The 60,948-nt window shown below is 41.9% G+C and overlaps 1 protein-coding gene across 1 annotated transcript; it reads right to left on the minus strand.

The window, feature by feature from the left end:
- Positions 1–11,335: 11,335 nt before the first annotated feature.
- On the minus strand, positions 11,336–55,842 carry arhgap20 (Rho GTPase activating protein 20; the record flags this gene model as incomplete). The annotated part of the gene is made up of 15 exons (XM_083902588.1): positions 11,336–13,041; positions 13,964–14,078; positions 18,658–18,847; positions 19,640–19,749; positions 19,839–20,003; positions 21,169–21,359; positions 25,418–25,636; positions 26,033–26,099; positions 26,622–26,699; positions 26,820–26,904; positions 27,148–27,189; positions 28,009–28,158; positions 30,228–30,404; positions 37,312–37,397; positions 55,732–55,842. The coding sequence occupies 15 exons, from the start codon at positions 55,840–55,842 to the stop codon at positions 11,336–11,338; spliced, it is 3,492 nt and encodes a 1,163-aa protein (XP_083758714.1).
- Between the last annotated feature and the right edge of the window lie 5,106 nt (positions 55,843–60,948).

The following is a 60,948-nucleotide window of genomic DNA, read 5'->3' on the forward strand; positions in this document are numbered from 1 at the left end:
ACAGTATGCGCTTAGTCCGACTAAAATCACGCTAGTCTTAGTCGGACTAACATATCTGGATAATGCGATTAATAGTCCGATTACTCCCGCATGTACAGTATGCGCTTAGTCCGACTAAAATCGCCCTAGTCTTAGTCGGAACTAACATATCTGGATAATGCGATTCATAGTCCAATTACTCATGCATGTACAGTATGCGCTTAGTCCGACTAAAATCACGCTATTCTTAGTCGGACTAACATATCTGGATAATGCGATTAATAGTCCGATTACTCCCGCATGTACAGTATGTGCTTAGTCCGTCTAAAATCGCCCTAGTCTTAGTCGGAACTAACATATCTGGATAATGCTATTAACAGTCCGATTACTCCCGCATGTACAGTATGCGTTTAGTCCGACTAAAATCACGCTAGTCTATCGGACTAACATATCTGGATAATGCTATTAACAGTCCGATAACTCCTGCATGTACATTATGCGCTTAGTCCAACTAAAATCGCGCTAGTCTTAGTCGGACTATCATATCTGGATAATGCGATTAATAGTCCGATTACTCTCGCATGTACAGTATGCGCTTAGTCCGACTAAAATCACGCTAGTCTTAGTCGGACTAACATATCTGGATAATGCGATTCATAGTCCGATTACTCCTGCATGTACAGTATGCGCTTAGTCCGACTAAAATCGCGCTAGTCTTAGTCGGACTAACATATCTGGATAATGCGATTAATAGTCCGATTACTCCCGCATGTACAGTATGCGCTTAGTCCGACTAAAATCGCCCTAGTCTTAGTCGGACTAACATATCTGGATAATGCTATTAACAGTCCGATTACTACTGCATGTACAGTGTGCACTTAGTCCGACTAAAATCACGCTAGTCTTCGTCGGACTAACATATCTGGATAATGTGATTCATAGTCCAATCACTCCCGCATGTACAGTATGCGCTTAGTCCGACTAAAATCACGCTAGTCTTAGTCGGACTAACATATCTGGATATTGCGATTCAAAGTCCGATTACTCCTGCATGTACAGTATGCGCTTAGTCCGGCTAAAATCGCGCTAGTCTTAGTCGGACTAACATATCTGGATAATGCTATTAACAGTCCGATTACTACTGCATGTACAGTGTGCACTTAGTCCGACTAAAATCACGCTAGTCTTAGTCGGACTAACATATCTGGATAATGCGATTCATAGTCCGATTACTCCCACATTGTGTGTTATTTCAATGTAAATTAAAGCTGTAGTAGGCGACATATGTGTGAAAGAAACGGAGCCTTTCAGAAATGGAGAAAATGGTTGCATAAACGTATTTAATTGAAGTTTTAACAACTAAAGTCATTTTTTAAATTATATTTGGTAAAAAAAAATTAAGCAAAATGTCGTCATATAAATGTAAGTCAAACTAAGACACTCAAAACAATTAATTATATGAAGAAAAACACTGACTAACGTCAGTTTAAATGAAGTTAATCCATCATTTATTTGTCTGATAAACAAAACCGTTGTGTTTATCTGGAGCTTCGGTTCCTGGAAGACGAGACTCAAGAATCAAAAGTGTTTACTCTGATTTTAACTAACGGGGGATTTTCTTTTCGTTTCTTTTCAAAACGTAAGCGAAAGCCTCTGAAAAGAGCGAAGCGTCTCAAAGTGGATTCAGCTGCTCGGCTCTAAAGTGATGATCTGTGTCACAGACTGAGCTTTAGCTTCTGCTCTGAGCTGCAGCCAAACAAACACACCGAGGCCGAGCGAGTTCAACCAAACATGACGACTCTACACTTTGCCTCGCTCTCCTCCAAGATTCCTCGAAAAACAAGACAAGACCGTCCAAACGCCAAAATAGGTCAAAGCTGCTGGACAGAAGAGGAGGAGGAAGAGGAGGAGGAGGAGGAGGAGGAGGAGGAGGAGGTCATTACCAGGAGACAATGACAAAAAGATGACTTCACGACGGACGACTTAGTCCGACTAAAATCAAGCTAGTCTTAGTCGGACTAACATATCTGGATAATGCGATTCATAGTCTGATTACTCCTGCATGCATACGCTTAGTCTGACTAGTCTTAGTCGGACTAACATATCTGGATAATGCGATTCATAGTCTGATTACTCCTGCATGCATGCGCTTAGTTTGACTAGTCTTAGTCGGACTAACATATCTGGATAATGCGATTCAGAGTCTGATTACTCCTGCATGTATGGGCTTAGTCCAACTAAAATCAAGCTAGTCTTAGTCTGACTAACATATCTGGATAATGCGATTCATAGTCTGATTACTCCTGCATGCATACGCTTAGTCTGGCTAGTCTTAGTCGGACTAACATATCTGGATAATGCGATTCATAGTCTGATTACTACTGCATGCATACGCTTAGTTCGACTAGTCTTAGTCGGACTAAACACTTAGTCGGACTAAAATCAGACTTTGGCCTTTCTGTGACATAAAGGTCAACAGGAAACTGATTCCATACGCACTAGCTTATAGAGAGATACAGCGCCACCTATGGAGCCGGAGTCAGACGTACACCAGCCAATAAATCGATTTTCTCCAACAGCGACAAGTTGTCCGATTGTTTGTCTTAGTCAGACTATGATTTCAGCTCGATTAAACTGTGCATGTAAACCGATCGATTCACTAATAATCGTACGTAAACAACAATAACAAAGTCTTGTGAGGTGAGACGCTCGCGGCCTGACATGGTTTGGTCAGCCTGACCGTTTTTTAAAAACAAGACAAAGTGTTGTTGAGTTATTTCGCCTCCTTCACTCCCTGTTTTCTCTCTCGCTCACTCGTTCGCACTCCTGCTTCACGTCACTTTAACTTTTCCATTTAACTGTGGTTTGGATGTCGTCTTCACTCCCTCACTCTCTGTGTTGTGTCTGCTCTCTTTCATGTTGTCGTTCCACCATATAAAGCCATGGAGACAGTGACACACACACACACACACGCACACACACACACACAAACACACACACACCATCGATTTGGCTGCACGTGAAAAGTCAAAGTGTCCGACTGTGTGACACCAGTGACCTTATATGGCAAAAACAACACACAAACAATCACAGGTCAGACTTCACTGTCTATTTACAGCATTTATTTACTGACGTAGTACAAATACACACAGTTACAGTCGCTATAGCTACGACTGCATGTGTGCTTTAAAGAATAAAACGTGTTTATTTAAGCGTAAATAAACAAAACGTCAACATTTCTCAGCGTGAATTTACAGAAAAACATGACACACATGTCTGTACAGGGTTTATAAATAGAAGCGGGAATCACCGGAGACGCCACGATACGATATCACGATATTTAAGTCACGATACGATATTGTCACGATACGATATTATCACGATATTTAAGTCACGATAGGATATTATCACTATATTTAAGTCACGATATGATATTATCACGATATTTAAGTCACAATATTTAAGTCACAATGCGGTATTATCGCGATATTTAAGTTACAATACGATATTGTCACAATATTTAAGTTACAATACGATATTGTCACGATACGATATTATCACGATATTTAAGTCACGATACGATATTATCACGATATTTAAGCCACGATATATTATCATGATATTTAAGTCACAATACCATATTAACACGATATTTAAGTTACGATACGATATTATCACGATATTTTAGTCACAATGCGATATTATCACAATATTTATGTCACGATACAATATTATCACAATATTTTTAGTCACAACGCGATATTATCGCGATATTTATTTCACAATACGATATTATCATGATATTTGTGTCACAATATTTAAGTGACAATGTGGTATTATCACGATATTTAAGTCAGGATACGATATTTAAGTCACGATACGATATTATCACAATATTTAAGTCACAATGTGGTATTATCAAGATATTTAAGTCACAATATTTAAGTCACGATACGATATTATCATTTAACGTACGATATGCTATCATGATATTTAAGTCACAAAAATGACACCGTTGCCCTTTCTACTGTGTTGCACCATATTATTAGGTGTTAATAATCGAGTTAATAACCTTTATAATGATATTACCACGTGTTTTTGACTGATTTACTGTAGTATTTTGTGTTTTCCTTGGTGTCAAACTCCAGGATCCTGGTCGCTGTGCGGTTGCCGGAGTCCGACGCCCAAACAAAGGCTCACAATAAACAACGCGATGAGACGAACGGCGTTGAGATGATTTACGAATGGAAGAGCGAGCAGTTAAACGTGCGCGACCGTGGCGTAAATACAAGACACGTGTGTGACGGAGGTCGGCCGCGGTTTATTCTCTTCTATTATAAACAGCAGAAGTGCAGAGTCACGAGGTCACAAACATGATCCATGTCAGGACTCTGACACCGTGTTTCTGTCTCTGGCTGCCGTAAAAGTTCAAGTACTGCAAACGCACATATTTCAAGTGTTTAAGTAGCCGACGTGTTCCGTACACGTGCACACGGAACGTCTCATTTTTCATATAAACACATTTTAGCTTGCGCGGAATACATGAACCTGTTTTGTTTGACTAGTGCTTAACACATTTACGTGATTTGAAAGGCTAACGCTAAACTAATCACTGTGTTTTAATTAGCTAGTGCTAAGCGTACAAACTTGTTTTAGCTAGTGCTAAATACATAAAAGTGTTTTAATTAGCGATTTCTCAGCATATAAATATGTTTTAGCTACTGCTAAATACATAAATGTGTTTTAATTAGCTTTTACTAAGCATACAAACATGTTTTAGTACGTGCTAAATACATAAAAGTGTTTTAATTAGCTATTGCTAGCATATAAACATGTTTTAGCTAGTGCTAAATACATATATGTTTTAATTAGCTAGTGCTAAGCGTACAAACATGTTTTGGCTCGTGCTAAATACATAAAAGTGTTTAAATTAGCTAATGCTAAGCATACAAAAATGTTTTAACTAGTGCTAAATACATATAAGTGTTTTAAATAGCTAGTGCTAAGCATATAAACATGTTTTAGCTAGTGCTAAATACATAAAAGTGTTTAAATTAGCTAATGCTAATCATACAAACATGTTTTAGCTAGTGCTAAATAGATAAAAGTGTTTAAATTAGCTAGTGCTAAGCATACACACATGTTTTAGCTAGTGCTTAATACATAAAAGTGTTTAAATTAGCTAGTGCTAAGCATACAAACATGTTTTAGCTAGTGCTAAATAACCTACATAAAAGTGTTTTCGTTAGCTAGTGCTTTAACACTTTAACATGATTAGATTGGTAGTGTTAAACACATGACTAAAACATGTTTTAAACATGTGTTTTAATTAGCTAGTGCTAAGCGTACAAACATTTTTTAGCGAGTGCTAAATACATAAAAGTGTTTTAATTAGCCATTTCTCAGCATATAAATATGTTTTACAGAGTGCTAAATACATAAAAGTGTTTTAATCAGCTATTGCTAGCATATAAACATGTTTCAGCTAGTGTTAAGTGTAAAAACATGTTTTAGCTAGTGCTAAATACATAAAAGTGTTTAAATTAGCTATTGCTAAGCATATAAACATGTTTTAGTTAGTGCTAAATGCATACGTGTGTTTTAATTAGCTAGTGCTAAGCACTAAATACATAAAAGTGTTTTAGTGCTTAAACACTTTACCATGATTTGATTGCTTGTGTTAAACACAGGACAAAACATGTTTTGATTGTGTCTAAAAACTAAATGTGTTTTAATTGGCTAGGGCTAAGCACACACAGGTGATTTTAAAGGAAGTCAATCAGCGTCGCACCTGGTGACGCGATCAGCAGCACAACAAACACAGATTAGATTAGATTACACAGGAATGAAGGACTTGGACAATAGCTTTAAAGAAACTGGACATAAAAATGCTTATTTTTTCCATATCCAGGCCATTTCAGGGTGTAACGTTTCCTGAGTCGCTGTCTTTTCCAACACAAATCTTACATTTCCACGTCCCGACTGTAAAGTCACTGGTGAGGGGACAACTTTTAATGCGACGCAGCTCCAGCGCTCGCAGAGACCTTTTCCACTCTCGCCATCAATATTCATTTTTTTCGCCCCCTAACTCTTTCCAGATGCTCAAGAACCGGAGATCCCCGAACATCTCAGCGGCACAATCCTAAACCCTGACTCCTTCACAACAGGAAACGACGGCAGATTTACGATCCGTGTGCGTACGTACGTACGTGTGACACAGACACACACATACTCGCGTGTTTTTGCCTCCTCACTCTTTTCTGGAGTGAAATATGACATGGTCAGAAACAGGAAGTGTGAGAGGGGGGAGTTTGTGACCTAGATATTGCTGTCAGGCGTAGACTAGGATTAGAGACGTACACTCTCAAGGATCTGTTTCCTTCAGCTACAACGTCCAAAACACAAAATATATGACGACTAAGCTCGTGCTGTGTGAGTGTCGGGTTTTTATTGGAGATAAATTCCATTATTTGACAAAGATGTTGTGGGATTACGTCGATTAAAGGGCCTCATGGGGACGATCAGAGCAGTGGAGCACATCCGTAAATCTGTGCTGTATATTTTAGTGTCATATGAAGAGAATAAAATTAATCATTGTGGAAACTTTTGACGATAACATGTGTATTTGTGCTGGTTTTGACATGTTTTTTTTTTAAAATAATTATAATTATAACTTGTGTTTCGTTCCCTTCCGACGTCGTCGTCCAATTTTAGGCTGAATTGAACAGATTATCTGTGTTTTAATTGCCTGGCACTAAAACACAAAAACATCTTTAAACTGTGCACACGAGCATGTTTAAGCTAGTGCTAAGTATATGAACATGTTTTAATTAGCTAGTGTGAAACACATTACCATGATTCACTGACTAGTGCTAAACTTATAAACAAGTTTTAATTAGCTAGATAGATAGATAGATTAGCGCTAAATACTTGAAGTGTTTTAATTGGCTCGTGCTTAACACCGCAGCACATGCTATGCTAAACCCATAGGCATGTTTTAGCTAGTGCTAAGCATATAAACATGCTTTAGTTAGCTAGTGCGAAACACATAAACATGTTTTAGCTAGTGTTAAACACAAAGGCATGTTTTAGCGAGTGCTAAGCATATCAACATGTTTTAATTAGCTAGCGCAAAACACCTTAACATGATTTTTTGACTGCTAAACACCTAAACACGTTTTTATTTGGCTAGTTCTAAACACATAAGCATGTTTTAGCTAGTGCTAAACACATAGGCATGTTTTAGCTAATGCTAAGCATATGAACATGCTTTAATTAGCTAGTGCGAAACACATTAACGTGATTTATTGACTGCGAAAGACCTAAACATGTTTTATTTGGCTAGTTCTAAACACATAAGCATGTTTTAGCTAGTGCTCAACACATAGGGGGGCTGTTTTAGCGATTGCTAAGCATATAAGTAGCTAGTGGGAAACACATTAAGGTGATTTTTTACATAAGCATGTTTTAGCTAGTGCTAAATACATAAATGTGTTTTAATTTGCTAGTGCTAAACACATGATTTGAAATTAACCAGAGCTACAACCAAGCACAAAAAACAAACACTATAACTATTTTTCAGTTCCGACAGAAAAATCTACAAACGTCGTTTCTTAAGAGCAACATTTATTAAAGTCGACGACATTTTTTGTTCTCGTGAATGTGAATGAACGCCAGATGTACACAATATACAACATGGTAGCAAATATAGTTTCTATAGAGACGACAGCAGCAGCAGCAGAATTGGCATGTACAAAAATACACATGATTTCTTCTCTCTCTCACACACACACACACACAACACAAAATACCAAAGTTCATATAATATTTATATAGACATATATATATTTATATATTTCTTTAAACATAAATACGCAGAGTTATTGTACACGTTTGACACAATTCACCATCATGAATGAGGATAATAATTATTCATAGAAACGCGGTAAAGTACATTTTGAACGTGGCGACACTTACATTTAACATGACAACGACCTTATTCCAGAGTGAGTAACGTTTATTATTATAATAATAATAATAATAACACTGTGATCATATTGACATTATCCACAGCTACTGTATGTATATACATATATATATAAACAGTATATACATACATACATCAACGCACAGTGAAATAAGGTCATTGAATGTAAAGTGTCACATAGGTCATAGTCAAGAAATATCATTATTATACACAAATATACAACAGAACAGGTAAAGAAATGTGTGTTGAATGATGCTTTTCAACACAGAGTTGGTGTTTCTTGCCGAGACGGTTGAAGTGCTTTGAAAGCAAGAATATGGTTTCCTCACATTCCTGCTCAAGATTGGCTGACATCATACTCTCTCTCTCTCTCACACACACACACACACACACACCCTAGCCCTTTACCCTAACCCTAAAACCAGGTCTTAACCCTTAAAAGGTTCTTTAAAAAAAGGGGTGCCAGAATGTGAAAACCAGCCCAAATACACACACACACACACACACACACACACATTCTTGTACTTGCTGCATACTGAGGACTGGGTTGCTGACAAAGCGAGGACCAGCAATTCCACTTTATAAATCAACACAATTACAAATATCTACTTCATGAATGACATCTACTAAAATTTGACCCAAAATGTTTGGTCCAAAATTTGAAAAAAAAATTTGACCCAAAATTTGACAAAAACGTTATACTATACTGTCATCCAAAATTTTTGGTCCAAAGTTAGAAAAAAAATTTGACGCAAAATTTTTGGTCCAAAATGTGGAAAAAAAAAATTGGACCCAACATTTTTGGTCAAACACTTGAAAAATAAAATTGGACCCAAAATGTTTTGTCCAAAATTTGAAAAAAAAATTGACAAAAATTGATGCAAAATCTTTGGTCCAAAATTTGAAAAAAAAAATTGGACCCAAAATGTTTGGTCCAAAATTTGAAAAAAAAAATTGACGCAAAATGTTTGGTCCAAAATGTGGAAAAAAAAAATTGGACCCAACATTTTTGGTCGAACATTTGAAAAATAAAATTGGACCCAAAATGTTTGGTCCAAAATTTGAAAAAAAAATTGACGCAAAATTTTTGGTCCAACATTTGAAGAAAAAATTGGACCTAAAATGTTTGGTCCAAAATTTGAATAAAAAATTGACAAAAATTGATGCAAAATTTTTGGTCCAAAATTTGAAAAAAAAATTTTGACCCAAAATGTTTGGTCCAAAATTTGAAAAAAAAAATTGACGTAAAATGTTTGGTCCAAAATTTGACAATTTTTTTTTTTTTTTTGACAAATTGAGTATAGCATGTTATAGCAACCTACGGAAGTGATTTCAATGAAAACAAAGTGAGGACCGACCAAAATGTCCTCACTTTGTTGGTTAAAAACTCTCAGTATGCCGCAAGTACAAGAACACACACACACACACACACACACACACACACATACATTATTCTACAGCGTTCTTAGTGAGGACACTCACATGGTTTCTCAGTCCTGGTCCTGAAGATCCACTGCCTTGCATTGTTTTTGAAGGTTCCTCGCTCCAACACACACACCTCTGACTCAGAGTGCAGTTAGCATGCTAACGAGCCATGTTTGAATCAGGTGTGTTGGAGCCGTAGCCAATGGATGGACGAATGGATTGTTGGAGCAGGGAAACATCTGAAAGGGTCAGTGGATCACCAGGACCAGGATGGAGAAACCCAACCATCAACGCGCACCCTACACTCTTAGAAATAAGGGTTCCAAAAGGGTTCTTCTACAAGGGCTGAGGTTTGACCTGGAACCATTTGCTAGGGTTTTTCAAGGGTTCTTGGTGACACTAATGGTTCCACCAAGAACCCCCCAAAAGGGTGTATGGTTCTTTCTACTTAGCACTTTTATTTCTAAGAGTGCAACAACCAAGTCTGAACCCTGGTCCTCACAGAGTTCTGTGCAAAAGCCTCAGCTTTGTTGTTTCTGTCAATGAGTTGAACTCATACAAGTGTTGAAATCAGGTGTTTCAGTCGGGCTTTGGGCTCTAGATCTCTTACCCGTTAGCAAACCGAGACATTTCGGACAACGGTTCCAACTTTGCGTCAACAGTTTGAGGAAGTGTCAAGGATTACAAAGACATGGTTTGGTGTGGAAGAAGCTTTGGGACGACCTGGTACAGAGACTGTGAGCCAAGTGTGTTATTACAGGCTCTGTCGGCGTCACGGCCAGGCGTCCAAAATACTTTTGTCCACACAGAGTATTTGTCAAATCTGTAAAAGTAGGTCACACTGAATTCTTGTTTCTGTTATTTTAAAACTTTGGTACATGTTTCCTGGAAGTGTTCGCAGTGACAGACGTAATTATAGTGTCGCTGAAACAACAACAAGCTAATGGTGAGGGACTAAGACTTTTGCACAGTACTGGACCCACACACACTCAAAAACAATAAATACAGACTGGACTGATTCACGTATTCCTGTGTACAAACACGTGTATGTAATTATTGGTCGCCAAAGAAGAAGACGGTACAATTATGTTAAAATGTCAATGTTCTCCATTATTGTGTGTTATCGTCTTAAAGGTACACACACACACACACACACACACACACACACACACACACACACACTCTGGGTCCACAGCAAACATCACAGGTGTGTGTTTAAAGGTAAACGCTTGTAATAAGTCATAAACACGCGTTATACCCGTCTGTGCACGTCTTTTTGCGCATAAATTTGCAACTGAGCATTTATGTCAGAATTTAAATATAAATTTAGCTAAAAACTGAAGTACGAAATATAGTTTTTTTGTGGGTTTTCTTTGTCCTTAATTTGACATTTCTGAGGACGTTATCACTTCTTTATGTTTTTGACAATCTCTGACGCTGGCTAGCGCTAAATAATGACATTTGTCAAATTGGAATCGCAATTTTCAACAATGGAAACAATTAGCCATTTATTTTAATCGTAGATCTAAGACGTAGTAAATTTTGAACTGAACAATATATTGAAAATCACATACGTATATCATATGTATCAGTAAATTACATATTGCAGACCAAATCTTTCAGCCCTAAGGCTGTGACACAAAATCCGGCTTCAATACTCAATAAATCTTAAGGTTTTTTTGGATCTCAGCCACAAATATTCAAAGAAACTAATCGTCCAAAGAAGATTAACGTTCGAACTTCCCAATATTCTGAGGAGGAACCGTGAAACAGGTGGTGAATCTCTGTATATGTTGCTGCTGCCAGAGGGGAAACTTGTGTAAGTGTACGAATACATCACATAATAATCACATAATCACATAATTTACGACAAAACTGGTAAAAAAAAAAAAAAAAAAAAAAAGAAAAATCCATCTCACACGCATTAATTATCTGTACAATTATTTACACGTACGACTCTTCCGCGAAAAACAGCTGCTCAAAGTCGTCGACGCGCGGGTCGCTGCAGCGCTTGCTCTGCCACTCCCTCTTGCCCTGCACGATCGCCAGCGCCACCTCCTGGCTCCGCCGCAGGCACGCGTCGGCGTCCTCCTGCTCCTGCTGCGACGAAAAGTAGTCCCTGACGGTGCGCGTGGCGGACGGAGACAGGCAGAAGCGAGGCTCGGCGTGGCCGCGCTCCACGTCCGACACCCTGAGTCCGCCGTCCTGGGTCTGACCCTTGAGAATTCGAGGTCTGTTCAGGGTCATAGACGACGAAGAGGAGGAGGAGGCGGAGGAGGCGGAGGAGGCGGGGTTAAAGGAGTTTGTGGAGGACTTGGCGGGTTCCGACGCTCGGCGAGGCAGAGGAAGAGTCCGTCCTCTCAGATCCGGAGTCAGCGAGTCGGACTTTTGCCTCTGGAGGACCAGAGACGTGTTGCTCTGTCCGTAGAAGACGCCCTGCGGCGGCTGCACGCGCTCGTTCCCGGCCGCCCTCTGCGTGAACTCACTTCCTGTTTGTGGAGTCTGGTTTGGCGTTGTCGTGGGTCTGAAGGTGCAGGTTTGATCGTGGAGCTGCCTCAGCTCTCTGACCGTCAGAGGTTTCTCCGTCCCCTTGAAAAACGGCGAGCGGCTGCGTTGCAGCTGCAGCAGTGCCTGCTGGTAGGACGGAGGACTGCTGGATCTACGCTGAGTCACCGCCGCCGCCGCCACCTTCTGGTGGCCGTTGCAGGGCGGGCTGTTTTTCCCGTTGACCGCGGGTAAGTCCTCGTCCGCGTGTCCGTTATCGGACTGCTTCAGCGACAGACGGCGGTCCCTCTTGAGCCACATGTTAGGGTGGAGGCCGTGGGGGTGGGCGGTGCTGGCGGGCGTCCGGGCGGGCTGCGGAATCGAAGGCGCGGCTTCCCCGCCGCGAGGCGGTGAACCTCTGGGTGACAGCTGTGGCCGCGAGGTAAAGAGCGGCGAGAGCGGCGGAAGCTCGCCCGACACGATCGCGCCGTTGCTGGTGTAGTCTGTGGAATACTGTGAGAAGGCGGAGTCTAAAGAGCTGAGGGAGGAGCCTGTGGGTGAGGTTGCAGGTGAGGACAGACTGGAGCAGCTAGCGTCCAGTCTTAACGGCGGCGGGGGCGCGTGCTTCGCCTTCCTCCACCCGCCATTCTGGACTTTAGCTCCTCCCTTCTCGCACCCGCCCTCCTGCTTCAGCTGGAGTCCGTTCAGCCGCTGCTCCAGAAACACCTCGTCCTCGCCCTCCTCACGCTCTCCGACCATGGCGGCGTCGTAGCTCGCCTTCCTCTGCGGCAGGCAGCGGTTGTCGGCGTGAACCGCCAGGGCGCCAGAAGGAAGCGTGGTCTCCAGAGCCAAGGCGGGTTCCGAGCTCCTCCTCAGCCTCCTGGCGCCCTGCGACGTGCCGTTGGCCTGCCGCGTGCGCGGCTGCCGCACCGCGGGGCTGAACCGCCGCGGCCTGGCCAGCGGGGGGAGCTGCAGCAGGAGGTCGGCCTCCGGGTCGGGGTCCGGGTCGCAGTCGCTGAGCGTGATGACGGAGTCGCGGCTGCGGCTGTCGGGCTTGTCCTTGTCGCGGAGCGGCAGCTGCTCCTGACACGGAGACTCGGGCTCGTCGTTGAGCTCGTTCTCCAGGCTGTCGTACGACGAGTCGTTCATCTGGAAGGACGACGCGTCTGCGAGGAGAGAAATACTTTATTATGCTTATTCTACACAATGGCTGTTAAAATCAACTTTAAATAGATTATACATGGGTTTTTTTTTCCAATAAAACTTAAATAAACTCAACAAAAATATCCTAATTTCAACTTTTACATTCATTTCTGTACATAAATGGTATTTTGTGTCCAAAAGCTAACACTGCTTCAGTGTCAGTGTGTGTGTGAGCTTCTTTCAGGCTGGTTGATTGGGGTCAGCAGATTGACCTGCTGTAATTTTCGGTGATTGCCGAGGTCGCAGGTGCTGATTAACGCACTGTTGAATCTCTTCATTCGGGAAAATACAACAGACAGACCTTCTATAAATAACCAGGCGAGGTCCGGGAGCATACGGCGGGACGGCGCTTTGTCCTCTGTTCTCTACGTCTGTAGCTAGCGCTGAACTGGGACTTTGTTCATTCAGCTCAGGACTCGAGGTTTGACCTCTGTGTCCCTCACACTGCGCTCACGTATCTTGGGTTCAGTCGTGCGGTTTTTACGTTAATACGCGGGTATATGTCAGGGCTAGGATTTACGCATAACCACTTAAAATGCACAAATATACGAGTTTCTGACAAACCTTTTACTCAGGAAAACCCACTTGACTAGCATCACACACTGTATCATGTAGCACTGTTATGCTATAGCCTCTTTAGAGGACAATGATTCGACAGAAAACAAAAACCACTGCTGCAATTATGAGATAATAGCCTGATGCTAACAGTACCCCCAAGTGGACAAGCTAGCAAGCTAGCAAGCTAACACAGAACAGCGCACCCTGACGCTTGCTTATACTTTTTACATTGTTCATGTTTGTTTGTCTTTGTTTTCTCCTCGCGTTTTGGTACATAGCGTTAGCCTGCTAGCACACTCTTTTTCCGCTAGCACCCTTCTCAGTTACCTGATCCGTGGTCACTGCTGCTGCTCTTCTGGCTGAAGCTCCTGAACAGCGTGGCGATATCTTCTCCCAGGACGCTGCTGCAGTTCTCGATGAGGAAGTGGACCAGCTCGCACACCTGCAGGGAGACGGACAACGCACCGTTAAAGTCTGGCCAAATAGCTCCACAGCGCCCCCTTGAACGTTCAAAATCAACAGCCCCGGCAGACGGTTTCACCTACACGTGTGAAAATGGGCACATGCGTTCATCAGGACAAGAGCTACAGAAAAGTCTCTTGGACCCATCACCTAAACTCAACAGGAAGGTGGCCATTTTGGATCAAACAGCCGCTTTGCGTCCATTTTTGCTTCTCCTTCAGTTTTATTGCGAGCAACTTGTAATTGGCGGAGGTCGATGTGGACAAGATAAGCGTTAATACTTATCAAGAACTCTTACTTAATGCTGCGCGGTTGTGGCACTAGGTGGCGCCAACGTTGCTTACATAGAAATCATGTTATAACATCATAACAGAAAGTCAGATCGCGACCAAACTTGTTATGATTCGGCGTAGTTGACTGGCACCTGTGTCAAATGCCCTAAAGTTATGGCCCTGAATGTCATCTCAGGTCCTTTTGTCAGTGTTTGTTGGCCTTAAAGTAAAAACACATGATGGAACACGTGTATCTGTCACAGAGCGAGGAACATTTCCTCTATAATCTGCCAGTTTTTAATCATCTGCGATTTGGAAAAACACAAAAATCCCTGTCCCTGTTTGTTTGTGAAGCCAGATGTTGTGTCTCTGTGTGTGTGTGTGTGTGTGTGTGTTGTCCACATGTCCACGTTAGAAAAATGTATCTCCTGTTTTAGCAGTGACTTTTATCACTTTATGGTTTGTTTGTTCTCTTTTCACCCGGTGGACAACGAGCGGCGTATTTTTAGTCGAGCGATTTAACTTAATGCGGTCCGGAGTAATTTCATTTGGGTTATCAGCGAGGCTTAATCCCTTAAAGTTTTTATAACCGGAGAGCAGATGCAACTCTTTCATCTCCTCTGCTGTGTGTGTGTGTGTGTGGCTCACTAATGGCAGCTGGATGAAAACCCAGAGGCAACACTTATCTTGGTTTTGCGGTTAATCCTCAGCTCTGTTGGCCATAACCTGTGGTGACAGTTATAGCTCACAGTTACACAACAACAACATGTCGTCGCCGCCGTCGTCGTCGTCCTCCGGCCGCTGCATGTGACATCGGAGACTTCTTAGCATCGGAGGTTTTGTCTAATTTGAACGTTGCCTGTGTCAGTTATAGACCTTTGGTGTTTTTCTTTGATCGTTGGGTCGTTTTCATGTGTTTTCATGAGGTTACTTTCGCTCTTGATTTACTTCCTCTTCGCTCTGTGATTGAATAGCTCCGCCTTGATCCGTTTCACCTGTTTCCCATTTTCCCTGTATCTGTTTGTTTAAAACTTTGGTTTAATGTTCTGTCTCAATGTCCTCTTAGAACCTGACTGAGGGAGCGTTTGTGTGTATACACCAGTAGAGCAGGGGCGGGTGGAGTCAAGAAACTTGAGCACTTTCCATGGACGTGTCTTTGTGTTTTCAGTCAAATCAAACCTTTGTTTTGTTTTGGTTTTTTTTAGTGCTGGGCATGTTAGCGCGATAATGCCGGTTAACGGCGTCAACGCTAACACACGTCGCATTTCCATGACGACTGACACGCATGACCGTCATGTTTGCGTGACTCCCGATTGTTAAAATGAGTCTCTAAAGTAACGCTAAACTTTAAAAACAGAGGCACACATACGCAGTACAAGGTACGCTGGTTATTTGTAGCGCTGCTCTTTTCCTTTGATAAACAGACCGCTCCAGTTTGACTGCAGGCGCGCTAACGGCGCTAAAGGAGCTAAAGTAGCTAACGGAGCTAACTGGTAAATAGTGCCTGGACTCCGGTGTTGTGGCACGTAAACGTGACGTCATGCGCGTCTTTTTCCGGTCAGTCGTCATGGAAACGCGTCATGCGCTAACGTTGACGCCGTTAACCGCCGCTAACGTGCCCAGCACTAGTTTCTTTTTCAGTACAGAGACTTTTCTAAAGCACACTAATCTGGATTTAAATAATCTATATATATATATACGTCTTATTTTTAATATTTCTGTTTCCCTCCAGGTCTTTTTATGTCTAAAATGAAAAGTTTGTGTGTAAATTAAAATCACAGACGGCTCGAGTTCACGCCGACGCTGCAGGCGTCCAGAGGACTTTCACTCATCCGCCCATTTATCCACCCATCCATTCATCCATCCGTCCATCTGTCAACAGCCTGTTCCTCTCACTCTATACACAAACATTCATTTGTAGAAGGAACACCGGGATGAGATAAGTGTAGGGGCTACTTTGTCTTCCTTATAGAGACACAAATCAAGTCCCCCACCATGTAAATTCTTACATTTTAAGGCGAGGACATACGGTGCAGTGAGCTTCAGTCTCCAAGAAGTGAACGCATGTCAGCGCCATGTCCTCTGTCGCCGTGGAAACCAGACGTCAGATGTCACGCTGGTGTGTCAGTGGGTCATTTCCCCGAGTATGTGTGAGGTCAACGCTCGCGTGAACTCGAGCTGTCTCTGATTCACTTCTCTGTGATGAAATATTCTCTGTTATCATGCTGTAGATGTTCTGAGGTTCAATTGTATACATAAAAAGAATCAAATATTAAGAATAAAAGGTATAAATCGTCCGTTTTTATGCTTTCGTGAAGTGAAAAATTTGGCTCGTCAATAAAGAGGTAAATGCGCTAGAAACTCCGCTAATTGATAAAGTAAGTCTCACTATTTGTATTTTATTTTGAAAATATGCAAAATATTTCATCCAGAAAAGCAAAAAAAAAGTTTAGATTCTATTCTTCGTTTTTAAACATGTAGTGCATAACGGCAGTGTTTCGATCTCGTGTCGCCCGGTGACACTCCTGCGCTACAGACAGGAAGTGATTTGATTCATCTCAAGGGAGGAAGTGTTTAAAAAGGACAAAAAAAACAGTTTCTTGACTCCGCCCCGCCCCTGCTCTACTGGTGTATACACACAAACGCTCCCTCAGTCAGGTCTGAGCATCATAGCGCTATAATGCTACATCGTTCCAAACAGAGGCGGAGTAATCACATCGACCACACAAAGATGACGTACTGCAGCTTTAAAGGGAGAAACAACGTTCATCCGAAACGATTTGTCTCGCCGTAAAAGACGAGGACACAGAGGGTTTTTTTTTTTAACCTCAGAATCTCTTAAACAGGCAAAAACATTTAAATTATACGCTGCGTAAAAAAAAAGGGGGAGGAGCTTGGAGAGCGAAGTGTCTGCTGCGTTCACGTGTCTGCAGACGTGACGTAGACCAGAGGCCCAGAACTGGTTTAAACTGGACCATGGTACTGACCACAGAGAGGGGTGTGTGTGTCGGGAGGGGGGGGTGTTGAAATCTCACTTTGTTATTTTTTTAAACGTTTTTTTTCCCCCTTAAGAAAAAGGGGACGTTTGTGCTGACACACACACACACACACACACTGTGACGCGGGGTGTTTAGGTATTTGTGGGTGTTAGGGATACTTGTACTGACATGTGTGTGTGTGTGTGTCCGTTCCTCTGGATTCTGGAGGAAATTCTTTGCATGTTTTTTACTCAATGGATCCCACAAGAATATGCACATGCACACACACACGTACGCAAAAGCAGCCACCCACAGAGACAGTGTGTGTGTGTGTGTGTGTGTGTGTGTAACACAATAAGTGTATAACCTTCCAAACACAAACCACAAATCCAAACTCTTTCTTTTTATGCTTCACGTGTTAGTGACTACATGATGATTTGTCTGTGGTTCAGTGTGTGTGTGTGTGTGTGTGTGTGTGTCATTCAGTGGGGGGCGGGGTCAGGTATTTCAGGTCGCGCCGACTGACCTAGATATAAACGAGGAAGTCTGACGTTTGCTCCAAATTAACAAAAAAGCCGATAAAAGTCACCACAATTTAAGATTATTTTTTTAACGTAAACACTGACAGGAAGTTGTTAGCGCTTAAAGGTAGCGTCGGTAATCGCGATGTTTAACTCGACTCGCGGCTCTACTCACTCTGCTGTTACATGAAAAATGATGATTATATCGTAAACAGTGTGGCTAAATCTCAATCCGCACGTCTACGTTAGCTCACGTCCTCACATAGATGATGGATAACGACCATAATCTCTGCTAACAACGTTTTTTTGCAGAATTTTTTGTTAAAGTTGGGGACGAACTAATCCTTTAAAGGCTGTAAAGTGTTTTCCTGTGTGAAAAAAAACTCACTGAAGATTTACTTCATGAGTGATGGATGACATGTAAATGTGTGTGTGTGTGTGTGTGTGTGTGTGTGTGTGTGTGTTAGCATCCGCAGGGTAAACGTCAGTCCGTCTGCTGATGAATACATTTTGCGGGGGCTGACAGAAGTAGCATGTGCACGCTAACACGTATACACTCCACATGGTATGAACATGTGTGCGCGGTTGTGTGTGTGTAATGGTGTCAGAAACACCTCAGCATCTTCACCTGTCTGATCTCTGTTTGCTTCAGTTTTGACACTGAGATGTTAGATTCCACACACACACACACACACACACACACACACACACGCACACACACACACACACACACAGAGGAAAGCTTTGAAGACGCCTCTTTTAAAGTTAACGCCGATGTTTCTCCTCACCTTTTTCGTCCCCTCCCCCTCCATCTCGGGGGTGCTCGGCGCCGGAGCCCAGAGCATGCTGGGAGCGATGCAGACGGACAGATTGAAGGCGTTCATCTGGTTGTCGTGGGCGTTGCCTTGGATACGGTGCAGGATGGCGACGACGTGCCGCAGCAGCAGCAGGTTCTCGGCGGGCAGGAGGCGGAGCAACCTGAGAAAAAGAGAGGGACGAGTGTGATTTTTTAAAAATATTTAACTTTCTCATAAACACTGACTTTGTCAGGACCAGTAGTCGTCATAGAGACCTAAACCTGGTCCGAATGAGATACATTTCTGAGGTAATGGTTAAATTTAAGGCTAAGATTTGAATTTTGGTTAAGGTTAGGTTTAACATAGTTATGGTTAAGGTTAGGGATAAGATTAAACTCAATAAATCACATTATAAATCGTGTCAAGGGCAAATTTGTGCATAGTTTTTGTTGTGTACTAACATTTTATGCATGTTATTGATAAAATATTAACTAAAAGGTTGGGAAAATTTGTTTTTGGGACCCCAAAAAAATCTCCAGCGGCCCATCTGTGGGTCTAGACCCTGACTTTGGGAACCTCTGCTTTAGGTTGTCCAAATGAATGGAAGTCAATGAGATTTCTTAAAGTATGTCTATGTGTGTTTGTGTGTTTGTTTCTCCGCAGGAATTTTCTCCTGGAACTTTTTCATTGTCGCCTTCACGGTAACTTGTTTTCTATTTTCTTAAGGGGAAAAAAGGAATTCAGTTTTGTTGATTTTGGATCTGAAGTGACCCCTCTCTTTACTGTGTAGACATAAACATGGTGTAATTAGAGGAAAAAAAACCGACAAAGTGCCACAGGAAGGCGCTGGAACACCACAAGCCTCCAGAACATTCAGCTTCAGCCACACATTTTCCTTTCATTTGTCTCTGAATGAAAACACTGTGTTTGTATACTGAAGACAGACAGGGACACAGACAGAGACAGTTCCTACCTCTGGACAGTCGGTGTCCTCTCGTCCCCTCTGTCCTCCTCCATCACGTCCATCCACTGCTCGTACAGATCCACGCTCAGCAAACTGCCCGGGATATTTCGCAGGAAATCCTGTGTGTGGGGAAATGCATTTGTCATAAATATTTAACATAATTAACATTTTATTATCGTTTTATTTTGTGTGTGTGTGTGTGTGTTACCTTGAGCACGGCAGCAATGATGAACACAGACTGGAGTGAGATCTCGGGGTCTTCTGTCCCACTGTCCAGTCTGTCTCGTAGTTCCCGACAGGCTTTGGCTCCGGCCGAGCGCCTGAAGACGCCTTTGGTGTACGGACCCTCCAGATACAGGAAGACCAGCATGTCCTGGAGGACAGAGGACAGAGGGGGAATTAAAGGTCACACACACTTAGAAAAGTATATGTTACAGTTTTAAACAAGGTGTAAACGTTTTTATTTTGGACTAGAAAAGCACTCGGGGAGCGCAGACCTCCGCCAAGGCCTACAGAATACATCCCGTCGGTGCTCCTGGGTCAGACAGCGAGTGTTGTAACCAGTGATAGCGTCTATGGATCACGCAAATTCAATCACTTATTCCTGGTCCCATTGCGGACATTTCCTGAAAATTTCATCCAAATCCGTCGGTGACTTTTTTCGAGTTGTGTTGCTAACAGACAGACAAACAAACAAACTCCGGCGAAAAATATTGCGTCTTCCACCTCCATGTATCCATTTATTTAAAAACATTTAAATTTATATTTCTTTAAAAAGATATATATATATATATATATATATATATATATAAAAATCAACCAAAAAAATGTATTTCAGTCCAATCACGATAAATTATTCTACGCTAATCAGATGATTACGTAAACATTTTACGCATCGCGGAAATATCGCACAGTGCTCTAGACATTGCTGTGATGTCACTTCTCGTAAAAAACAACAAAAAATGCAAGACTTACTTTGCTTGCGGGACTAAAAGGGGCTAAATGTCGGATATGACACCCAGAGTTTAAAACAGGTACTACAAGTGGGCGGAATTATCAGCAGGAGAGGGCGGGACTTCTAGTTTTCCAAATCACGCAAAAAGCACACGAGAAATATAAAAACCGATCAGTATGATGTGATAACGGTTAGGTCACAGTTACGCAAATCACTCGTAGCTCCGCCCACTTATGGTTACGCCCCCTGTCTTGCTCGCTGCAGACACACCCCTTTGTCCCTGAGACTCGAGGAACCAATCGTACACAAATTGAACGACGTTTAACTTCATACAAAGTCCAGTCATCTGCATAGAAGTGAATAAATCCTGTTTTCAAGTTTCTAATTCAATTTATTCAATTTTTGTCGTTTTTTCGTCGTTTTTCGACCACCCAGACTTCCGATCAAACAAAAATTAATTATGTAAAGAATGAACCTTCTTCCTCTTCCCACTGCTGACCCCAAACAATCCCCGTGACCCTGCTGCAGACAGGGTCGTGACCCCCCCCTGACTGCTGGTGTACATGACCTGCGCCGGGCTCACCATGACAGGTTTGGGCAGGCCGTGGTCCGGAGAGCAGACGGAGCTGAGGGGTCGCCCGAACAGACGACCCTGGGTGGGAGACAGCGAGGTCGGGGTCAGGGGCAGGCCGTCCAGCTGTGGGCTGGAGCCTCTCCAGAAGGGCCAGTTGATCAGGGAACGCTTCCTCTTGAAAGACTTTGGCTGACCGGGCTCTGCAGGGAGAGGAGGAGGAGGAGGAAGAGGTGAGCTGTCATGTTTCAGTCAAAGGAAGTGGAATGCACCAAGGCTGGAATGTTCAAAGCATTCCCAGAACATTTTTAAATGGGGGAAACCACTTTATACGGATGTACAACTTCACAAAATCATGACATGGAGCAAATTTGTGCATCATATAACATTTATGTTACACATAATATTATTTTCTCTCTGAATGTTCAGACTCGGGGCGTAACTTGAAATTCCAATTTTTTACGTTCTCAACTTTATTTTGACATTTTAGTCATATTTTGATGGTTAATTGAGTGCTAATGACACATGTTTCGTTTTAAATCTTAAAAAAAAAAGGTAAATATTGAACAAAAGCAGCGGAGCTACATGGTTATTTCTGTCTTCAGGCATGTTCTCTGTGACATAACCAACGTGTTTCTGCAGTTATGAAACTGCACACTGTCTGCGCGCTCACAGGTATGCTAATGAAAACATACATTTACCTTCTGCCCGAGTTAAACTCTACACAAAAGGACTTTAACGTTATTCAAATAGTTCTTGTCTTAATAGGAAAACAAGGTGTTCAAATATATAACAATATAATTAACTAAAAAACTAAAAACTGAGAATTTGTACTAAAATGTAAAAAAAAATTGAATTTTTTAAAGGGTAATTTACATTGTGTTTTTTCTGATATCTAATCCAGTGATTTTGGGACTTTGCCTAAATATCGTATCAGCTCATCACTGCATGTAAGAGCAGCGGATGAGACAGTTTGACACCAGAGAGTTTGAGACAAACGTAAGCAGACGTGTCCTCACACACTTGAGCGAGTCGTTTAATGTGATCGTTCTATATGCTCTGTATTACACTGTGTTCTTTGTTGTGCGCCGAATTCCACAGAAAAACGACTCGAGCTGAGGAAACCTGTGGGAAAACATGAGTCAGTCTGTTGCTCGGTGAACAAGTGACGCATTAAACGACACTCATTTTTCGTACAAATTCCCCAGTTTTTGATCTTATTTATCCTATCAGCTAGTGAGCTAGCAAGCTAGCTAATGGAGCTAGCTATTATTGTTCACAGGAAATTAAACTGAGATTCAATTTATAAATCAGCGAATGTCACAGGGTAAGGGTCACAGTTTATGATTATTTGATGTCAAGTAATGATTTTTTATTTAAGTGAATTAGAAGTAGTGGGCTATTTTCCTTGGCATTAGCTAGCTAGCTAATGGAGCTAGCTACCTAGCTCTGTTGGTTGGATGCTCTTTCAAATGTGATTTCTCTGGGGCTTAATAGTATTTTTAAATAGCTACTATTGTACTATTTTAGGAATGTTCCACCAATATTTCTCTTAACTCTCCAGCTTTGTTCTGGTCTTGTCAAGGTCAGTAAATGTACTCCGCAAGGGATTTGTTCGCTCTCCCAGGGCTGCCAGAAAAATAATGACGTTCTTTTTTGTGTAATTGTTAAACGCTCTTCTGATTTTTAAAAATGTTGTTCCCAATCAAATTGGGAGTTCTCGTAGTTCCATATGAGGGCCTACCAGGAGTTCAACAATGAAATGTCCTGGCCACAACTTTGTTCTTGTTCTTTCCACCTCGAGAAAAACGTACGTAGAGTACGTAGAGTACAGGCCTTCGGGGTTGTTCTCTTTTTGTTTCGGGGGAATGTTTAAAGGCGCTGTGCTATGGAGCCTTCAAGGTGTTTGGCTTCATATGCATCGATATTTATTCTTCTAAGTGCAACTTCTAGCTAGACAGGAAAATAAGCCAGTCTTTGTGTGTGTTGCAAAGATATTCATGTAATTTCAGGCAGGTGCAAAAAAACAAATATTTGCAGCAATATTCTATTGCATCTGTAAAACATCTGTAAACTCCCCATCAATAACTCACTGCACTCGAGTTTTACTGCAGCAGCTTTGATTTGCCAACAGTCTTGAAATGATAACATAAATGTTATTATGGGATTGTGATTTACTTCCGAGGGTGGGATTCTCCGAACAAACAAAAGATTCTTTCGATGGGTGGAGGAACCGGCAGTCTGAGAGGGGCCCCCCTAAAAAACATGCGTTGAAATCCATTTTGTAATGATCGGCCGTGGCGTCGTGCCCAAACACACAGTTACTGACGTGCTCTGGCACTTGTCAACGGGGGCCTCGCCAAAACATGACCTCGCTGTAAATCAGGCGTTACATCACTGCAGATCGGGCGGGTGAGGAAGCAGAGACCAGACTGCAAATAACCTTTTCTGCTGGTGTGGTACAAAACAGGTGCTGGATGTCAAGTGTAAGACCAGGCTTTAGTCTTCCAAAGAAGTGTTGGGGGGAGCCAAAGAGTAAGTATGAGGCCTCTTAAACTAAGAACACACCACTTTGATAATCGACCCATGGTAAAGAATGACACATGCTCGGTTGGCATGCATGAGCAACTACCACACGTGTTCTACACCTACAAGCAGATGGTAGAAGTCAGTATTTGTCATCACACAGATGGCCAGTTGTACGCGCATCCAAATTCAGCACGTTATGCAAAGGGTTCTTGACGATGCCAACAAGGGCTAACGGTGCCGACCCATCGACTGCACGGCCCCTGCTGCAGTAAATCCAAGGCTTCGAAAGAGCATTGGTGTAACTTCCTGTACATAGTTAATGATAAAATCTATGTCTCCGGGGGTGCAGCCACCCAATTTGGGGCCCAGACACCCTGATTACCCTGTTTTGGGCACTTCCAGGAACAGACTTGGGGTGTGTGTAGGTCTTCAGTGGTATTCAGAATTAAAAAAAAACCTGAATGAGGTTCTTCTGCTGCGGTGGGCGCAATTAAAATACGTTCATTAGCTTTCGGGGTTTGGGTGCGAATGATTCGCACTTTGACGGAGGCCAGAGATGGTATGGTGAGATTACGCAAGAGGAATCTGAGGCTCAGCTTGTGGTTGGGCAAACTGGAGCCACACTTTTCCTCCTCGACTTGTTTTCCTCTAAACCTCACCATCTCCTTCTTCCTTTTCTTTTCTTTTTTTTTTCCACCATCATATTTGTACCCGCGGCTTGTCCTCATGTCTGTCCCTCCACTGTCTCGTCTGTACGTTCCCCCGCTCTCTCTCTCTCTCTCTCCATCTGTTACGGTCTGTTGTTTCTTTTTCCTTCACCTCCACTGACCTCCAGATTTACTCAATAGCTGTGTCACCTCTTTTCACTTTCCGTCTTCCTATTCTCACACTCATCCGTCCTTTCTGGGGTTTCTTCCTCTTCTATGCGCGTCTATTGTTTTTCTTATTTTGACACTGCGTCCGTGCCAACCCCTGCCTTAACCCCTTGTCCGCTGAAACCGCCGTTCCCACCGCTCTCGCTGGCCCCGTTTGTTGTTCTTCTCCTCGGAACGAGCTTCGACGGGCGACTCGCTGTTCGTCTCAGATTATTAAGACGAAAACAAAGGGAAATTGTTGATGTCAGTGAAACAGTGTTTAGGGAAGTACTTTTTGGTTCTGCATCAACACTTCTGTATCCTCATACTTCTCGTTTTGGTTTCAGGGTGATTTGTGGACAGATTTGTGGACGGATTCCTGATATGTGACATCCGAAACCCGACATGCTGAGACTGAACAACTTCATTTTGTACCAGAAAAAGTGTTTGAATCCAAAATAAACCCCAAGGTTTGTCTATGTTTTATGTTAAGTTCATGTCTGTTGTCTGCACTCACTCCTTCTGCCTTTGAATTCCTCGGATTCTTCTTGGTAGCACCGCCGCAGACGCGTCCTGAAGAATCCCTTGCCTTTTTTAAGTGACGCTTTAAATACCTTAAATGTCTCCATTTCCTTCCATTCATGCTAAAATAATGCTCCGCCTCGGTCTGGTGTCCCACACATTCACACTTAAAGTCACATTCCATTCCAGAAGTAAGGATTTCTTTGGGAGTTTAAGGTACTGCACTTGCATGGATACCTGAGCTCTTCCTTGCATAAAGGTCGAGTAACTAGAACAAAAGTGCGCCACCAGCTGGCCTGGAAAGTGTTGTATTTGAAGGTACCAACTTTGGAAACAGTCATGTTTGAATGTCTTACCTATAAGTTGAGACTGCCCTGGTGCAACTTTGTTGTGCTTGAGGATAAACTGGCACTGGGTGTCAGGAGGGAGACACTGGTCCAGTAGCAGGACTTCTGGACAGTCTGTGCAGGGACTGGTTGGATCCCGTCCTCCTCCTCCTCCTCCTCCTGGTCCTCCACTGCTGCTCCCACCGTCCCGAATGTGGCTCATCTTGATGCTAAAAGGAAACTCGTGGCCTGCATGAGAGGGTCAGGGTGCAGAGGTCAGAGGTCAGAGGGGAGAGGTCGAGTATGTGTGCAGCCTGTGCATATCACGCTGAGCCAAAGAAAGAAAAACTCCATAGTGTTCTGGGAAATGTGCTGGGATGTCAGGAATCTTGTGATAATTACGCAGCGAAAAAAATTAAGGAAAGAGAATAAAAGAAAAACAAAAGTCGAAATACCGCTGTGACAAAAAACGCTCCCAGATGTTTTTTTGTTCAGCAGTGACCTCCCACGACGAATAATTTCCACCCAATTTTCCAAAATATTCCTTCATTTGTTGTTGTTTTTTGGATAGGCTTATGTAATAGATACTTTTGGACTTTCATTGATCAGGTTTTTAAACAGGAAGACGGTGACAGGTGGACTCACCGATTAGAGGGTACGGAGGGTCGTCCTTACTGGAGCTCACCCACAACCGGTGGTCTTTAACACAACCCTAGACAGGAGGAAAAACAGGAACCGGGTTTAACAAACTCAGTTTACATCCAGATGAATCTCTTTATGAGGTATCTTCCTGGTTCAACATCTCGAAACCAGGTGGAGACCAAGAAGATCAAGGTATCTTGTGATGGTTAAATGTCTTGTTGCATTGGGTGGATTAGGGTTGGGGTTGGGGTTGGGGGTTAGATGTTCTTCATGACAGAAAACCGTTGTTGGAGGAAGCGAGGAAGAGGAAACGGAAGCACGCCAAATAGACGCCAACCGACATGGACATGGCTAACAATGGGGATAAAGCAGTAGACGAATATGTACTCCCAAACTGTAGGGGGAGCTCCGTAGAGAAAAAAGGTTGAAAAAGCGGCACAAATTTTCATCCCAGTTGGTATACAAAAAACTTTTATAAAGCATTTGCAAATACATCTTCAGATAGATCAGAAGCAGATGTTTGATCACTGATTTCGCCCTGAATCACATTGAAGTATCTCAGATATAATCAGCATCAGCACTGTTTACTCACCGATATGCCAAACTGCAGCAGAGCCATGCGGATGACATCAGTGGTGCTGTCAGTGTTGCTGACCGCGAGCGTCTTGGCCTGGTGGAAATATTGTTGGAAACATGTTGGAGTTTGCACTGTGAGCGATATCATCAATTATCCACTTAAGGCCATCAAATCCTATTAGTCTCCGCGCAGAGGAAGGAAGGGGTTTCTTACATATGCACAGTTCCCGATATCTTTTGCGAATATCTTGAGTGGAATGGTCTTGGGGTCATCTTTCTCTTTCCCCTCACTTATGCGACTGAAAGTTTGAGCAAAAACAAAGGAAGGAAGACGGGATGAGATTAGAGAGATTGTTTTGAATATGCCATCACTTAAAAATATCATCTCAGCGTTTCGTCCCGATGGTTCGGATTTCACAAATCAGTCTCATGTGGACTTCTATTGAATCACTCATGTGAAATTCAATTTCAGGCGGAGGAAAATAAACTTAAACAGCAAAAATGAACAGATTAGCTTTGGAGGGTTTGAGGCGAGTATTTACCTTTTGATGAGTGTCAGCCATTTGTCCTTGAGCTCCTCGGAGCTGAAGAAGAAGAAGAAGAAGAAAAAAAGTGAGCAATCAAACATAATCAGAGCAAATCAAGTCAAAGGCAGCAGTTAAACAACCGCGGCTGGGAAAGAAATGGCAAGACTTTGCCCCCGGAGCTGTGGATTTCTATAGCTGGGTGGATTCCATGAAGACATGAAGGAGAGTGAAGCAGGTGTAAATGAACGGCAGCATAAAGCGTATATTTACTCTGTGTTTATGACTTGAAACAAATGCCTCGACACAAAGATTCTGTGGTCGTTCAATGTTCCAACATCTGCACCACAGGACATCGTGTCCTCACAGAGAGACATTTAATAACATGCAATACATGAATGCATACATGCAGATGCTCTGACTCACTCTTTTTCTAATTGAGGCCTCGTTTTGGACACAGAAACAGAACTTTTGGGGGTTTCTTTTGGTCTTAAAAACACGGAATTGTTTCACACACACAAAGCAACCTTAAATGACTCTAAATGCAGTAGTATATATTGTAGGCCTGTATGTGGCGCTGCAACGCTGCCAAAAAAACAGAGAAGACTACGAGATTATTGTTTTCCCAAATGTGTGTATTGCTTGTACAAGAAAAGGCAAGGGTGGTGCATTTCAGGGCTCCTAAAAACACTGATTGTGTGGCTAAAAAGGCTAACACGATAAAAAACTGAATTACAGATTCTCCTAAACTTGTTCTCATGTGTCCTAGCCTTAAATCTAAACATTTCGGAAAAATTAAACCACATTTCAAAAGAGGCATCTTCAAAAAAAATCTACTTTTTTAAGATAAAGTGTACGAAAGTCTGTGTGTGTGTGTACCTGAAGGTGGCGACACAGTTGCAGGTGGGCCAGCCCATGACGAAGCTCCTCTCTGGGATGGTGCTACCTTCACACACCTCGTCCAAACAGTTGGCCATCCACATCTCACACACTCGCACTTGGGCCTTCACTTTAAAATGAGTCTGAGACCTGCGACAAAAACAAAGAAAAAAACAGGACTTTTCCGTTAAAAACGTCCAATTTTTTAACTTAAATTAGAGAAAACGGGAACTTAAGGGCCTAATATTAGATAAGATATTTAAATTATTGCTTTAAGAAAAGTTTAAACACGAAATCGTTCCATGCTAAAAGCTTCCATTAGAAACAACATGAAGGAGTTCCACAAGGAAGCGTTTGAGATCCGCTTAGCTTTCAATCTCAGTTTTCTTGAAAGAACACAGTCGCTATAAAACTCCACCACATGTCAAACTTTTAAAAGACTTAATATAGAAGCAATATATTAAAAATTTGTTGGACCCCCCCCCCCCTTCTCCAGAGGTTAAACCAAGCTGCTGCTGCTGAAGTATATATATATATATATATATATATATTTATATACCGCTGAATCTGTGATTACAGAGGGGGGAACACACACACACACACACACACACACACACACACACACACACACACACACACACACACACACACACACACACACACACACACACACACACACACACACACACACACACACACATGCCGTGAAACACACACACACACACACATGCCAACACGCATTCCTCTAACGCACCCTGTGTTCAGCCGCAATGTAATAAAACCAATTATAGCTTATACTCGGCGCTGGAAGGGTCAACTCCGCCCACTGGCACATGACTCGCAGGACGGACCACAGAGGTCTTGCTGTGTGTGTGTGTGTGTGTGTGTGTGTGTGTGTGTGTATGTGTGTGTGTATGTACAGTACACACAGCACATGTCTGTTCATGTGTTCATGTGTTTGCAGACTTTTAAAAAAAACCTCTCCGGGCTTCTATTTGTGAACTTTGTGTGTGTGTGTGTCGCAGTTGTGTGGGCGCCGTAGACCCCGAGTCAGGCCAGCGTGGCTTTGATCCGAGCCAGGCTTCATATGGATTTAATTGGCTGGGAAATAATTATATACTGTGGGGAGGAATGAGGGAGGAGAGAGGAGAGAGGAGAGAGGAGGAGGAGGAGATTTAGGGGAAGGAGAGAGGAGGGAAAGAGGCATCTCCAGGAAAAAGTTTAAGTCTAAATTTAACAACATTTTGAAAGATTCGGTCAAAGAAAACACATTATATTATATTATATATTATAATATGTATATGACTAGGGTAAATATATAAGTAATGGAACTATAATTTTGCTTGAGAAGAAAAGTATACTTTTAAAGGTGCACTATGTAATAAATCTAAATATTTTGCAGACTGCAAATCATGTTTATGTTTTGAAATCATGTTTTGGCATGTGGCGGTAGTAGAGTCTCGGCTGCCGAGCAACCACAGGTTGCCAGTTACGTCAGAAAACTAAACCATGAAGACCTCGGTATTTTGAATTTGAATGTAGTAACCATTTTTGGCCACATTCTTACATATGGCACCTTTAACTAATTTTGCACTTATTTATAAATATATTTAATTTATAAAGATAAAAAGATATAATTTAGAGAATATTTTTAAATAAAAAAGGTTGTTTCACATTTCCAGGGTCTGTTCCAGAATAAGCAGTAGGGGGCGCTACAGGCAGATGATGTAAATGAAAAGAATCACCAGTTGTTTCGTTTCGCTATCGTAGTCATTTTTGTCGAGGAAGTGAGTCGAGTGAGAAGTTTTGCAGCCAGTGGCGTCGCCCCCTGGTGGTAAACTTCTACTTCCACAACACCACCATCTACGTATTCTATATTTTCACATATACTTAATTATTCTAGTGTCACACTGTGATTCTGAAGAGCGCGTATCATCTGCATAGAAGAGAACAATCAAATGAAAGAAAGTCAACTTTTGCCTCAAATATCACATTTCTAAAGTGGTATTTGAAGAATCTTTGGTGCGTTTTGATTCAGGTATTTAAGTAAAACCCAGTCTATTGTTTTTGCGATCCGTCTCGTAGGAACCGTCTAAATGTCCCCATCTTGGTTTCATTCTCGCCTGTTTACGTCTCACTGTCCCAATTTTCTGTCTCGCTCGCACGGCCACAAAAACACACATTTCACAGAACACGCAGGGCGACGCCGTCTCACTCACTTGGCCTTGGCGACGAGCAGAGCGTCCGTGAAGAGCAGGAGGTGTCTCTCCTGCGTCTGCAGGCCCGTCTTCAGCTGGGCTTGGGCGTGGCCCAGGAAAAGGCGGCCCGGACTCTCGGCCAGGAAGGCCTGGACCAGCGGACTGGACTCTGGGCTGAGCGGCGTCAGGCAGCTTTCCCTGCAGAGACGGAGAAACACACAGAGTCAAACACGAACTTTATTGATCCCCAGAGGAGACGTTTGTGGTTTTGGACGCGTTTTGTGTTTGGAGACGCGGACAGGTTCAGGACCACAGCGTCGAATATAGTTGGGTCTTAAATCGTCTTCGACTACTGCAGAAACTACAATTGAGCTAAAGTCTGTCAGAGCGGCAGCCAGAAGAAACTGACGTCCAACTGCTTTATTCCACAATCTGCAATCTCCCCCAAGAGTGCAGATTAACGACTCTGCCATGTTTATTGTCTGTATCTAAGAAATGGACATAAGTCTTCTGGTTGCAACACAATCTCTCAAAGTCTTGAGAAACGTTATTTAACGTCTCTGTGGTCAGTTTTTGCAAACCTCATGATACCATACCACCAATAATATCGCGATACAACCATTCCGTCATAATCAACATACAGCGATACATCGACATATCCGTCTATATTGAAGAAAACTGAAAAAAACGTTAAAAGTGGAGAGAGTGTATTTGCATAGAAGAGAACATTTAACCTCGGTAAATGAGTGCAAAGCTTCCTTTCCAAGTAGTAAACATAATAAGTTTCATTATCTCATTATTGAATTAACACGAGTGACAAAACATGTTGTTTAACTTTCACACCGAATCTTCGCAGTTTGAACTTGCGGTCAAACTCATTTACACCTAATTAGCAGTCTGGTGTCCACTCAAATCGTACTTTATTGTCCGTTTCCCTCTAAACAGTCACATGAATTACATCCATTTCAAAACGTAGGACTAAATCCATTCTAATTGTGCCAGTGAAAGTGTATGAGTCTGAAGAGAGCGTATCATCTGCATAGAAGAGAACAATCATGATGGAAGAAAGCTGGGAAATGAGTGCAAAACTTCCGTTCTAAAAAAAAAAACATAATAAGTTTCATTATCTCATTACTTATGTTGTTTAACATGTTTAATAACCACTAAACAAGTTGTGGTCATCTGCTAGCATCGTCGGTTAAACGCGCTAACGACGTTCCCGTGACTGGCGCTTTGTTCTTAACGTCGTTTGTCGCAAAAACAAAACTTATATAACAAAGAATTAAATCACGTCTATCAAGTTGAGGTTTGTCTGATTTGCCTTTGATCGAATTGACCTTAAACGTCCTGTTTCGGCAGCAGTTACGTAACGAGAAGGCGGAAAAAAAAGGAGCGCGATCAAAGTCCGACAGTGGAATATTCCCATCATTATTTTGTGGCTTTTCACTCAAACCGCACAAACAATGATCGTCGAGCTCGCTCAATAAAGAATTAACGGCCTTTTGGACTCGATTGTTTGCAGAAAATCTGTTATGTATTATTTTAATGTTCCTTTACAAAGATGACTCTATTAAGTCAAACACAGTTGGGTAACGCAAGACCTCGTTGGTCTTCTTTTGGATAAAAGTGTAAATAAATCTGCTCGTCTGCTGTCGACGTGAGCCGCTGACGGACACGTGGAAACAGAGGGGCTTTCTTTGGTGGCACAGGAAATAGTTGGAGAGCTCCATCCTTTCCTGTTTACGCTCCACGGCCAGATAAAAGCCCCCGAAATGTCTTCTGCGGACGGAGACGCACATGTGCGCGTATTTAGAACCGGCTAAGTCGCTCTCGTGTACACAAACAATAACACACAGACGCACACACTCTCTGCTCTGTCACGCACACACACGCCCACCACACCAGCATCGCTTCAAGGTTTCCCCACTTTTCACGCCTTCAGCAAACATGGGTCATGCACCTTCTTTCAAGGTCAAATTCAAGCACTTTTAAGGATTTTCCAACACCTTACAACTGTGGTAAAGTAACATTTATGTATATTCATACTCAAAAAGATAATCTATCACATTAAAAGAAGAAAAACATGTTTTTCAAGCACTATATCCAAAATTCAAGCACTTTTAAGGTTATTTTGGAATGATTTTCAAGCACCTTTCCACCTGTGTTGAACTGTTTATTTATATACATACTTAAAAAGATAATTTCACTCTTTCTACCATATTAAACAAACTAAAATGTTTTTCAAGCCCTATACTGGACATTCAAGCACTTTTAAGGTTATTGGTAATGATTTTCAAGCACCTTGAACCTGTGGAAAATACTATGAATATTTAAATGTACCTTGAAAGATTATTTCATTCTTTTTATCACATTAACAGAGGTGGAATTTTGCTATCAACTAATCAAAATCATGTTTTATAGCGAGGAAATACAATCAGTTTTTTCATAACCTTCAAAATAAAAGCATTTTCAGAGCAGCAAGAATTCGCTCTTACGTCCAAAGTCCTTGCAGCGACGTTGCGTAAGCGATTAGTTACGTAATAATTAACAAAGACCAGACGACCACACTGCAGCGCTTCCCCGTTTATTTGTCTTTGTCTTTGTGTGTCGCCCAAAAATAAATCAAAAAGGCAGCTGCGCCAAATTCAATTAAACGCGATGAATGTGGCCAATTAAGCAGCCGAGGGACACGAGTGGAGGACAGAAGGACAGAAGGACAGAGACACAGAATACTTTCCATCTTCTTTGAAAACATGTGCAGAACTTTTCTCCTTTAACTCAAAGGCTTTTATGGCGACGTGTAAATCTTTATTTACGGTGTCAGCTCGACCAGCTACGACCTGACGTCATCCTTGGACACGAGTCCATATTTCCCCTCCCGTCTCGTCCCTCTTTGGTTTGTCCACACTTTCCTTCTCTAAAGAAGCTTCAAAAAGACTCTCTGACGGCTTCAAAGCTTCACTCCTTTAACTGGATTTGTCGTCATGGACAGTTTCTGTCGTCTGACACCAGAGTATATGACAAATCTCACTGTATGCTGATGACAACGCTCTTATTAAATGGTCCTGAATGAAAGGGATTATAGTCAGATTATTGTATGAACTGACTGATAATTATGTTCAAGGGCTGATACCAAGAAATATTTCATACTATATTTGGTAATAACAAATGATAATTTGCGTAAATAAATTAATTATTGGGGGAAAAAAAACCGTATGGTCTGTCTTCTTAATCAGAATCACTATCAATATTGGTATCTATATCGGTATTGGTATCACTATCAGTATTGGTATCAGTATTGGTATCACTTTCAGTATCAGTATTAGTATTGGTATCAATATCAGTATCATTATCAGTATTGGCATTGGTATCATTATCAGTATTGATATTGATATTAGTATCATTACTGGTATTGATAACAGTATCGGTATTAGTATCATTATTGGTATTGATAACAGTATCAGTATTTGTATTGGTATCACTATCAGTATAACTATCAGAATCACTATCAGTATCACTATCAGTATCAGTATTGGTATCGATATCGGTATCACTAACTGTATTGGTATCATTATCAATGTATTATCAATATCAGTAGTAGTATCAGTATTGGTATCAATATCAGTATTATAATTAGTATTAGTATTAGTATCACTATTGAGATCAGTATTGGTGTCAATATTGATATTGGTATCAGTATCAGTTCCATCTCTAACCAAGTTCAACATCTAGAAAACACATCGTCGTCTGTTCTTTATGGTGAAGACGGATCCAGGAAATGAGCCCACACACACACACACACACACACACACACACACACAAAGCTTCCTGTAAAGAACCCTTTCACATATCGCACATAAAAGGACAACGTCTTCCGTATTCACCGCACATCGTTCACTGGTGAATGTCAGATTGACGGCTGAGACGCTCGTCCATTCAGTCTGACGGACGAGCAGCTAATGGCTCCTTTGTGCGTCATGTGATGTTGATAAATCGCATTTCGCACAGACATGGCCGACCTTTTGTCAACCAAAAAAAAAACACACAACACAACAACAACACAACACAGACACGGTGGCAACAAGAGCGCATACTAATGAGCCGCTGTCATGAATATTTAAGTCTGAATACCAAGGGTCAACTCATCTGATCAACATTAATCACAAACTACAACACTGGACACAAAAGAGAATTTCAGAATAAAAGCACATTTGTTTCAAACGTGGAGGCAAGATCCACCAGATGTAAGACGTCCACTCCCAGAGGACAACAGCTGGACAAACAGCTGGACTACACATCTATCAACCCTCCTTCCTCTTCTCACTTAAGACTTCACTTAAAGGCTGAAACGAGAGTAGACTTTTATTGTGAAGTTTTGAAGACATGAGGACGCTCTTACACCAGAAACTGCAATAAAGACACGCGACCTTTCACCTCTACCTGCTGTGAGTCACCTGACCACATCACCATTTCACGTCTCTGCCCCACTGTGACGCACAAACACACACGCACACGCACACGCACACACACACACACACACACACACACACACACACACACGAGAGGTGTCGACCCCTCACGACCTCCTCCTCTCGTCCACTGACCCGTTCTCCTCCTGATGGGATGATGTCAAAGGTCAAAGGTGACGGCTGAGAGTGTCAAGGCCTGGCTCCACATCTCCACACACACACACACACCGTGGTCAGACGCTGTCTGTCAAACTCTGTTTGTCCTTCAGTGTCTTGAACGTCTCGACCTCCGTCTGTGCTCTGTCCAACTTTCTTTAACACACACACACCCCCCCACACACACACACCAAAGCTGCTTTACACTAGTTTTTACCATTCACCCATTCACTCACACATTCACTCTCTCACACATTCACCCATTCACTCACACATTCACCCACATTCACTTACTCACATTCATCCATTCACTCACACACTCACCCAGTCACCCACATTCACTTACTCACATTCACCCATTCACTCACACATTCACTCACACATTCACTCTCTCACACATTCACCCAGTCACTCACACACATTCACCCATTCACTCACACATTCACCCATTCACTCACACATTCACTCTCTCACACATTCACCCATTCACTCACACATTCACTCACTCATTCACCCACTCACCCAGTCACCCACATTCACATACTCACATTCATCCATTCACTCACACATTCACCCAGTCACTCACACACATTCACCCATTAACTCACATATTCACCCATTCATTCACTCACACATTCACTCACTCATTCACCCATTCACTCACACACTCACCCACATTCACTTACTCACATTCACCCATTAACTCATATATTCACCCATTCATTCACTCACACATTCACATACTCACTCACTCAAACATTCACTCATCTTTCTGCACCAACATCGACTAACTTGACTAAACAAAGCTTTAACCTTAACCTCATTAGGACCTGGTTTTGGTCTTCATGAGGACGACTGGTCCTGACAAGGTCAGTGTTTAAAGGTCCTAAAGTTCACACACACACACACACATTGAGTGTGTGAAAAGTGTCTCTCAGCACTCACACACTCACACGTTGTCAGTCCAGCAGCAGAACCTGATCTGTCTCTGCAGACACATGTGAACGTAAACATTAGGACCAGGTCTGGAGTCTGGAGTCTGGAGTGGAGCCGTGACAGAGTCCTGCAGCACTTCCTCTCAGATCTTTCTTTAATCCGTTCATTTCTCTGTGTGCGACTAATTCACTTATTTTCCAACAACATGCTCCGATCTTTGAAACACAAACACCGTCTCTAAATATATATGTAGAAAAAAAGAAAAAGACCTGGCTCCGGCAAAAAAAGAGAGATAAGTAAAACACGGAGTAAATCCATGTTTTCCTCCAGGGGTTTGTAATGGCTTATTTCCGACCGTGTTAAAGGAAGAGGAAGGGATTTGTGTGATAGAGGGTGAGGAGGAGGAGGAGAGGGTGAGGAGAGGGTGATGAAAGTCCTGATAGCTGTGGGAGTGGGAGAGGGAAATCCAGCCTCTAATCCATGAATGAGTCAGGAATGTTTTCAGGGAACATCGTGGGGAAAAGGAGGTGAAACCACGTGTGCCACTTTTCTTCTTCTTCATCATCTTCTTCTTCTTCTCATTCTAGTCATTTAAACCAGATTCTCTCAAACATTCATGTCTTCACGCAGTTAAAGCTCCAGTACGTGATACCTCATCCAATCCAATCCCATTCCATTAAAACAAAAAATATTCCCCATTGGTTTTTGACCGGCGTTCAAATTTCAAACTGCAAACGCCAAAGACACGGTGAGTGAACACATGAATTTCTTCTTCTGTCTGCAGCCAGTAGAGCAGTGGTCAGCAACTGGTGGCCCGTGGGCCAAAAGTGGCCCACCAGACATCAGATATCTGGGCCCCGATATGTAAGTCACGATATTGAAGTCATGATATTTAAGTCACGATATTTAAGTCACGATATGTAAGTCACGATTTGTAAGTCACGATTTGTAAGTCACGATATTGAAGTCATGATATTTAAGTCACAATATGTAAGTCACGATATTTAAGTCACGATATTTAAGTCACGATATTTAAGTCAAGATATGTAAGTCAAGATATGTAAGTCACAATATTTAAGTCATGGTATTATTGCGATATTTAAGTCACGATATTATCACGATATTTAAGCCACAACATTGTCACGATATTTGAGTCACAATATTTGAGTCACGATAATTGAGTCACGATATAATCACGATATTTGAGTCACGATATAATCACGATATTTTAGTCATGATGTGTAAGTCACGATATCACGATATAAGTCACAATATTATCACAATATTTAAGTCTTGATATTATCATGATATTTAAGTCACAATATTATCACGATATTTAAGTCATGATATTTAAGTCACAATATTAATTTTTATATTTAAGTCACATGAATTTCTTCTCAAGTTTAACAAAGTTTAGCGGAGCTTTTATTTTTTATTTATTTTTTTGAATAATAGATTATTATATGCATCATTATGTCCATGTTGTGTCCCCAGTAAGATATAAAATCCAGTGTGTGTGTGTGTGTGTGTGTGCGCGCTCATACCTGGACGTGCTTCTGGACCTGGTAAGTGCTTTACTGATGACCAGAGAAGGAGCCGACTGTCGTCTCTGAGCCAATGTCTTCATCTTCTGAACGGTCATAGACACAGAGACAGAGATATGGGTCAGTACAAGACCGAGGGTCAAAGGTCAAGTCGTTTATGGAGACAATAATGGATTTAAAAGCATTTATTCAGTGTGTGCACACAGGGAGAGGAAAAAGAAGAAGTGACCGGCTGCAGTCATGAGGGACAACAGGAAGACACACAGACAAGTGGGTCCAATTTATTAGATACACCTGTTTCAACTGCACATTTACATACACAAACATCAGAGAAGTCAATCGCAATACAGCTATATTTGTTAAAGCCAAACTGCAGATTTATGCAGAGCCGGCCCAAGGCAGAAGGTGAACTCATTGGCTGCTGGGGGCCCCCGACATCCCCCCCCCCCAATTCAAATTCAGCTTGGGGCCCCATAAAGGCTTGGTCTGGCCCTGGTTTTCAGCATCAAAAACAGAAACTCCGACATTCCAGCTTGAACATAGTGAACATGCTGTCACACTCAGCTGGAGGTGAAGCCGTCGCACTGTGGACATGAGACGCATGTGAAGAAAAACAACGAGTGAGTGAGTGAGTGAGTGAGTGAGTGAGTGAGTGAGTGAGTGAGTGAGTGAAGGGAGGCATGTGGACGATCCACATTCACACAGCTGACGCACGCCGCACAAAACCAAACCGGACAAATCTGAATGAAGGCAGCTGCAGCGACAAACGACGACAAACACTCAGCAACTGTTTAGTCCAGCTAAGGACCTTAGTCTGACTAAGCTCTCCGTAGCTTTCCCTCTCACCGACGCCATTTGTTTGCTCTTGTCCGGCAACAGCACTGCAGTCCGATCAAGCGCATACATGCAAGAGTAATCGGACTATGAATGGCATTAACCATGTATGTTAGTCAGACTAAGACGAGCTTGATGTTAGTCGGACTAACGTGTTTACATGAAAATCAGAAAACTTCATTACTGTCTTGGGCTTTGACTAAAATTAGACTTTGGAACTCGGATTTCTCACTTGGAAACAACCTCACCAAGCCCAACATGGGATTCTACCGACTTCCGAGTTCCGACATAAATGGAACACAGTTTTAAGTATATTACATATTTAAGCTTTAATTTGATTTCCCAAGTCTTTTTTGCTAATTCTTGTCAAATAGTTGCCTTTCTTGCCTTAGAATCTTTGATCTCTGATCTCTGAGTGGTGGAATGCTGAGTCGGCATTTCCACCTATAGCGTTCCTGTTTTCTGATATCAGCTCGGAATGCCGAGTCAGCGATGACTATTTCCGGCCGTTTGCTATCTTCATTCTCCAGGCGATTTAAACAACGCACGCATCGGGACAATTGATTGTTGTACGTTATCCTATAGAATATTCCATATTGTTACTGTCTTATTTTCCATTGAATATGAATTAGTTGGAAAATTGCCGATTTAGCATTTCAATGTTGTAGAGAGTGACAAAAAAAGGTTAATAAAGAACTTTTACGCACTGTAAATGAAAATTCTTTTAACACTACTTTCATTCAAAACTATTAATAGCAGTTTTCTTGGAATGAAATAGTGGTATATTTCATAGTAGCAGTTATATTTATACAATTAATACACGTTAGGTGAAAGAAGAACAAGCTGCTGCACTTTTGACATCATGAATAAATGCACACATTGTAATTATTATTATATCTATTTTGGCAATAAAGCAGATTATATTTATGATTTTATTTTCATTTAAAACAATGGGGCATATTTAATAGCTTTAATATCATAAAATATTATTTGATGATTCTTTTTTGTCCTGCATTTGGGCGTTTTTTTGGAAGGGGGCGCTGTTTCCTACAATATCACAGAAAATCTCAGCGTCCACAAATCAAACACAGGACATTATAACGCAGAGTGCATGAAAAGTCATGCATGTATATAAATAGATATATAATAGAGATATATAAATATAGCTCAGGTGTGTTGGAATGAAGAAGAGTGACGTCACTCCTCTGTGTTTGTGTGTGTGTGTGTGTGATTGACAAATCAGTCACAATCAGCAGAGATTATCGTGATCAGCCTCAGTCACAGTCAGATTGTCACTCATGATAAATGTGTGTCGACTTTGACCAAAGTCACAAAGGGAGAATAATGTCACTAAATATAAAGATTTCACAGTTTTAAAGCTGCAAAATGTCTGTAAAATAGTAAGAATAATCACGAAATAAAAAAAAAAACAAAAAAAACAGTGGATTATTAATGGTAAAAACTCTTTGACAAAAACCACTGATGATGTTATTATCCAGTATCAGCTCTAAAACAGACCAAACAACTCCACTAATCAAGATTATTCAGACAAACGTGCAATAATGCACATCCAGCAGCCCTGGATTCAAACCATTAATAATCTCTAATCTGCCTTAATCTCGCTACTGAAATCACAGACACTGTAAAAATCCTCATCGCGTCATCGCGGTTTTAATGTGAAAACACGGATTAAAATCTCGCTGGGAAACACCTGGACTCGCCGCGCGTAAAAGAGCAAATCCGCACGCGTCAGGACGCAGCGGCGCGTGTCCGCGGCTCCATCCATTGTTGTTACCTTTTTGTTTTCGGGGAGCGGCTTCCTGTCTCCGGACAGAGAGTCGGACCTGTTCTGTCCCATCGTCCCCTGCTGCGGTGACATGCTGTCCATCAAGGCTGCTGCTGCTGCTGCTGCTGCTGCTGCACGCGTCCACGGCGCCGGTATAATCCCATCGTACGCGCGTAAAAAGAAAATCCAACGGTTTTTATCCAAAGACTCGCGGCGTCCGCGGAGGATCCATGCGCCGCGCGAGGAGGCGGAGGACGCGATGCGGAGCTCCGGGGCTGAGTGCGTCTCTGTGCGCGCGCTGGTTCATCTGAGAGAAGGAGCTCCGCTGCTCCTCAGCTCTGTCTCGCGACGGTGGGAAAGCGCGCGCGGGTGAGACACGCCACTTCCGGTGGTACTTTTCAAAACAAAACATGTCAATCCAGTCTGTAACATTTTGGGGACCTGGTTTTAATTTGGCAAAAACATTTAGATAAAAATAATTATACTACTTTTTTTTAATCACAATGCTTAAGACATGATACGAGATCATCACCAAACTATTTTTTACAGTGCATTTATATGTATTTATTTATATGTATTATTTTACGTTTTTACAGTAGCCCACAATGAACAAAGTAAACGTCTTTTGAGTTTTGTTTCTCCAAAATGCTTGAGTGTTCAGTAAAGTTAAGTTTATAGTTTATTAATTTATTATATAAATAATATAAAGTATCAGAGGAACCTGGTAGTGTGTGAATAATTCAGTTGAAATACCCTTTATACCTTTTACTTCATAGGTATATACTTTTAGGTATTTTTCTTTTAACTGCAGACATACTGGAAGGCAAAAAAAACAAATTTAAATGTAGAGGAAACTTGTTTCTTTTATTTGCATATGGCAATAAACACTTTGGAAATTTGTAATTTTCTTGTCCTTACTCATTCCTTTGTGTACAATATGTTTCTTAAATTATTTAACACAATAGAGGGATTTTATGTTGATATGTGATTGGGGGGGTCTTTTATTTTGAAGGCAGGCCTGACTTCCTCAGCCAGTCTTCATGCCCTGATGCAGCTCAAGTCCATGGAAACATGCAGTTGGTTTAACTCTTGATCTCTTGTGTTTTGATTTAAAGGCCTCCGCGGTCGTCATCGTCGTCGTCGTCGTCATCATCGCCGCCGCCGCCGTCGTATGTTTATGCTCGACTGGCGGCGTGAAGAAGCCGAGTGTTTCTGCTGCGGCGGTTTCCACCAGGTTCAGGTGTAAGAATGTTCCACGGGTGCCAAGAACAACACTGACTGATGAGGAGGAGGAGGAGGAGGAGGAATGTGAGCATCGACGGTGGCAGCGGTCGCCTCTGACGCGTAACCGTACGAGGCTCGGCGACACTGTGCACCTCAGTGTGTGAGTGTTTACGTTCAAACGTCGGGGCGGAAATCAGAGAGCGGGCTCCGCCGTTAAAGCCGAGGTGATTTGTTGACCATGAAAACTGAGTGTTAGTGTTGTATCGTGTGTGTGTTGCCCCCTCTGGTTTTTATAGCAGGGGCTTTAAAAAACCTGGAAAAGGATAAGCGTTGAAAATCAGCAATGCCTTAGAAATATGTGTTAGGTAAATCTGTCTCGGTCCAAATGTGGTGGGAGAAGTTTAAGTCGAGATTTACACAGTTACATGACATGTAAACATGACGGAGATTCAAATTGTTCTGTTATTGATGGGAAAAGACGCATGCTAGCAACTTTAGCGACTTTTCAGACCCCGACAAATCTCGTGACTTTGGGGTCAAACTTAACCTCCTTTTAGTATAAATTTTCATACACAAATATCAATATTTTTTAGGGATAGGACTCAGAGGACAACCTCTCATGATACGCGATACGTGGTCCACGATACCAATAATATCACGATACGACGATTGCAAAACAAACTCTCAAATTGAAGTCTACATATTCGCTATCGTCCCTTTTTGTCAAACAGAAATTCATAAAAAGCATTAGCATTAGCAGTAGGGCTGGGAATCACAGGATAATCTTGCGTTACGATACGCAATACATGATCCATGATACGACGATTCTGCGAAAAATCGATATTGCGAGACAATCGTATCGCGATATCTGTGAAAAGTGAAAGTGAAAATCTATTTGTAGGTGTGTAAAATCACAGGATATCACTGATATCACTGTATCAGGATATGCTGATACGAGACGCAATACATGGTCCATGATACCAATAATATCACGATACGACGGCTCTGTGATAATCAATATCATGGCAAGGCAATCGTATAGCATTACGGTGCAATATCTAAGTGAAGAAAATGACAAAAAAAACGTTTTTATATCTGCTAGTAGGCGTGTGAATCAGAAGATATCAAATGATACGATACGCGATACATGAGGCACGATACCAATAACATCACGATACGACAATTCTGCGATAATCAATATAATTGGGAGGCAATCATATCGTGATACATCGCGATATCTAAGTGAAGAAAACAAAAAACAAGTTTTTATAATGTATATCAGACGATGCGATACGCGATACATGATGCACGATACCAATAATATCACAATACGACAAATCTGTGATCACCAATATAATTCTGAGGTGATCATATCGCGATACATATATATATATATATCACATGATACGATACGCGATACATGATACCAATAATATTGCGATACAACGCTGCTGGTCACAGCCCGCCACTGCTCTGCTGCCGTATACACACAAACGCTCCCTCTCTGAGACGCAGCGTAAGAAAAGCAGAAGAGAAAGAATATCAACAAACGTTAGACAGTTGTGTCCCACACCAGTCTCCTGAAGACCACGGTCTGCACACAAACACAAAGGTATGCAACAATCGTCTGGCCTTATCTGTCCTCTCGTGATTAGAGCAGTCGATGCAGTAGCTGCTCGTCTTTGATCATGTCACAACACCGTGGGCTTCACAGACACATTCCTGCTTTCTCCCTGCGCCTTAAATCATCCTTTCATCGAGAGCCCACTGTGGCCAAGTCTTACATTGTGCTTCGCGTACAGTTTTAAGTTTCGGGAGATCAGGAGGGCAGAAGCAGAAGAAGAAGAAGAAGAAGAAAAAGAAAAAGTGAGACTAAAGTGGAGGGTGTGTCAGAGAATGTGGTTGGGAAAAAGCCGCCGGTTGACCACGAGCGTCTCTGCGCTGCAGTGTTTTGTTTCGGCCTCCTCATTGTTCCACTCTGTCACTGGAAGACGCCACTTTGCAACAATAAAACATGTTTTTATGGGGTTTTTTAAACTTCTAGTATCCATGGCAGAAGAAGAAGAAGACGAAAACACAGTGTTCTGTCTGTGAGGAGTTCAAGGCCACATGAGAACAGAGACTTTCTCTACACAATCTTTTTTCAGGGGTGTTTTTTTTGTTTTCCATAAACAAAATGGCATGGTTTCAATGGTTCTCAAGCTGTGGTACGTGTACCACCAGGGGTACGCAGGTTTCCGGAAAAATCAGAAATACTGTTTTACTGAACGATAAACAAACTTTCCTTCTTTGCCGTTTTCAAAAGGTTCCCTGTCCGCTGAAACGCTGTAGTACATATGCCAGGACTGTGAGTGGCGCTGTAACGTTACACCAGATACAATAAAAGAAACTGACGCGTATGAAGCAGGAAGGAAAATGCACAATTCTGCCGCACGAGTGAGATCCATCCAACTGTATTTGTTTTCCCCGCTCTTTATTTTTTACAATTCGAGACAGACAGGACGTGTTCTCGTGATTGCTAGCGTCTTTTCCGACTGACTTTACTTCACTTTTTCATTGACAGTCGTCAGTAAATCTGTAAATCAATCGCCACAGCGCCAAGAGAGAGCTGCGGAATATGACGTCGTTGTTTCCCTAAAGTAGCGTATTCTTTGTCTAATTCAGGTCCCCTAAAACTCCGTAAATGTTCGCGTGGACAAACAAACGCCTCTACGACATAAAAAAAGTATGCATAATTCACCCTAAAAGTCCGTAGCTGACTTTGCCCTATCGCTTTACACCGCTGTATGCTAACGTCGGTGAGTTAAAAGGTTTGAGAACCACTGGTACGAACAAAAAAACGTAAGATTCTCCTCAAATTACTCTCATGTGCATGGACCCTAAAATAAAATACCCTCCTTTTTTTAAATTTGACCCAGATTTCGGCACCAGGTCACACACACACACACACACAAGCTTAGTCGAGTGACTCGTAGGAAACGGGAATCCTAATCTCGGCCGTTGATTCTCCTCTGGACAGTGACTCAATAATGTGTCCTTGTGAATATCATCTGACGTTAGCTTTGAAGTGTGTCCGGAAAAAAAGGAGGGGAATGTCTCCGTCACGCTCGGGGACTCGGGCTATTGAAAACCTGAAGCCGAGGAGGAGGTGGAGGAGGAGGAGGAGGAGGAAGAGGACAGTATTGACTTGGAAGGCAAACAGTCGATTTCAGGCCGAGACAGTGAGCTGGAGAGAGTCCAGAGTTCTGGATCTGCACGTTGAAGCCTTTCATTCTCGTCTGCTCTGTGGCCTCCAGGTGTTAGCGATGCACTTTGTACTGTAAACAAAGTCTATCTGAAGAGAAAACTCCACCTCGTCTCATCTCGCTGCTCTCAGACGTCTTTCCTGAACTTGTCCAGACGGCGCTCTTACGTTATCTCAACGCCAATGACCACAAGTGAGCGTTTCTCTTGCTCGACCTGTAGTCAGTTTTCCAGATAATGTCTGAGTGAGATGAGACTCAACAGTTCTTGTTATAATCCCGCCAACTACAGTTTGAATGAATGAAGTGATGGAAGTTTTTAAGGTCTGGTTCATACTTTCCACATCTGGAGTCTCGTGGTGTTTCATAGGTAAAGTTCCTGTACTCCAAAATTAAATTAAATCAAAATATGAGGCAGAAACGTTTTCAGGGTAACATTAACAATAAAAACGTCAATAATTCTGTGGAACATCTTTGCAATTTTTGGCTGACATCTTACAGGAAATAGTCAGGTTAGCTTATCGAAAACCAGGAAGTGACTGTGCATGTAGTCGATTACGGACGGTAATTCTTTATGTTAAAGATATGAAAACGTATTTAAACCTTCTGTGATGTTATTTTGAGCCGGTTTTTAAAAAGCTAAGCAGCTGTTTGGGTTTATGTGTGAGCTGGTGTTATGGGCTAAGCTAAACGGAGCTAATGCTAAGCACATGCAGTATGTATTTGACCCTACTCCTTCACATCTATGAGGCTGTTCTTTCTGTATTGCGTCAGTTTCACAGTTATTATCTTCAGTAAACTTCATAAACTGTGGAGTTAGTTTTAGCTGGTTGATCGCTAGCACTTCAAGCTAGCAAGGCAAGTATTGGCGCACCTCTATTCGATGGATTAGGGTTAAGGTTTTGTTGCTACTTAAATTAGCTGTTTTACAGTCTGTGCTTTGTATTTATGTGATATTTAGGCGTTCGGGGTCATTTTGGGTTTCATACTTTTTTTTTTTCAAACGGTATCCAACGCAAATACCGTTAATTTTTGACAGGAAGTAGATGCACTTCACGCATTTGTAGAACAAGCCACGTTTCTGCTACAGTTTGGGTTGTGAAAGCGTATTTATAACCACGTTCTGGCTCCTGTATGATCCGGGTCTGGTTCCATATACATTCTCTCGCTGCACCAGACAATAAATATACCCACGTTTCCTGGAAATGATCCAGGGTTGATGTCTGAAAGTGGCTGCTGCACACAGGGGGAAGCCACAGGGACGCAATGAGCTGCTCTCAGAGATGGTTGTGTGACGGATGACAGAGATGATTTAGGCAGACGGGGGAGTTGCTGTGACCCAAAAACAGAATCCTCTACCCAGGAATGGACACTTCTCCACCACAGCCACCAACACCACCTTCCTCCTCCTCCTCCTCCTCTTCCTCTGCTGCTGCTTTAAGCAGCCAGACTTCCACGTTGTCTGCCAAAAATAAAGACCTGCTGTTTCCTTTTTTCTTCTTCTTCTCCCACCAAAACCAGAGGTTTCTGGGCGACACAAATGTTTGAGGTATGGCTCTGGAAAAAAACTGACTCTAATCCCGTGTCATTATTTTTGTCAATTATTATCCCTAAAATATCCAGAGAGGAATTTGTGCGTTTCTTTTCTATTTTGAGCTCAACACGTCTTCATGTCCTCGTTTCCACTGCGACTCCGTCGACGGTTTACTCCTTTGGGGATTTACGATCCGGGGCCTTTAGAGCCGAGGCTAACATCAGGGTTGATTTCCAAGAGAATGCGGAGGCGGAAATTTCAGCATCACCCACTCTGTCTCTGTGTCTTTGTCCAAACATCTGCGGCTCAGCGAGAGGACGAGGACGTGGAGACAGACGGACTGCGGATAGAGGGAGTGACTCAGGTGGAGGACGTCCGTAGCGTAGCGTAGCTTTCTCTGTCCCGAGCCAAACTTAGCCAAAGGTTTTTTCGTTTAGCTTTTCTATTTTGTTGTAACGGCTAAATTACAACCAGCGCTTGTTAATTGCACTTTGCTGCGACTTGAAAGCAGCCCGGGGTTTGGTTTGTGTAATCTGTCACACACACACACACACACACACACACACACACACACACACACACACACACACACACTCAGGTTAGAAAGTGTAATCAAAGTTATTTCCAGTTTCGGTAACTAACCTACTCATTTGTCGTCTCCTCGGAGTTGATGCTTGACAAATGAACACCCGTGTTTACAACACAAGTACGTAACATGTCATAATCTTATGTTGTTATGAAACCTCGCAGTACTAAAACACTGAAAACTACATTAAATAATTGCCATTAGCACACAGTCAGACAGGCGTACCTAATAAAGTGGCTGTGAACAAACAAACGGACAGACAATCAGACAGAAATCAGAGAAGCAGACGGTCTCAGTCTGGGTGGTATAGCCTGTTACATCTGCTATCTTGTCGCGCACACACACACACACACACACACATACACCTCCCTCCAGACCCCCGCTAACCCCGCTAATCTGATTAGCATAGTCTCCCCGCAGAGTTAAAGATGCTATTGACAAAGTGTGACACGCACGCTTGTGCTTTACTGTTGTTGTGATTGCATTACTAGGGTTGCGTGTCACTGTGTCTCACACACACACACACACACACACACACATGCAGCATGTAGCTTAGCATAACCAAACCCCATAGAGAAAATGAACAATTTAACGTCACGGCTCGCGGGAGTTGTTGATCCACTTCAAATGTGTTGTTTTGTGACTTCAGTGTCTGAAATCCTTTATCCTGACTCACCTCAGTGACACAAAGTGACCACACGAGGCAGCAGTCGACACAGCAGCTCCTAGCTAAAAACAGTGATTTTGTCTATGGAGTTTGGTGCAGAGACTGAACTCTATTGTTCCTCGTGTCTCCACGTGTCGTGACCGTCCTGACTTTCAAAACAAGCGGTGTGGACGCCGATGCAGCAGGACAGGTTAAGAGTTCTACCCCTCAGGTCTGATCCAGGACTGTAGAGGTTTCAGTCAAGAGGTCACACCGGTGTCATCCAACAGGTTAAACCGAGCACTAGAGAGATATGTGGATGTACAATGTTTCTACGAAATGACAACACAGAGTCAAACAGGTACAAAAGGAAAACATTCTATCTGACACTATCTGTCACACATCGAGAGGAAAATCCAACCGACCCAGTTTAGCTGCAATCAGTCAGTCAAGAGGAAGTCTGTTTCCTCAAGAGTAGGATGTTTTTTTTCTTAATTAAAACTGCAGATTGTCCCTGCCAGCAGGTGGCGCTATGCCCTTGACTTGATTTTCAAAGTTATCGGCCACTTCTTGCTAACTAAATTCAAAATGGCTGACTTCCTGTTGAGTTGACACCATGGACGCAATGGACCTTTTTGTTCGTCTTGGCCTGTGACACATTTCTGCCAAGTTTCGTGAAATTTGGTGTAACTTAGTTTTGGCGTTTGTCCTACCGGGTTTCACATTTGGGGGCACTACTGAGGCATGTTACACAACGTTTATTCTTTTCTCTTATTTTTCATTTAATTTATCATTTAGTGCATCAAAAATACAATTCTTTGTGGAAGTGATATTCTGTGAACACAAATTGAAGTAAGTTAGCGCTAGCAGCAGCAGTAACAGCAGCAGCATTAGCGTTAGCAGCAGCACTCTGAATGTAATTAGTGTGAAATTGGCTTTAAAGGTTAAAAATGTAATTTATTCTACTTTCTCACGCTTCAGCAGCTGCCTGTTCGTAAAGAATACACCGTAACGTCGAGTTAGCAGCAGCAGTGTTAGCGTTAGCATCAGCATTCTTTCTTCAGACTCTGATTGTGTTTGTGTTCACAGACTCACACACACACACACAATTGTTGGCGTAATCTTCAGGATCTGCCAGGAAATGTTTACGTACTGTCCTCGAGTGACTGAGCTTTTTCACATTTCGTCACGTAAACAACAGAAACACTGAGTGTGTTTACAGCTACACTAATTAATGCATTAGCTCAACTCAAATGTAAACATGTTAGCGCAGCTGAAAACATACTCAACATTAATTTCTTCTTTTTGCACGAGGAAAATAATAAAATTTTCCGAGATTAATAAACTATTATTATTTAATCTTTAATGACCTACAATAAGTAGCTGAAAGATTGAGGCACGAGTTTGTTTGTTTTTTATCAACTTGTACTTTTACTCCACTTCATTTCTCAGTCCACATTCTTGTCACCAGCTCTGAACTTTGACCTCTTAATCATGAGATGGTCATTGTCTGGGAGAAGAAGAAGGAGGAGGAGGAGGAGGAGAAGCTTGTTTCTCTGTGATGGTTTTAGATTCCCGGAAAAGAAAAGCATGAGTTTCATTTCACGCAAAATGAAAATATAAAAAATATGCAGAGATTTATTTGTTTTTTGTTTGTTTTTTTAAATCACAAGGTCACAACTAACGAGTCTGACCTCTGATGGAATGCAGGCTGTGAACTCTTGACCACACGCCACTGGTGGGCAGATAAGAAACTGCTGCGAGTGACAGCGGCTCACACACACACACAGACACACACACACACTGCATTAAATTCCAGTTTAAACACAGCAGTGTCCTCCATCTTTATCCACTTTCTGTGGAACCAAGTTCCTCAGAAGTTCTGACTCGTTTCCGCAACACTCCCTGAAGGCCACATCTCAAACGCCATCCCAGCCACTGTCAATACACACTCAAATTAAATATAATCACTGTTCATTATCGTTTCAGATTACACCTGCTTGGTTTCTTCATTTGGCTTTTTTAAATGTTAAATTAGGGACATTAATATGGTGGCCCTGAGGTGCAAAACACAAACGCTAATCACAAAACACAAACACAAATCAAAAAACACAAACGTAATTCAAAAAATACAAACGCAAAAACACAAGCGCAAAACAAAAAACGCAAATCAAAAAACACAAAGGTAATTCAAAAAATACAAACGCAAAAACACAAGCGCAAAACAAAAAACGCAAATCAAAAAACACAAACGCAAAAACACAAGCGCAAAACAAAAAACACAAACGCAAATCAAAAAACACAAACGCAAATCAAAAAACACAAACGCAAAAGCAGAAAACAAAAACATTAACTAAGTTTGTGATTTGCGTCTTTTTGCTTTTGCGTTTGTGTTTTGCACCTCAGGGCCACCGTACATTAACGTGTTGAAATCAATAATATTGACTATAAACACAATTCTGCTTTAACGCAAAAAAATTGGCTTGAAATTTCCCATAATTTTGAATCAATAATATATAATAATGACTTCATATTCAGTGTAATAAATATGACGATTGTCACAGAAACAACCTCAAAAAACAGGAAAAGTGAATAGAAGCAAGAGCGGAGCGGTGACGTTATAATTGGACAGTTTGACAGGAGTTAATCCAGTCCTGCTTCAATATACACGGCAACGCCTGGATTATATTAAAAGCCAGGGATGCTGTGTGTGTGTGTTGATGACACAGTACCAGAAATAAACCAGGATCTGGACGAAAAACCGTTTTCCATTTACTATAAACCACAAACTTTATTTTAATTTTACGAAAACACACACACACACACACACTCACTGTGACAGAAACACACACTCCCTCTGTGTTTCCAGGGAACGCCTGCATGTAGAAAATCTGTTTTCTATTCAAATACAGTCTGGAATATTGTCTATTTTTGCCTTGTATTATTATCTTATATTTTTTGTACAAAATGAGCTGATATAAAAGTTTAAATCACGTCTTGAAACCGATATTTTTTTAAACCCAGCATGAGAACTGTGTGGTGTCCGTGTTTTAGTTTATTATTTATTTATTTGTTTCTATTTACTTCTATGTGTATTCATTTCTATTGGATTATCTTAACTCACATTTAACTCTGGAGTAATAAAGTGTAGATAAAGTGTCATGTGACTCAACAGTTGGATGAGTTCACAGACTCACCAGCAGAGGGAGCTACTTCTCCCACTAGAGTTGGAAAAAGTTTTCGGTGACGTAGCCAAAGCCGGTTTGATGCCGTCTCGTCAAAAAACGTTATCCCCCTTTTTATTCCCTCCCTCCTTCCTTCCTTCCTTCCTTTCCCGCTCCTGCTCTCTAACCTGGGAACGCCGGGGATCAGCGGCGGCGTCTAATCCCTTCCTTGAACTGCTGCCTTAAAAACCTCCTGCCGCCGCCGCCGCCGCGACGCCTCAGACTTCACAACCTGCCCGTGTCACGAAGCGGCGCCTGAAGCCGAGGAGACGTGATGCAGCCTGACACTGAGGAGGAGGAGGCCCTCGCTGAGCCAAAATGGCCGCCCCATGAGGGGGGAGAGGTGAAGTGGAAGTCCAGAGAAAAACACAAGGTAATCAGGGAAACAGTCACTGGATATGTTAGGGAACGTAAACATTAAATGTAAATGAGGGAGCGTGAGGTAGGAAGTGAGTCTGCAGCAACTTCAATCATCTCAGCAGCTCCCAGGTTTTGTTTTTTGGTCTAAAAACAATCTTTGATTCATTACAAGCAGGTTCAAGCTTCGTTTTTAGTGACGGACGTGTAAATAAAAGCCTGTTTTACATCAATAAATCACTTAAATGTGTCTTCGTGGATGTACGGTTTCTACTGGGCTCTCGAGGACTTTGATGAAACTTGTTAAAAGTCTTGTTTTCTGTGGCCACAGACGGATTTGTTTCCCCCCGCGACAAAAACAGCCACAAAATATGTCGGAATCATTGTAAAAGACGCCACAGAGCTGCGACATCAAACACGTAATTCACAACCTATTCTTCTCTTCCTAATGAAGCCGAGCAAAGATCTGAAGATGTGAAACTCTTAAAAGACTTTTGTTTTTCCCGTTCAAACAAAGACACTGAGGAGATTCTCCTCTATCCATCTCTCACACACTCAATAAATAACAATAATAATAGCGCATTTTATTTATGAGCGTCTTCCAGGACATTCAAGGTCACGGTATGAAGAATAAAAACGATAAAAATGACAAATAAAACACAAGAAACATCATCAAAACAAAGCAAAATGTTAAAGATAATGAGTGAGTTTTGAGACTCACACACTGCAACGTGGGATTAAGTCTTTGCTCGAGGACACAGACCACCAAGGGCAGGGATTGAACCCACAACCTTACAGTTAAGACAACTCACTCACTCATTTACACACTCACTCAGACACACTCACACATTCACTCTCTATGACACTCATTCACTCACTTACTCACACAATAATCTACTCAGTCACTCATTCATTCACTCACTCATTCAGACATTCACTCACTCACACACACACTCATTTACTCAGTCAGTCACTCACTCATTAATTTACACATTCACTTATTCAGACACTCACTCATTCACTCACTCACTCAGACATTCACTCATTTACTCAGTCACTCACTCACTAATCTACCAGACAGACACTCACTCATTTACACACTCACTCATTCACTCACATTTAGACACTCACTCACATTTACACACTCACTCACTCACATTCATTCACTCAGTCATTCACTCACATTTACACACTCACTCACTCACTCACATTCATTCACTCACTCATTCACTCACTTACTCAGACACTCACTCATTCACTCACATTTACACTCACTCACATTCATTCACTCACTCATTCACTCACTCACTCATTTACTCACTCATTTACACACTCACTCACATTCATTCACTCATTCACACACTCACTCACTCATTCACTTTTTCAGACACTCACTCACTCACATTCACACCCTTCAACATGAGCTTAAGTGTCTTTGCTCAAGGACACGCATAGACTTAGCAGAGCCAGGAATTGAACTCACAACCTTCACCATTTCCATTCATCACAACCGTGTGATATGAAATGAATCAGAACTTTGACTCATCAACAACAACATGAGAAGACTGAAGATGTGACCTAGAAACACACACACACACACACACAGGACGTCCATATAAGGAGTTCCTGTTTTATTCCCGTGGTAATTTACCCAGAGTTCACGGCAGGGTTAATGTGGAGGAGGTCAGTGAGACACTGAGGTAGTGAGTGAGTGATTGAGTGAATATTCTACTGTACAACAACGGCATACCTTCATATAAGATGATTATTAACCTGCTGACCTCGCACACACGCACGCACGCACGCACGCACGCACGCACGCGCGCGCGCGCACACACACACACACACACACACACACACACACACACACCTGTAAATACATAAACAGTTCATGAGTCTGATGTGTTGTGACGCGAGGGCAGTAATGATTTAATGATATAATGACATAGCTGGACGATAACTTTAATGACGCTCTGTGTATGTGTGTGTGTGACCTCTGACCCCGTGACGTCACACACTCCACTCATGTTATTGGTTGTTTACACGAAAACACAATTTACAAAAAAAAATAGACTTAAACTTAAGCCGATTCTCCTGAACTTTACATTTAAAACAGATTTCCTGTTCATTTGACTCACAAATGTCACTAAATCATTGATTAATTTTGGATTTTGTGCATTATTTTGTCCATTAAAAATGTAAATACATAATAATATCATCATATTTGATCATAATAATAATAGCAAAGTGAAAGGGATGTTTTTTTGCAAAAAGGAACAATTCTTTCAAATTGAAACTACGCTTTATTTTGAAAAGGTTTCATAATGAGCTGCTTCAGCTGTGTGTGTGTGAGTGTGTGTGTGTGTGTGTGTGTGTGGTCAGATGATTATCACAAAGTCTTTCACCAGTGTTTGCAGTAAACTCCTCAAACATATACTATAGTATACATATATGTATATACTGTGACAACAGCTGCTGGTACGACGTCTGTCGACTGTCAACAACACACACACACGCACGCAGACACACACACACTCCTCTGTTTGTTTGTTGCCAAAGCTTTTTAAAAGCTGCATTTTTTTTAAAATAGCGGTCGTCCACATGACGTGCCTGTAAAATGACTTCAGGAGGGAAAAGAAAGTTGATATTAACTTGTGGGCCACACATGGTCCCTGAGCCACAGGTTTTAAAACCTCTGCATTACTCTATGTAAATGGTTAGATACTGTATGTGATCTTAATAATGTGCTTTATTTTTGCCATTAAACTCAACTTTTTCAACTAAAAAGTCAGTCTGTGAAGTCTGTGTCCCTGTTCTAAACCGCCACCAAATCCCATAGAGAAAATCGTCGATTTTACATCACAGCGCTCAGGAGTTTTTCACCCACTTCTGCTTCCATCGCTACATTCAAACATGTCATTGTGTGACTCGTGCAGTTGAAAACGATTGTCTGACTCTATTTAAACAACAACAACGTAGGAAAAGAGGCCTGCTGTGTCCTTAGAGCTTAAAACGCGTTTTTTCTCTATGGGATTTGGTGGCGGTTTGCAAAAGTGACTGTCTATTATGGTGGAGGTGCAAAACGAAAACGCGAATCACGAAGCAGAAACGCAAATCACGAAACAGATATACGCAAATCAAGAAACGCAAATCAAAAAACACAAACGCAAATCAAGAAACAAATGCAAATCACAAACCCAAACGCAAATCAAGAAACAAACGCAGAACACAAACACAAATCACAGAACACAAATAAAAGAACGCAAATGCAAAACAAAAAACACAAACGCAAACCAAAAAACATAAACGTAAAAGCAGAATTAACGTTTCCATTTTGAGTTAATGTTTTTGTGTTTTGCGATGTACATTTGTGTTTTGCACCTCAGGGCCACCGTAGTTTACTATCAAAATAAAGCAACAAACACATTATTTGGATTGCACACAGATCTAAGCATCACATAAGAGTAATGTAGATGTGTCAAACCTGTGGCCCTGGGACAACATGTGGACCACATGAGAGTTATGTCATGGTTTTTGCATCAAAAGGTGGACAATAAAGGTGTATTGTATGGCTACAAAATCCTAAAATAGTAAATAAAAGGTTGTGTTTTCAGGTTTCTGGTTGACTTTGAATGACCTCAGTTGAAGAACGTACTAGTTACGCACATTTTGGCTTTTTTCACCAAACATCTAAACACACACACACACACACACACAGTTGATTCCCAGCATCTGGTTGTGTGTTTTCCAATCACACTGAGATCTGTGTCGGTCTGCCGGCTTTGCACAGAGCAGTAACAACAGTTTCAAACTGATCCCGTCTCAAGATCACAGGCATTTATTACTATTATTATTATTATTATATTATTATGTGCACTTTATTGAATTGTGGAGATTTGTATCAGAGAAAGAAAAACACACAAAGATAAAGACAAAGAGGCCGCGGTTATGAAAGTGAAAACCTGAGCACAAACAACAGCTCCACTGTTGGTCATTAAAGTGTATTTTTGTTAAATAAACTTGACGATTGTTGTTCACACAAATGTAAATGAGTGAAATGAGGATGAAAATGTGATTTAAGCGACGTTGAATTGTGTTTTTAATCAGAGTAATTTAGGAAAACTGCGAGTTTTAACACAAAAATAGAGTAAACCTTGAAGCAGCTGTACCTAATAAAGTGGCCAGTAAGTGAATATGCTTATAGCTCTGCTATGCTCTCATTATTATTTCAATTTTTATGGATTTAGGGCTATTTAACTATTATTTATTTTCATTTCTGCTGATTCCTTATATGCAAAATTACAGTATAGTGTGTTTTTCACATCTAATGATGTGTTTGAGTGTGTTGTTTTTAACTAATTTGACAAAAAAAATATCTTATTCATTCATTTCTGTGAATGAGAACCAGGTCGGTGTCACATTCTCTGCGTCTTCAGCCGCTGCTGACCTGGAAAAACACATTCTGGAGTTCTCCTGTGAAATTCCCTCGTATTCTGCAAAGACCCACATGAAATATAGAATAACACGGCGTCCATGTTTATTGTCTGCACGGAACTCATCGATGCTCGTAAATCCTCTGACCTTTTGACCCCAACGACAACAACAATAACACTACGTTGATTTGAAGGTAAAGTTAGAAATGGAGAAAATGAACATAAATAATAGTAAAACAGCCTCTAAATCCATAAAATGTATAAGATGTAGAAGAAGTAGAATAAAAAGTGTAGAAATTGGGATAATAACAGGGCGATAAGCATAATTCACTAAGGGGCCACTTTATTAGGTACAGCTGCTTCACTGGAAATTTAAATAAATTATATTAAATAAGACTGTTTACTTCCTTTAAAGCTTAGAATGTCTTATATTTGCACACACACTTAAATTTAAAGCTTAAAAAAAGAAGTTTTCCTTCAAATTTGATTGTTTTTCCAGAGAAAAAACTGGACATTTTTCCACAAAGACTGATTTTTAAAGCAAAGAAACTTACTTTGAGTGAAGAGAACTCCACGCAGCTGCCGGCTCTGCTCCGGGCCGCCGTGTCCATGCGACGCTCTTCCTGCATCTCCATGTCTGAGAACCTGAGTCCAGCTGCCGGCATCGTGTCTCCGTCGTCCTAGTTCCAGAGTGTGTGTGTGTGTGTGTGATGATGATGATGAAGATGCAGAGAGGAAGTGAAGCAACAGGTGGAGGAAACTCATTCAGACCACTCTGCCTCATCTGTGTCCGTCTGTCCTTCTGTTCTCGTCCTCACACACACACACACACTCACACACTCCCCCCCCCCCCCTTCATTCTCTGCCTGTCTGGTCTCATTGGCTGCTCAGGTGGAAGAGGGAAAACAGGGGGAGGGGCCGAGGCCACAAAGAGGAGGAGGAGGAGGAGGTGTTATAAGGAGGCTCTGACAGCACGCTCCAAACTGTCACAGGGAGGAGGTGACAGTGAGGAGGAGAGGTGGTGAGGCCTCATCCTGGACTCCTGAGATAAACCAAAGACACATGGAGAAGATGGGAGGTGGAGGACGACTGCAGGAGGAAGGGGGGGGACGGTGGTTTTCTGTGGAAGAAACCAAAGACAGATATGAATCAACCGGAAAACACAAATGTATGTGTGTGAGACAGACTGAGACTGAGGTTGTTAACCTCCACCCCCCCCCCCCCCACACACACACACACACACAAAGCCTTTGCTATTCAAATGCACAGCTCTGATGAGATGAGAACAGTTCATTGTTTTGAGCCACGACGCTGCTTTGTGTGGAAGAACAAAAACACAAACACACACACACACACACACACACACACTTCAGAGGACACTACATTGACTTAAATTCATCTTCTGGAGACATACTCTAAACCTTAACGTTAATAAAAACATAATTTCTTCACCTTAAAATGTAATAAAGAGGCAACAAATACAACACACACATTCAAGGACTTCCCAGGACCAAACCCTCAAATTCATGGACTTTTCAAGGACTTTCCAGAACCAGTTCCCTCATATTCAAAGATTTCTGCAATGACTTTCCAGGACCTATTCCCTCAAATTCAAGGACCTTTCAGTGACCTTCCAGGACCAGTTACCTCAAATTCAAGCACTTTTCAAAGACTCTCCAGAACCAATTCTCTCAAATTCAATGAATTATTTTTAAGGACTTTCCAGCTCCAGTTCCCTCAAATTGAAGCATTTTTGAATGACTTTGCAGAAGCAATTCCCTCAAATTCAAGGATTATTGCAATGACTTTCCCAGACCAATTCTCTCAAATTCAAGGACTTTTCTTGAGGTCTTTCCAGGACTTATTACCTCAAATTCAAGGACTGACTTTCCAGGTCAAATTCTCTCAAATTCAAGTACTTTTCTTAAGGACTTTCCAGGACTTATTCCCTCAAATTCAAGGACTTTTCGACAACTTTCCACAACAAAGTCAAAGACTTTTCAAGGACTTTCTAGGACTTGTTCACTTGAATTCAAGGACTTTTCACAGAGTCACACTTTTCTGAGTCGTACCTCTTGATAAATGCCAGGATCATCAGGCCGACACAGCATTTCACACCGAGATCAGTTCGGTATAAAACATCTGACAGTAGATTTATGTAGTTCCATGAATCCTCCGCTGACCCCGCAACCTCTCGCTCTCTCTCTCCCCATAAAATCAGCCTCTCTTGTTGTGACGAGCCGCTGACCGCAGGGATCAGGCGTCCACGAAAGATAAGAGCAGATATTTTGACAACACGTGATGACTTGTTTGGACTCTTTGGACGGACGACGTCTCCCGGAGGTTTTTGCCTCGCGCAATAGTTTCTCTTGTTTATAGAAGTGATGCATGTGTGTGTGTGAGGATTAAACTCTCAGCAAACGCTCAGTATTCACAGTATGTGGTGCATTTTCTCTGTTAATGACGCTGGACATGTGCGTCACAGTCACTGCTGTCCCTCTAATATGATTAAGACTTCCCTTTCTGATTAAGTCACTTCACGCAAACAACACTTGTGACTTCCAAGTACAGTTTAGTACAGTAGTATTAGACCAAATTGTGAAGTTTTAATAGATCACAAACTTAAAATAGATCAGAGGGCGCCCTATCATCTTGGAAATTCAACGTTCCAACATCAAATGGGACGTACCATTTAGCCGAGCTAATGGCGGACTGAGGTTCAGGTTCAGGTTTTTGGACAAAAGAATACGTCTCAATCTGCTGACTAATTAACATCTAATCAACATCTAATCAACATTAAAGCCCATTTAGGGAGCCTAAGATGGGTCATGGGGGTACTTTTTGGGATAACCACTGATATGGAAATGAAGCACTGGTGCTTAGTTTTTGTTAAAACATGGATTCAGGTGCAGCAGCTGGTTTATCCAACTGTTCTGCGACTGGATTTGACTAATTGGATCGCCGCTCACTCGAGCTTTCATAACGCCAAACAGACAACGGACCAAAAAAAGCAAAAACCCAGAGATTAAAGGACAGCGGCACGATACACGAGGCGTCTAATTAGCGTCTGGTTTTGGTCAATGATGAATCCACAAGTCTTCTATTGAGCTTTTAATTGAATCCGTCTGATGCCTGATGAACGAGCGTGATCTACTCGATCTTCTTCTACAATTCAGCCCAAGGATTTTAGGTTATCCTCTATTACACAGGCTTGAAGGTTTGAACACCAGGAAGAGCAAAAAGTTTAACCAGAGTTTTCCTCAAAACAACCTCCCGAGGTTTTGGTGTGGAACCGAAAATATGTGTCTAACAAATCATAAATTGGGAGAACGCAGTTCTCATTGAGTGGAAACATGATTTTTGTGAGTCAATGTTGACTGAAGATAAGATAAGATGTAACATTTTTATTGATTCCTCCATAGGGAGAATTTATGACACCAGACACGGGGATTTTGTAAAAGAAAAACACGTGTTTTATGTTAAGCTACGTACGAGGGTGGGCTCAAGAGTTCACCGGCTGACGAAGAAGGAGCGATGCCAGAGATCATGAATCTTCACGTCGTGATAAATTCAACCTTTCGTGATGCTAACGCAGCTGCTTCCTTCCAGGTAAACCCCGCATTTGATAGCTAATCGAGGACTTTGTTCTGGAGACGTTTTGTGAAGCAGAAAAAAGGGCTTAACCTCCAAGGACATTCATGCTAACGTGGCTGATACAGTGGGCAGATGAATTCAAGAAGGGGTAGAAAGAACCTTGAAGATGACCCAAGGTCTGGACGTCCTACCACAGCGACCACCAGGTGTTCACAACGTGGCGATGGATGACAGATGTTCGACCCATAATCAGATGTTGTAAACATCTCCCATGATGGAGTAGAAGAAGATTCTGCACAAGGAAGGAACCTGGCCGCGTTGAAGGTTCTTGCTCGCTGGGTGCCACAGATTTTGAGCCCTGATGATTCAGGAGAACTTCTGCAGAAGATCCATCCGGTTTTCTTTGAATGTTTCTCGACCCAGGACGAGCGTTGGGCCATCACTTTGAGCCAGAGACTAAAAGGCAGTGGACATATCTGCCGTTTAGGGACTTTTTGGACAATCCGGACGAGGGCTTCAGGTTGAAAAGTGAACCAAATTTGGTCAAAGTCGACCACTGCGTCACGGTGAACTCTCAGATTATGTTACTATGTCAAATAGACAGTTTTATTTGGACTTTTCCATTAGAAAGATATGTGATACAATATTTTTCCAGTGAGCCAGATTCACAGTTTGTTTGGATGCAGCGTAAACACAAGCACAAGTATCTCTTCAAGTTTTCCAGCTAAGGCCGATTTCACACGTGATTTAAAATAAAAGATCTGCATTTCTAAAACTATACGTGGTCTATGGTCTCTCCAGACAAACCAGGGTGATGTTTTAAAGTGTTTCCACGTGCTGGAATCACAAAAATGAAAGGTAAATCTTCGGGGGGAAAAATTCATCAACCTGTCAAACCATTGCCACACTTTTCTTCACACACTCGGAACAAATCACTTCATCACAGAACCTTATAAAGGAATGCTCTCCAGACTGATTTCTGTCAGAGACAGAGGCCGTGAGCGACAGCGGATGTTTTATTCAGGCTCCAGGTTCGAGTGGACACCGTGGACAAAAGTGTCAGCCTTGTGATTCATCTGCTGACCCCTCCACACACACCATCTCCGTCTTCTTCATCTGTGTGTGTGTGTGTGTGTGTGTTTATCTGTTCTCTTCACCTCTGTCTCCTCCGCTAAGTGTGTTTGTCTCCGATGCTTTATGTCGACTTTAATGAGATTTCTGAATCATAAATCTGGGGGATTTGGCTCTGCCCTCGCTTCATATTTGACCACAGCTCTGAGAAGAATGTTCTGAAAACGACACGTTCACTCACTCGCAGATACAGAGAGAGAGACAGAGAGAGAGGGAGTTTTTTCCTCATTGTAAACCACTGTTGTGTTTACACTGAGGATGTAAACATGAAGCAGACGATGACTCAAGTTTACTCCTCGTACGCCTTACGACATCGAGTCATTTCCAGAATTGAGAGTGTTGGATGTCGTCATTTCTCAAGAGTCTTATGATGATTCCTTACAAGTCTGAGACTTCCTCTAATCTCATAACTGAACTTTCTAATGGTGGTTGGTTGGTTGGTTGGACTGTTGGTGATTGGATGATTGGTTGGTTTGTTAGATGATTGGTTGCTTGATTGGACCGTTGGTGATTGGTTGCTTGCTTGCTTGGTTGGACCAACTACCAGAATTCAGTCACAGATGAGTCTGACAGGTGAACCCTTTTGTAATCACAGAATTTTTTTTTCGGCAAAATGTAAACTGGCTAATATCCACATGAGGTGGATGCACCTGCATTTGGACTTTCTAATTCTGGAAGTTTAGCACGTTCAGGAGAGAAATAGCTGAAGGTGACGTGTATAATCCCTCCGTTGATTTCTTATGGATTACTCTTGCTTCCGTTTTGGATTCCGCAGACAGGATTTTCACACGTGAGCCAACACACAGGTGTAATAGCTGAAGAATGTGTGTTTCATGCCAGGTGCAATTATTGTGAATCTCTTGACAAATAGGAGGTAATCCTCCATGTCTGAGGCAGAGCTGCTGCTGCTCAGGTTCTAACTCATTACATATGTTTCTATGTGTGGAAGAAAACAACACACGTTTGAAAACAGGTAAAGACAGACTTTCATCACAATCACCAAAGCATATTGTAGATAAGTAGCTCTTAGTAGCTAGTGGCCTGAA

Source organism: Microchirus variegatus (genome assembly GCF_963457635.1).
Source record: "Microchirus variegatus genome assembly, chromosome: 16".
Classification (NCBI taxonomy): domain Eukaryota; kingdom Metazoa; phylum Chordata; class Actinopteri; order Pleuronectiformes; family Soleidae; genus Microchirus; species Microchirus variegatus.